Source organism: Corylus avellana, chromosome 11 (assembly GCF_965113065.1).
Source record: "Corylus avellana chromosome 11, dhCorAvel1.hap1.2, whole genome shotgun sequence".
Taxonomy (NCBI): domain Eukaryota; kingdom Viridiplantae; phylum Streptophyta; class Magnoliopsida; order Fagales; family Betulaceae; genus Corylus; species Corylus avellana.
The window spans coordinates 3,488,902-3,549,987 of record NC_142500.1 but is presented as its reverse complement, the minus strand read 5'-3'; the positions used below and the strand labels follow the sequence as shown (position 1 = coordinate 3,549,987).

At 36.0% G+C, this 61,086-nt stretch overlaps 9 protein-coding genes across 10 annotated transcripts; 3 read left to right on the top strand and 6 right to left on the bottom strand.

Annotated features, from left to right (window-relative positions):
* The first annotated feature begins 4,316 nt into the window (after nucleotides 1–4,316).
* On the top strand, nucleotides 4,317–5,858 carry LOC132165970 (Alcohol dehydrogenase transcription factor Myb/SANT-like family protein). Its single transcript, XM_059576691.2, has one exon. It carries the CDS (start codon nucleotides 4,585–4,587, stop codon nucleotides 5,650–5,652), a length of 1,068 nt encoding a protein of 355 aa, XP_059432674.2. The 5' UTR covers nucleotides 4,317–4,584; the 3' UTR covers nucleotides 5,653–5,858.
* A 2,446-nt stretch (nucleotides 5,859–8,304) lies between these two features.
* GNL2 (GNOM-like 2) lies at nucleotides 8,305–12,880 on the bottom strand. The gene is made up of 2 exons (XM_059577408.2): nucleotides 11,543–12,880; nucleotides 8,305–11,474 (listed from the first exon to the last, which is right to left on the bottom strand). Exons 1-2 carry the CDS (start codon nucleotides 12,625–12,627, stop codon nucleotides 8,381–8,383), a joined length of 4,179 nt encoding a protein of 1,392 aa, XP_059433391.2. The 5' UTR covers nucleotides 12,628–12,880; the 3' UTR covers nucleotides 8,305–8,380.
* Nucleotides 12,881–13,569: 689 nt separating this feature from the next.
* Nucleotides 13,570–24,763, bottom strand: MSH7 (MUTS homolog 7). The gene is made up of 17 exons (XM_059577132.2): nucleotides 24,423–24,763; nucleotides 23,194–23,737; nucleotides 22,735–22,830; nucleotides 22,557–22,612; nucleotides 22,049–22,115; nucleotides 19,504–19,599; nucleotides 18,892–19,023; nucleotides 18,757–18,790; nucleotides 18,600–18,647; nucleotides 16,944–17,143; nucleotides 16,720–16,846; nucleotides 16,327–16,604; nucleotides 16,011–16,205; nucleotides 15,370–15,783; nucleotides 15,146–15,242; nucleotides 14,311–14,438; nucleotides 13,570–14,136 (listed from the first exon to the last, which is right to left on the bottom strand). The coding sequence occupies exons 1-17, from the start codon at nucleotides 24,737–24,739 to the stop codon at nucleotides 13,669–13,671; spliced, it is 3,297 nt and encodes a 1,098-aa protein (XP_059433115.2). The 5' UTR covers nucleotides 24,740–24,763; the 3' UTR covers nucleotides 13,570–13,668.
* Nucleotides 24,764–25,282: 519 nt separating this feature from the next.
* On the top strand, nucleotides 25,283–26,051 carry LOC132166354 (multiprotein-bridging factor 1c). The gene has a single exon (XM_059577155.2). The coding sequence runs from the start codon at nucleotides 25,410–25,412 to the stop codon at nucleotides 25,842–25,844; it is 435 nt and encodes a 144-aa protein (XP_059433138.2). The 5' UTR covers nucleotides 25,283–25,409; the 3' UTR covers nucleotides 25,845–26,051.
* A 318-nt stretch (nucleotides 26,052–26,369) lies between these two features.
* LOC132166135 (aldehyde dehydrogenase family 2 member C4) lies at nucleotides 26,370–32,577 on the bottom strand. 2 transcript variants are annotated; one of them, XM_059576908.2, is made up of 10 exons: nucleotides 32,420–32,577; nucleotides 30,954–31,096; nucleotides 30,390–30,569; nucleotides 30,186–30,281; nucleotides 29,990–30,079; nucleotides 29,690–29,863; nucleotides 27,588–27,725; nucleotides 27,216–27,359; nucleotides 27,059–27,120; nucleotides 26,370–26,904 (listed from the first exon to the last, which is right to left on the bottom strand). In XM_059576908.2, exons 1-10 carry the CDS (start codon nucleotides 32,508–32,510, stop codon nucleotides 26,631–26,633), a joined length of 1,392 nt encoding a protein of 463 aa, XP_059432891.2. In that variant the 5' UTR covers nucleotides 32,511–32,577; the 3' UTR covers nucleotides 26,370–26,630. The 2 variants fall into 2 exon arrangements, with proteins under 2 accessions (XP_059432891.2, XP_059432890.2); XM_059576907.2 differs by having other exon boundaries at nucleotides 30,186–30,569.
* Nucleotides 32,578–37,277: 4,700 nt separating this feature from the next.
* LOC148583005 (DNA mismatch repair protein MSH7-like) lies at nucleotides 37,278–45,386 on the bottom strand. The gene is made up of 10 exons (XM_088511850.1): nucleotides 44,951–45,386; nucleotides 43,724–44,267; nucleotides 43,262–43,357; nucleotides 43,084–43,139; nucleotides 42,575–42,641; nucleotides 39,998–40,093; nucleotides 39,364–39,495; nucleotides 39,228–39,261; nucleotides 39,071–39,118; nucleotides 37,278–37,619 (listed from the first exon to the last, which is right to left on the bottom strand). Exons 1-10 carry the CDS (start codon nucleotides 45,265–45,267, stop codon nucleotides 37,336–37,338), a joined length of 1,674 nt encoding a protein of 557 aa, XP_088367976.1. The 5' UTR covers nucleotides 45,268–45,386; the 3' UTR covers nucleotides 37,278–37,335.
* A 451-nt stretch (nucleotides 45,387–45,837) lies between these two features.
* On the top strand, nucleotides 45,838–46,593 carry LOC148583004 (multiprotein-bridging factor 1c-like). Its single transcript, XM_088511912.1, has one exon. The coding sequence runs from the start codon at nucleotides 45,930–45,932 to the stop codon at nucleotides 46,356–46,358; it is 429 nt and encodes a 142-aa protein (XP_088368038.1). The 5' UTR covers nucleotides 45,838–45,929; the 3' UTR covers nucleotides 46,359–46,593.
* Nucleotides 46,594–47,112: 519 nt separating this feature from the next.
* LOC132166556 (aldehyde dehydrogenase 1) lies at nucleotides 47,113–48,222 on the bottom strand. Its single transcript, XM_059577395.2, has 4 exons — nucleotides 48,085–48,222; nucleotides 47,724–47,867; nucleotides 47,567–47,628; nucleotides 47,113–47,412 (listed from the first exon to the last, which is right to left on the bottom strand). The coding sequence occupies exons 3-4, from the start codon at nucleotides 47,620–47,622 to the stop codon at nucleotides 47,139–47,141; spliced, it is 330 nt and encodes a 109-aa protein (XP_059433378.2). The 5' UTR covers nucleotides 47,623–47,628; nucleotides 47,724–47,867; nucleotides 48,085–48,222; the 3' UTR covers nucleotides 47,113–47,138.
* LOC148583003 (aldehyde dehydrogenase family 2 member C4-like) lies at nucleotides 47,641–53,675 on the bottom strand. Its single transcript, XM_088511772.1, has 7 exons — nucleotides 53,585–53,675; nucleotides 51,428–51,570; nucleotides 50,661–51,044; nucleotides 50,165–50,338; nucleotides 48,085–48,222; nucleotides 47,724–47,867; nucleotides 47,641–47,673 (listed from the first exon to the last, which is right to left on the bottom strand). Exons 1-7 carry the CDS (start codon nucleotides 53,673–53,675, stop codon nucleotides 47,641–47,643), a joined length of 1,107 nt encoding a protein of 368 aa, XP_088367898.1.
* Nucleotides 53,676–61,086: the final 7,411 nt, after the last annotated feature.

Here is a 61,086-nt window from a genome sequence, read left to right as displayed (position 1 = left end):
CCATGCAATGCGGTAATATCAACGACTTATTAGTTCCTTGACGTGTTAGCTAGAAATATGGTGCATGGTTATACTTAATTAATTAGCCAGGTGCAACACTCATGCTTCGAATTCTTTGTCATTTATAAATAATTCATGCCATTGAAAAACCATGATATATCAATACTCCATTACCATTTTTTTTTTGGTTTTGTTTTTTTTTCTCAAGATCTTGACAAGCCATAAGCTTTGAAACTTGAAAGCTCACTCCTGGATATAAAATCTTGATCTTATATATATTTTGGAAGCCATTAAACATAATTTATCAAATTCGAGGTCATGCCCATCCAAATTAAACATAAATATGTTTTATAAATCATGTTATATGTAATTTAGAGAAGTTCTGGTGGAGGAGCCAAATTTTTATGTAAAATAGCTCATCAAAACTCAGTTTATCTAGTTTAGCTAATGAATTTTTAAAGGCCACCTACATATGATTAGCTATATTTTGATCTATATCATTTAAATATCTTTTTATTAAGAATTGTAAAAGAATATTCTCATAATGATCCCTTGAAAAGTGAGAAAAGTTTTAGAAAAAAGAGAAAACAGGTGAAAGAAGCAATAAAAAATAAAATGGCTCTAAGTGCTGCTGCTTGTAGCTTTTTTTTTTTTTTTTTTTTGGCAAATTCAATCAAATATCCATTTTGCTTTTTTTTTTTTTTTTTTTTTGTTAATGCAATGTGAGGGGGTTTTTTTACAAATTTGATTAGCTATTTTAGATAATAGTACCATTGGGAATGCTCCTCCTAACTAGTTTTGAGTAAACCTCCACTACACAGTATATTCTGTTAGTGCTAGGAGTTGAATTATACCTCCACTACACACAATATATTCTGTTAGTGCTAGGAGTTAGAATTATACCGTAGGAGTGAGTGCTACTTCTTCAATAAAGTTTGTGACCAAATAGTAGAACTGAAAAGGCTAACGGTTATTAACTGTCGGCTAACTGCTAACTACCCTAAACCACTAACCGCCTATGGCAAAGCAATTAGCAGTTTTGAGGTAGGAGAGGAAATGTGCGGCAAACCGCCTACACACACACCCTCGCCAGTTGACGCCTCATTCCCTGGCCCTGAGCTGCCTCAGCTCTCTCTCTCTCTCTCCTGCAAACAAGGAGCTTGAGCTTCATTGAGTTCTGCTCAAAAAAAGTCTTCGTCTCTCATTTTCGGTTCTTTTTCTAATATTATTTTTTTAGTATGATATTTTCATGTTTGTGGGTTCTGTTTTGGCTGTAATTCTCCATTGAAGTGTGTTTTTGTGGGTTTTGGCTTTGGCTTTATACGTTTGTTGGTTTAAGTCCTTTTTCTGAGACTTTTGATTGACTCGAGAGGGTTTTGTTTACTGTAAACTGTAAATATAGTGATATACAGTATGGGAATTAGATGCGAGATTGAAACTGCAATTATAGGAAATACTTTGTTTGTCTTGTTTCTCAGTAAACAAAAAGCAGAATATTTTAATCATGATGGTATGTATGATCTGTTGTCTATCGTTGAAAATATTATGCTATAGGAAAATATTTTGTTCTTGATTTTCATTTGACAATTAATTTAATTAATTGAAAATTTTAAATATAAAAAGTTACAAACTATTAATCTGTAAGATTGAGTATACCGCCTATAAAATACATAAATTTTTGAACCGAGCTGAGCAATTATCGTGTACGTATGAGGTTCAATAGCAAACAGGGGCTTGTAAAAGAAGCCGTGAAAAGTAAAAAATTATGAACAAAAAACGTCGAAAGTGAGCCCAACATCCAAAATAAGCTGAAAATGCTCAACTTTTAAAAGTAGTTATAGTGGAGCAGTTATAGGTTTAATAACCGCTAACCAGTAGTTATAAAATAACCACTAACTACCTAAGGCCTTAAGGAATTACTATTAGATTTTTCAGAGAATAACAACTAAGTGCAATCGCATTTTATCCCTAACAAATAGAAGTCAGACGAGGAAGCGCTACGTAGCCCCATGAGATGAAAAGGATGTTTTGGGATTTTAGGGGTCGATGTCGATCGCTGGGCTACTAGGTGATCAAGTACTATCATTGGTTTCATATACAATATTGAGCAATTAGCTTTACGAGAAGAGAATTTTGGAGTTATTTGTGAGAATTCATTTCTCAGATAACCTTCATCTATTTAGTTAATTATTTTTCAAATCTTGTACAATGATGATTTCCTTTGTGTTTTTTGATGAATAATATTGACGATCTCCTTTGAGTTTTGGGATAGAGGTTTTTGGTTCACAAGTGGAGTGGATAATAAAATATTAGTATACAAGTTAGACAATGAGTTTATTACAAATGAAGAGTTTTATTTTGTGGACAACATTAATTAACATGAAGATGTAGATAACTCCTAAGCAATAGCAGTACCATTCCCCACCATACATGCAGATTGCACTGTATATATAGAGGTGGTAAAGCTTGCACCATCATTGGCTTAAACTTAACATTCCACAACACCCTCATGGTTTCTTTGCCTCAACCTTGGTAAAAGAGCTATTAAACTTAAGCTCACTGCCGCCACCAGCAAATCCCGCTTCACCACCCAATCCGCTGCCGCCACCAATGCCTCCATTATCACCTATACCGCCACCAAATCCCCTTCCTCCACCGCCGCCAAACCCTCCACCGCCACCACCAAAGCCTTCGCCAAAGCCCAAACCTCCTCCAAAACCTCCTCCAACTCCCTCGCCAATACCTCCTTCTCCACCTCCGCCACCACCTCCACCACCACCGCTTATTCCTCCCCCAAACCCACTACCAGCACCTCCACCAAATCCTTTGCCAATACCTCCTCCTGCCCCCCCGCCACCTGCACCACTACCACCACCCATCCCTCCACTTGCACTTCCACCACCACCAACCCCTTTCCCAATACCTCCGCCAACTCCACCTCCACCCCCAATTCGTTCTCCAATACCGCCACCAGCACCACCACCTATTCCTCCTCCACTACCGCTTCCACCACCAATTCCTTTTCCAATGCCGCCTCCAGGCTTTCCTCCACCAACACCTATTCCTCCTCCAATACCACCTCCACTTCCTATTCCCCCTTTGCTCCCTCCCCCTGTACCAGCTCCACCACCAATACCTCCCCCAACACCACCTCCACTATTGCCTCCAATTCCACCACCACCACCACCACCCTGATGGTACCCGTTTTGCTTGTGACGCTTTCCACCACCACCACCTCCACGACCCTTTTCAACACAATCAGGCTTTCTAAAATCAATGCCAGGTTTTCCATTAAAACCAACCTCCAAACCCCCTCCTCCTCCTCCACCACCACCACCGCCACCACCAATCGACCCAGGGTTACCATCAAAGAACCACTCTGGCTTCTTGATCACCTCCCCACCCTTCTCCTCTAACTTCCTGCTTTCCACCACCAAAGCAACACACAAAATCACCCATACAAACTTCCCCGCCATTACAGTACACTGCTTCCGAGATGAAACTCTTTCGTGGCATTGCGTGACTATATATAGAAGAGCTTGCACCATAAATTAACTAGATTTGTCCGTTTCGAATATGCATGCGGTTGGAGGTTGGGACTGTCATATATATTACTTCACCGCTAGCTTTATTAGTTTATTACATGACCATCTACGTGATTGCTTCGTCTGCATTCATGGCGTCCGTGATTCACCGCTCTCTCTCTCTCACGTTGCTAATCCTTTCTTGAGTTTGTAGATGGCAGAGCACATTCTGCATGCAGAAGCAAAAAAAAGGGCATCACGTTGCATGGGAAAAGGATGATCATTGAGATGGCGTTTGCGCTCAATTTTATTATTATTACGCTTTTCGTTTTTTTGATGTTTTCTTCTCACAAGGTGTAACATTCTAGTTATAGCCTACAGCCTATATAGGTGTTAAGTACTGTTACAGATGAAGGATATATAAAAGTTTTGTTCTGTTTTGTTGCCGAGGAAGGTCGGTCAAGGAGCAGAAATTCATAGTTTTTGAAACTTTAACGGGAACCATATATAAAGATAAAAGAAATGCATAATTAACTCACATTTTTGGCTTATTGTGAAGAATCAGGAAATTAAATCCCAAATATTTGGACGTGCATGGGGGTAAACACAGACCCCTAGGCCAGAATCTGGGCTTAAGCCCACATCCACCAATTCATTTTTCAGCGAAGTCGATGGTCAGCCCATCTAGGAGCGGCCCATTTTACTTCTAGAGTCAAGTACTCAAGTTTCAGCCCACGGCCCAAAAACTCAGTGGCTAAGAAGACTCCCACGCGCACCGCGCACCGGTGCTGCACTGCCGCGTGGATGGTGAACTGACGCATGCCGGCGCATTTTAGCACCGCCGATATTTTTCCACCAACCCACAAACCTTCTCTCCAACCACAATACTCGAAACTCTAATAATTGTTCTTTCTCCTTCAAATTTCCTCATAGAAGAGAACAAAACATAACGATTAGTTTCAGCCCCGACGAAACGACACCGTCCTCAAATAAAGCCCTAATCTTTCAATCAAGCCAAGCCAGGGGCTTGTTTGGCTATCAAAATTTCAAATTCTCTCTTATGGATGACATGGAAGACGATGCAAGGTACCCTGCAAAGCCCTATGCTTTAAACCCCTATAACCCTTCTAATCGCCCAAGAAATCCCGTTCGCAATACCCCTTTTTCTCACCCAATCAACCGCTACGAAGTCGAAGACGACGATGAAAACGACGACGAATTCGACGAAGAAAACGACCAGCAAGAAGACGAGGACGACGAGGAAGACGAAAACCCAAATGGGTATTATCGGAGTTTCGAAGAGGATGGTGAATTCGATAGGCACCCGAAGAAGAGGAAGCTAAGGAATTCCGGGTACGAGTTGGTGCCGAGGATTGATGCGAAAGCTTCTTACTCGGCGAGGAATCCGAAGGCGGAGTGGACCGAGCACGCGGTGTTCGTGTTGTTGGAGGTGTGGGGGGATAGGTTTCTTCAGCTGGGGAGGAAGAGCTTGAGGTCCGAGGACTGGAACGACGTCGCAGAGAAGGTCTCGGAGGCGTCGAAGATGGAGAGGACCGAGGTGCAATGTAGGACTATGCTGGACAAGCTGAAGAGGAAGTACAAGAAAGAGAAGGCCAAAGTTGAGGAAATGGGATTGAATTCTAGCAAATGGGTCTACTTTAACAAGATGGATATGTTAATGGGCTCATCGTCGGGGCAGGATTTCGGGTTGGCGTGTGGGTTTGATTCTGGGGAGTATGTGTTTATGAATACTTTGGTTTATTTGGAGAGGTCGAATGGGTTTGATGAGATGAGGGATAGTCCAGGGGAGTCGGAGAATGAGGAGGAGGAGAAGGAGGATGAGCTGCCGCCCAGGAGGACGGTGAGAGGTGGTGTGGAGGGGTCATCTTCGTCGTATCGGGTGTTGGCGGATTCGATTCAGAAGTTTGGGGAGATATATGAGAAGATTGAGAGTAGTAAGAGGCAGCAGATGATGGAGTTAGAGAAGATGAGGTTGGAGTTCCAGAGGGAGTTGGAGCTACAGAAGAAGCAGATTCTGGAGAGGGCGCAGGCGGAGATTTCGAAAATGCAGGAAGAGGATGATGACGATGAGGATTCAGATGCTTCTGAAGAGAATCTCAGTGAGTGATGTTGGTGGGTGTTTCCCTGAACTTAGTTGGCCTGTTGAATTGCTTGCTATTGGAAGTTTTGTATTCCTTTGTTTTTATTTGTTAGTCTTCGTTGTACTTATGATATTGTCTTATTTTGCTAATAGAGATGATCAATTTGGAAAAATTATTGTATTTGTTTCATTCCCTTTTCTACATCAAGTATTGATGAGCAACTTATTGGTCATGGGAATGTTTGGTTTCTTGGTAACTTTCTTATCTATTGCTTATACATCTCTTGTTTAGGGAGACAAGGGATTTGCTTTGTAGAGAGATTGTTCTGTTTCAAACTGTGGAATGTTGACATTACATTTTTGACAATACTTGCGAAAAGAAGTATGAACCTTGTTATTAAGGTGTCTGGTTCAACACAGTAAAATGAGTACGACCTGGACAATCTATTTGGATGAAAGGTTGTGTATGTCAGTTTATTTGAGGATGGCAAATCGGGTTAGTCACAACATGGTTGAAGTCTTGTTATTGTAAAAGCTTTTGTCAAATTCAAAGTAGAACATTGCAAACCTTAAAATTTAGATTACATGGACATACTTAAATGTTGGTTGTTTTTCTTTCCAAGGCTTTTTGATGTGGACCTTGACGCTATCCTCTAGGTGACCTTGCTCCATTCTGAATGTGATGCACATCCCACACGAGTGCTTAAGGGGTGGAGTAGCTCACAAACGTTATAGACACCTAGCTAGGGTTAATGCTTTTTTTCTTTTTTCTTTTTTAATAAGTAAAAAGGGGTTAATGCTTAAGGGATGGAGTAGCTAACTACCATTATGGAAGCCTACCTAGGGTTAACTGCTTTTCTTTATCATTACCTATAGTTAGTACTACTCGTTTATGGCTTATTGCTTGCAAGTAGGTGCTCTATTAGGTAAAGGAACACCAAATAACTAGATGACATCTCTACTTTTGGAGAGCAGGAGTTCTCGAACTACATGCTATCTTGGACATTTTGTACACTACTTTCAGTCTCTTCTTGGGAAATTGTGTTCTAATATTTGTCCTTCTCATTGAATATCTGTCCTTCTCCCAACTAATATTTCTCTGTGAGGAAATACCTAAGAAGTGATTATATTTTGTGAACTATCTCAAGCAAGAAGCTCACTGATTATGAGACAAGGTTGTAGAAGATCCTTGTTTTAGTAGCATTGTTTTATTCTGTTTCTCCAAAATTATGACTAGAAGTTGGTACAAATGCGTCTTTTTCTTGATCTGTGGAGCTTTCATATGTCAGTGTTTTGTGCTGCTGTCTGTTGATTGATACGTGGTAGTGAGGTCTGAGGGGTTTCAATTAGCTGCGCTTAGCTTTATTATACTTGTGCTTGTTGGCTTTGGGAACACATTATACTTGTAATATAGGAGATTTTAATATTTTTGGATCAGCTCTGCAGTTAATTTGAACTTTTGCATATAGTCCATCTATTAGTTGTCAGATTTACATATTCTGCTGCTTCTCCCTGTTGGTTGAATTTTGACTGGTATGCAAATATGAATATGTTTGGTGGACTGCCGAATTGCTGTTTATCTTGATTAAGAATTGGTAAATACTCTTTAGAGGATGGTGCCATCTGAATCTTCTTGAAGGGTTTTGAAGAAAAGAGCATTTGTTTACATCTTGAGGCCTTTTTCTTTCTTTCTTTCGTTTTTCTTTTTAACAGACTAAAGTTCAAGTTTCAGCTTTTATGCAATGTGCTAACATCTTTATCAAGAGTCTGTTACATATGTTCTCAATAATATGAATTTATCACTACTTTTTCCCTGTCTCTCAAAAGTTTATGGGTTGCAATTTTAGTTTCTAGGCGATTCACTCAAGATAAATGCTAAAATTAAAATTTCTTTGAAAGAAGGGTTCCATGTAAATCTGATGTAAAAGAGGACAATTCCCCCCCTTTTCGGTGCAAGCAAAAATAGAAATAAAAACAAAAACAAAAACGAAGCATCAACCAAAGGAAATAACAGATTGGATTTTGTCTGCTACACAGACATGTGGAAAGCCACCACTGAATGCACCCATCTCAAAACAAATATTTCCTTAGTTTTTGAATTATATTGGAAAAAATATTTTCCATAGTGGATTAGGACTTGAGCGTTTATATTCAGTCTATTTTATTGTCTTGAAGATTTAATATTTTGTAATGTTTTCCTTCTCACATGATTTACTTACGTTTTTAGGTTTAGTTTCCATACTTGGTCAATTTCAGATGATGTTTTATGAAGACCTTGATTGTATTGGAAAGACAATTTAGAGAAAAAAAAATATTAAATAAAAAAATAATTTGGAATATCTAGAACTAGAGAATCACATTGCAATACCCATGTTCTTGTGTTGTTTGCAATTTGATCATTTTATAGTTGTAAGAAATTTTCAGTTGATAAACTGTTTGCTACTTTTGGAACCTTTTTAGGCTCTATGATGGGTGGTTTCTTTCTTTTGAAATTATAATGCCGAAAATGGGCAAGAAAGAAATGATTGTGGTTTGGCTGATTTGAGATGCCAAACAAAGCTTTCATGATTTCCTTGAATTACATCATCATTTTGCCTTCTCTAGTCGAGGAAGAAGAACTGCAAATGAGCAATTAAAGAAACAAAGGAAAATAATTTATTGGAAAATGTGCACGTGGGATCAGATAATTATGCCATTTTACACCCATCTAGTGGTATAATGAAAAAAAAAAAAAACACATGTACATTAATTTTCACTAAAAAGCTAATTCAGGAAATAGTTCCTCCTTGAGCGAAGGAGCTATCCATTGGATTTGAATATATGTAATCTCCCAGAGATCATCACCTTCCTTCTGCACTAAAATCTCTTTTTCCTTCATCTGAGTGATCATCTTCTTCAACAAGTCAGGGACTAATTCTTCAATTGTTGATTTACCATACTCTCCCAAATCAGCCTTCATGCATGTATCCATTCTTCTCAACACCCCTAACCAGAATGTCCGAAACCCATAACTCTCTGATATTTGTTTCAAGAACTGCAAATACACATCGGTCAAGAGCTCCATTGCAATCTTCAGGGTCCCTTCCATACTTCTCATCTCCCTCTCCGAGTTGTCCCTTCTCGAGTATTCCAACATCTTTTCGTGCAAATCATCTATCATTGCAAAAACTATAAGATTAAAGCAGTTAATACAGTTGGTTGATGTGAAATCCAATTCCTCAGCAAGTGTGAAGCTTTTTTGAAGAGCTAGGATTGCATGGTTTCTCATCTCTTCTCGCCGGGCTAAGCTGCTCTTTCTAAGGGCTTCCCCTAGTTTAAGAAACAGATTCATTACAAAATTTGCAGAGCCAAGACCTCTTGAATTTTCCTCTGCAGAGGAGTTGCTTGTATTGCTTGCAATGCTGAAATTGTTCCCCGGTTCTGAGTAATGATTTTTATACCATTGGATCAACAAATTCACAGAATCTGCCATGAGGTCCAGCATCTTCAAATTCTTCTCCAGTGGACTGTTCTTGAGTGCAACAAAACCAAATGCACAATCTATACAGTAGGCGTAGTTTGTCCGTGAAACGTGCGTCCCGTCCGACATCAACATGATCAGAGTCTCAACCGCCTGATCGTAGGTTTCAGAGTGCCGCCCGGCGACCGATAACAAATGAAGGACTGATTTCCATCCGAGCTGGGTTTGCAAATTTGCAGGATACTCAATAAGAATCTTGCTCACTGATTGTGTTATGAACTCGCAACAAGTGTCCAGAATTTCTTTATCGAGTTTCCACATTAAGTTGATAGACTTGAAAATGAGCTCTTCAGGGAATTTCTCAGCTCGGTATGTAGCAAGGAGCTTAAGAGAAAGCCTTAGGAGTCCTATAATAGCCTTCTCTGCGAATGGAATGGGGGAGAACATAGGAAACTGAGCAACTGCTAACATATATTCATGAAAATTGGGCCAAAATGCCTGGAACTTTTGGATATTGGCCATAGAAATGGCAATGACTAAATCCCAACAAAACCCAACAGTTTCTTCTTCTTCGACCGGTGTGCTGAATTTTTGGCCTTTTCCAGCAGCTGCAAATATCAGAGAGCGACCTAGATTGAACAAAGCATCATCAGGCAAGTTTGAGCTATTGCTGAAGATATTCCCAATACGGCACTGTTTGATGATCTTCAGATTCTGTTCAAATTCACTCACGTTTAGGGATAAAGAGTCTTCCACGCTATCTAGTGACAGAAAATGAGAAAACCGACTAATCGTGCCAGAAGCTCGGTGACTGCCAAATTTATCACGGGTAGGGAAGATTATGGCTGATTCAGATTCCTTTGGGACGTCGGGTGATGAGGTGGAAGCAGTATCAAATTCGATGACAGATTGAGGAAGTAGTTTTAGCCTTTTAAGTTTCAATAAGCAGTCCACAATATTTCTCCATCCCCCTCGAATCGATTCCCCGAAGTTGTTGGCGACAGTGAAAACGGCTAGTGTCGCCATTTTTGGCTTCATATCATTGCTAAAAGCAAATAGGGTTTCTTCTGCGGATGCATAAGGATTCAACAGTGTAGTGAATTTGCAGAATGAGGCAAGGACTTCATCTAAAGTGTCTTCCAATCCATACTGAGCTATCCTGGCTATTGAGAATAGCACTTCAACGCATTTGTGGAGCAATTCTTCTTCATCAATATGCTCAAAGAATGCTGACAGAGAAGCAACTGATGGGCCAGCAATGCAAGCAAACATATCTCTTCCCAAATGACGATCAAAATCGCATACTATGAAAGGCTGTGTGATTTTGGATCGGTTTATCAGCTCGATCCATCTGCTTGGAGTCATTTCTAGTGACACAGCAGACTGACCAAACAAGGTGATAGCATGGTTTGAAATGGAATGAAAAAGCTCTGAGAGGTACTCTCTAGGAAGATCCTTCCCTGCATTGATTGCTCTATTGTTCCTGATGAACTCATCTTCTGTCATCTTCTTCTTCACTTGCGGATTATGCTGATCTGTATTGAGCATAATGAGGGAGTAGCATAGAATGAAAACTGCATCCTTGGTTGCAAAAACATCTGAGGATTGTTGATCATAATATTTCTCTGAGAATGCTTCAAGAATCCGCTGTATCTTTTGGGACTCTCCAGGCAACCGGAAAGTCTCAAGATAAGTGCGTAGAGCAGTGTCAAGAATCATCCCTGAAAATTTAAAGGTATCAGTGAATTCTTTAAGAACTTCAATGTGTAACTCATCAGGGTCACCAAGATAATCCCCAATCATGTTCTTGTTTAGTCCGGGAGTATAGCGGAAGAAGAAAGCGTGCGCTTTTGGATCTGGGGGATCAGAAACCAACCTAGAAAGTTTCAGGTACTCCAAACCCTTCTTTTCATCTCTATTGAAATGGTTTGCAGCAATCAATATTTTCTTTTTTTGTGCTTTCCGTATCCTTACAAATTCTACCCAAGATTCCAATTCATCTTCGGATTTCTCCTCCCAAAAGGGACTATACTCGGTGATCTCAAGTGGGTATGGACCGAAAGGGCTCGAATCGTCTTCTCTGTCAACGCTATCTGCAATATTGTGAATCATGGCTGCTAATCCTTCAAAGGCTTGTACCTGCAAAGTGGTCACAGGGCTAGCCACTGGAAATGAATCCTTGCAAAGTAGCTTCCCAATCTCCTCAAACAGATTTCGGCCGAGGGGATCACAATCATAGTTCACGTAGACTTCAATTACAAACGTTGGTTGCCTGCAGAAATTTATAATCCCTTCAAGAGCAACTTCTTGGAGTGGCATTGCGCTTACAAGAGCAGCAACTCTGAGCAGCACATACACGAAGAAAGCTTCTAGTTGGAGACGAATAAACCTGCAAAAAACAAGTACCATTTAGTTTCAATTCTAAAACATGTGAATTTCAAGCCATTGAATCCTAACCTTCGAAGAAAGTTGTAGATATTCAAAACTGAGCTGCAAATCATTGACAAAACAAGAGGGCTCGAACGCGTCCCGTAGTGGATCAAATGGTGAAATAGATCATCCTGGATCATCCTCAAAAGCTTCGGGTGCTTCCCAATTGCATCTCCGCTTAATTCTATTGCGGAATTGATCAAAACCAATGCAAAAAGCTGGACATCTTCATCTACAGTATGAGAAGTAGAGCCCTCCGTCTCCACTACTTCAACTACATTCAGCAGGGAGCAGAAGAAGTAAAAGATATCAACTGCACATCGAACGCCGTACCCGGCATCCGAATTGCCGCCGACATCGACATCATCGGAATCCGACTCCGAATCCTCCCCATCCTTGGCCTCGATCTCTGGCAACCGGGAGAATATCGTTTGGATGACCTCGTGCATCGCGTACCGGGCACTGCGCTGAAGCAAATCGCCTCTGCTAGCCGATTGCTGCACCACCTGAAAACACGTATTGACAATGGTGCAAACGGCGTGATCGGTGAGCAAAGGCGAGGCAGGGTGCTTCATTATCGCAGTTAGAACCTGTAAAATCTTCATCATCACGGCATCCTCTGAAACCGGATCGGTTTTCTCTAACCGACAGCTCGTGATCCCGTTGACAATGGAATTAATAGACTCTTTCGCCCCCGGGGTCTTCTCATCGAAGATTTCCAGCCTGAGGATTTTCAAAATGGCTGAGAGAGCCACACCGGTGGCTGCTGCCGGGATGTCATCACCCTGTATCACGTCCAGGAACGGGGAGAGAAAGATGGAGGGATCGATGGTGCGCCATTCTTGTTGGGGATTGAAGATGAAAGCTCGAAGTGATTTCAAGGATTGTAGGATTGTAGAGTCAAAATAATGCTCGTCCGGGGAGAAGTACTGGGAAGCCAGATCCGGAGGACGGCGGATCACGGCAAGAACAGCGCCCAGTTCGGTGTTTAGCATGCAGGAGACGCCCAGCTCTTTCCTTCTGGATTTGGCTGCCGAATCTTTCTTCTTTTCTCGGCATGACGGGCAGTTGTTTTCTTCGCCGTCGTGATTTTGATCACTTGCTTTCTCCATTAAAGAGTATACAGGGAGGAAGACAAAGGTTTAAAAAACGGTTGGGAACGGGCAGAGAGCGGTTTGGAGGGAGAATAGTAGTTGTGCGTGGAAGTTTTGTTTGTCGTGAAGTGACGATTATGGGATTGAAAACGATGGGAAGGTATTGGGCGAAGTGAGGAAATGTGCATAAACTTGGAGGGCATTTTTGGACTGTCAGCTTTGACTAGTGGTATCTCTAAACAAGAGGTTATTATAATTTATCTGGTTTAATTATTATTATTTTTTATTTGTGTGGTTGAAAATGAATATTTGAAGATTTCTACCATTAATAACTCCTAATTTATTTCAATTCAGTTAGTGATATAAGGGCAATACCCATCTTGCTATATTCAAAGCAGTATCATATTGCCTATAAAAAAAATAAATAAACAAAAGCAGTCTCATATTAACATTATCTTGGCTAATGGCTATTCAAAATCCAAGTTTGTTTTTGGGTTGAAACTTTGCTAATGTAATGGCTGATATTAGACTTAATTTGCTTGCTTTTCTTGTTTGGAAAGCTGTAAAATTTTCTGGCACGTTCTTTAGCTAAGTTGACAACTTTCCACCTCATATTTTAATGTATTCTTAATTAGTCTCCTATTCTCACTTCCATTCGGATAAAAAATAGCAAAAACTTTCTCTTGTAATCTCTTTCCTCATTTGAATTTACAAAAAAAAAAAAGAGAATTATCATTAATTAAGCACTACAAAAAATATTTGGCTTTCTTCTTGTTACCCAAAAATCATGGAAAAATAATAAAAATCATTTTCTATATCATCTTTCACACATTTTCGTATAGTGAAAAGTGAATCTACCATTAAATTTTTGTAGAATTTACATGAGTTTACAAATCTAATGATAAATTCATTAAACATGCAAAAAAGAGATAACTGAAAGAATTATATGTAACTAGCATCGAAATCAAAATACATTTTAATGATATATAATAATGTTTTAAAGACTTGATATTTACAACAAAATATGCGAATCCGTGCTTTTCTTTTCAGCTACCCGATCTATGTATAGGAGCTCTTTAGCTCATGCCACAAGCAAAAAAGCGTATCAAAATCATCGGTGTCGTCAAAATTACGATCTTCACTTTTAGAGACAGCCATTAGCATGTTCAACCACTGTTCATGGAGAGTCGAGAACTCTGATCTTTGTTCACTTGACCTAAAACTTTTGCCAAGTGATCTTTTCATCACTTGGCGAGCCTTCGATGCAGCTTCAACCACCCTTTCTGGGATTCCAGCCATTATTGCCACTTGCAATCCATAGCTCTCTGGGCATGCTCCAGAGGCAAGCCGGTATAGGAAAACCAGCTCCTGCTCACCTTTTGAATGGCACTCAGATTTTGACTGAAAAGCGCAGGCCATGTGTTGCAGTGTAACATGTGGATGGGAAGCAAATTCCTTAGTAAGTGGGTGGTAGTGCGTAGCAAATAGTAGTCGACAGTTAACCTTTTCAATCAAATGCCGGAATACCTGTACAAGTATTCAAGGTTGGTTGCATTGAAATGGACAACACGTGGAATGAAAAGATGATTGAATTATAATTAGAAGTTTGAAAGATGTGTGCTAATAATTTGCTTTGAGGATGAGAGGAGAAGAGAAGACAGACAACGGTTAAAAACTAGATATTAAAGAGCAAAATCTCACTGCATATGCAATGGCGTATCCGTCGAAAGTGCTTGTTCCTCGACCCAATTCGTCAAGAATAACCAAAGAATTTTGAGTGGCGTTTTGAAGGATGGATGCTGTTTCTGTGCACTCAACGAAGAAGGTACCTACAAAAGATTGACCATTCATAAAGTCCATACACATACAAATCTCTGGTTGGAAAGATGCAGGCATTCGGTTTGCTTGATATTTCATCTGTTTATCAAGTAAGACCCTCAAAATGCTAGCCTAATTATTAGAATGCAAGCCACTTTATTCAAGTCTAGCAATTGATTGCTCAGATTAATAGCATTAGTTATTGTACAACACAAAGATTTTATCCAATCACATAAAGCAAGCAGCTGTGAAGCCTTCTCTTCTCTTAATCCCATATAAAGTACACCATATAGAAGCTATCTTCTCCTTTTATTAATGTTTGGTGGTCATACTAGAAATTCTCATTTATACCTAGGGTACTTCATTAAGCCTTCCAGAAGTTTTTTTGATTGAACCTAACATGGGATATTACAGATCTACTGCAAACACCAACCACCATGGCTGCAGCGGCTCTATGACCACTGTACCATCAAAACCCACATACTCCCATGTTGCCACCATTACTATATTGTGGATTAAGTGCTGCATGTGGAGAGGGTGTTTCTTTCCTTTTCTTTTCCTGAATTTGAATTAACTTTGTTCGGTTATTTATGCTCTCCATTTATTTTCTTTTTCCTCTATTAATACATAACAGAATTCCATAATGTACAAAAACGACTTCAGATCACCAAGAGTGAATCAATTAGTAAATGAGGGGGGCAGGTTAAGGAGAACTTACTCTCCCCAGTCATGATTCGGTCAGTAGCACCAAGCCGGGTGAAGATAGTGTCCACCAGTGAGAAAACACACATCTCGCAGGGCACATAACAGCCCAGCTACAAGTCATCACAGATTAAAAAATGTAGATGAGTTGACCACAAAACAGAACACGGTTTCATTAACTAGGACAAGATCCTATGGCTTAAACAACAAAACAAGTCATCCAGAGGGAGAACAAAGAACCTGGGCCAGTATGACAGCTAGACAAGTTGAACGCAGAAGTGTTGACTTCCCGCCCATATTCGGTCCAGTCAGTAGCAAAGTTCGGGCATGATGGCCATCTGTATTCTCACCAAGGATCATGTCATTTGGGACAGGCACTCCTCCATTCTCTCCAAAGGCAAATGGATGCCAAAGCCCTTTAACTTGAAGTATGGGTCCTCTGATCTCTTGGCCCCCAGTTATATTTTCAGATTGAGGCAAAATAACAGGTCTGGACATAGCCCCACATGAACAACCAGCAATGACTGCAAAAGATCTTAGTACATCGATACAATTGATGGCATATATGACTTCAAACCATTCAGTAGCTTTTTCAATAAATAACTCAATCAGAATAGAGAGAGTTTCAGCATCTGAATCTGTCACGTCGTGATTCTGGCACCAAACAAAATGTCAGTTGAGTGTTAGCCACAACACTAGAAACTAAAATCATCAATCAAACATAAGATATTCAGAGAAGATGCATTGGTGCAGATGATAATACTTCAGTAACAAACACAGAAATTTTCATAGCCTGTTAAAACAATCAGAAAACAAGCCAATTCACAAGACAGAGAAAGGTGGTTTGAACAAACAAATGTATAAGCTGAAAGAAACAAGACCTGGTAGTTTGGGAAGTCACTATCTACAGCTGCTTCAAATTGGGTAAGGAATTGATCCAGCCCATCATTACCAATAAGCCTTGGAAGTCTAAAAACTTTTGATAAAGATGAGATTATACGCCCTTCATTCTGTAATAGCATTAAGAAATCCAATCCAATACGCAGGCCTTTCACAAGAGAGCCAAACGCTTTAACCTGTACCAGACTAAAAACATTATATATTTTCGTCTAAATAATTGAAGTGACTCAGACCCGATAATAATAATCAAACAGAGAATGTCCTTATCATTTAAAGAAAAGGGCAGAGAATACTTACTCGCTGTTTCAATACTTTTTTGCCAACCAAGGGCAGTAACAGAGAAGCTGATGACTGAACGCTAGCCTTAATCCGTCCAAGCAGCCTTTCTAAGTCTGGAAGCTTGCGAAGATATTGAGCAAAAAGCAACATAATTTCTGAATTTGCCATTAGATCTTCAATGACATTAAGCCTATTATTTATGCCTTCAATATCTTTTAGTGGATGGCAGATCCAATTCCTTAAAAGCCGCTTACCACATGGTGTCACACATTGATCAAGATATTTGTACAATGTACCTGAAACTCAAGTAGCATTAAACTTTTAGGGATTACAGGACTAGGAATCAAAGAAAACATAGGACACAAGATGCCATAGTATTTTGCTTGAAGCTAGGGAGATGGAGGAACTTGCCAGATTGACCACCATCAGCATTATTACTGAATATCTCAAGATTAACCAGGGTCTGTCCATCCATTTTGAGGCAACCCTGATAAACTTGATACGGCAATATATCTCCATTCCGTAAAACATCATCTAACTGTAATCAAAACATGTCAATTACTGTAAACAACACATATAGGCAGTACATTTTTCTTATCCTTAACTTTTAAGAAAAGGCATACAAGCAAGCTTACCATCAACCTCGATAGATGATCAATAAGTCCACCAAGAGAACATAAGGCAACATCATGATGGATCACACTATCAAGTACATGATTCCACAAATTAGAAGATCCTTTAAAGTAACCCTTCAAGCGCACCAAATTTCTAACTTCAGAAGCATTCTGGAAATCTGTAAGTGACTGAACTGGACTTAATTGCAGCATCGAAGGACCTGCAAGACAAACTTGATAATTCAATCCTACTTATCATGGGATTCTAAACTGATTATAATGTGTCAAAGATGTCTTACCATATAACATAGATGCATATACCAAAAAATACAAATTAGGCTTTGTGAGTATAAAATTCCCAAACCTAAACTGGCCCAAAGAAAACCCTGTTTGAATCTATGCTCCAACTCCACTTATGTCACTCCCAACAGCCATCTCCACTATCTAGAAATCACATATATGCAATTCATATTGTTCTCTAGCCTTTTCAGAGCACAATAATGAGAGCATTTATCATGCTGAAGTGAAATGTCAACCTTTTTTTTTCATATATACATATAAAGCAAACATAATTCTGCAAAGAAATAAATCTAACCTAATTTCATATTCAAGAAAGTTGAAAGCCACATATTGCAAAACTGTGGTTAAAAAGCCATTTCTTCCTAAGTTGTATTATATTGCACATACAGAATCTTCGCCCCATTTTTTTGTTTTTGGGACGGTTGAAAATTTTGGTTAAATCGAAACATTTTCAGTTAACCAACAAAAACAAGGCTAACGGGGCATAGATATTTTACTCCCAAAATTTTCATAAAGCATTTTCCGCTTCCTCTCCCTCACCACATGCCCTCTTCTCTCTCTCTCTCTCTCTCAAGTTTGGATGGAGATCATTGTCGTCGGCAACTGCTATTAGCGACCGCCTTTGCCTAGCAATAGTCACTGGCCTCACAACGCCACTGCTGTCAACCACCATAAACCATTCCCATCATGCTGCCGCTGGCCTTCCGCCATTGTCAAATCTTCTCCCTCCACTGTCAACCCGAAGACCATTGCCTTTCTCTTCTCTCTCTCTCTCTCTCTCTGTCAGTAGGAAATTAACTTCTTAATTTTTTTAATTATTTATGTATAATTTTTCTGTTCAATTTTGTGGGTTTGGGTTTGCTGTTCATACGGAAGAAATTTGGTTGATTATAATTGAGTGAAATGGCCATATACAAGCTTTACAAAATTTTCTTGTCTTTTATTAATGATTTTCAACCGAGGAGCTAGTTGAGAAGGAAGAAATTGAGTGGATTTTTCCTTCATTGTTTCTTACTTTCTTATATGTTGAAATCTTGATGGCAATGATTTTGGTAAGCTGATTTTGGGCAAGTGGGGTGATGATGGTGGTGTTTTTAGAGTATTTTCAGGTTCCAACAAAATACTCGAAAATGTTTTCCATACCATTTTTAGGTTTGCAACCAAACACCGGAAAATAACCAATTTTCCCCGAAAATGTTTTTAGCTGAAAACATTTTCCACCAAAACAAATGGCCCTAAATTGATACGATTATAGACATCACATGGAAACTACACAATATTCATAGTGTCTGTAGGTTTTGTGCATTTGCATGGAATGCTTAATGATACTCTGTTTGTTTGTAATCTGCAATTTAGGAAAATTAACAGCAGTCTGACCTGTTAATGAATACTTTCTGAGTGCTTTATGAGCTTCTTTGGACAACCCTGCAGGAGTTGAATATGTAAGTGTCAAGTATGAATTTATTTTCATGAAAACTTCAGAAATGGAACTCCACTCAAACCACAAAGATTGGGATAGGGAAATAATGTTCACCTTTACTCTCATATATAACTTCTTTCGGCGAAACCTAGAATCAAATCCCAACGACAGAATTAAATTTTAATTTTCAAATTTGATAACTACCCATGGAAACATATTTACGCAAAGGAAACTATATAGTAACCATACTTGCACCAGTAAAGCCCCCAGAGCAGCACAGGATGCATCATCACTGATGGAACCAACCCAAATTCTTAAAGCAGCACAGTCAACAAAAGCAAAGCCATACACAACTGAACCATTATCCAGGTCACAATTCCCCTAAAGACAAAATTCAACAAAATGTACTGTTAAAATATTGGTACATATTTTCTTGCAGATAGTAGACGCATTGGTCAAGCAAGCAAGCAAGCTTTACTAGTAAAAGATGCAGGAGCATGCTTTATAAGTAGAGGTTAAAAAACAAATATTGAATTGTCTCTTTGTCCAATACAAGGTGCCCACAAAGATGCAAAAAGAAAAGCGACTTGGGTGCTTTCTTATAACAACACTAATAATTCAGGGCTTTCATATTACACACTAGAAGCTTTGAATCATGCATTTGTCAGAGGCATGAAGATGAATAACAGAAACATATCTCAAGCTGGCATCTACGAAAAAAATTTCAGGAATGTGTATTCAAAGATATGTATCAAGCTTATTCTGTCATGTGGCCAGCAAAATTAAAATTCAGTACACCACCCAAAGATTGACATTCTGTTTCTATATATAAGAACATAGCTAACCAGTAACAATGCAAACCTCTTTTATTGCAAGAAGATGAACAGCATCAGGCCCAATATTACCATCGCTTGCGGTTGATGGGGTGACTACCTGAACCAATTTTCTTGAAATTACCTGAAATCCAAGTGTTGAATTCAAACAAGCAACTTAAAATCAAATCCAACAATGATGAAGTATTATAAACATCCAGATAGAAAAGACGCAAAAGAACACGAAGGAACAGAATAGTACTGACGAATGAAAATTTTAGAGTATAAACTAGATTATATAGAAAATTCAAATTCTGACCAAGCATAGAAAAAGATTTTTTTTAAAGAGTGAGAAACCTCAATAAAAGCTCATCACATTCAAATGACAAAGTAAATACTAGTTAATGCTAGTACATTCACGACAGCTATCCTTGAGAATGTTATAACTCGATAAGAAGGAAGACAGATCAAATATGTATCGCTAGCAATGAGTGACGACCGAAAACAAAGAAAGAGATCAATTGAGATAGATGTTCAAAATCTCAACTAAATCCTGCAAACTGAAACCTTATATCTATTTATTTGCTTTTCTTGAACTTTTGAGTGACCATGTCAAAAACAGAAAACAACAGCAGAAAAGGCCAATATCACTTTCTAGGGCCAAAAACCAATTTCAAAAACTACTGATATTTTGAAGTGAGATGGGTCTTGTCATTTTCCTATAGGCTTCACACTGCATTACTTCATTTAGTAATTGAAATTTTCCAAGAAATTTTCTAAGATTTTTTTTTATTAGTAATTCAATCTCATAAAAGCATAGAGGGGTGCAATCCTCGTACACATAAAGTATACAAAAGACTCCTTCCTAAAATGGAGAGAAAAAAATCAAAAATCAAAAACTCAGTAAAATTAGAAATGGCAGACTATTGGACATTGCTAATTTGCTATCCTTGTGTAGAGGGATTTGAACAGAATATTTTTCAGCTCTAACACTAAAGTCTCTTGATCATCAAAACTCATTGCATTCTGTTCACTCCAAATACACCAACATTAAACATAAAGGAACCAACCTCCAAACTTCCAAAACAACAACTGTCTCACCCTTCTAGGCATAACCCGAACACCGAACAAATGAAAAGGCAAACTCCATAATTCTCTTACTATTTCACATTGAAGAAGAATGTGATCAATAGATTCCCCACTCTTCTTGTACATACAACACCAATCCACCACAATGATGTTCATTCTCCTTAAATTATCCAACGTCAAGATTTTCCATAAGGCAGCCATCCACACAAAGAAAAACACTCTTGAAGGAGCCTTAACCCTCCATATACGCTTCCAAGGAAAATGAGAACGTAAGGAATGGATAACACATGATAGTCATGCACTGATATGGTAAAGAATATATTCTATTGGAGGTTTCTATTTCGGAACTGCATACTAATGCTACTTTTGTGTCTTATCCCTAAGAAAGCCGGTGTGGTGGATATTAAGGATTTTTGCCCTATTAGTTGGTGGGCAGTGTGTATAAATTATTTCTAAGGTCCTGGCGAACAAGCTGAAATCAGTATTGCACAGTGTAAGGTTGAAAAGCCAATCATGCACTGACATGGTAAAGAATATATTCTATTGGAGGTTTCTATTTTGGAGCAGAGGGAAGTGTGAAAAGCCATCCAATTTTGGTCGCCAACTATACTGTTCGGAATACAGCCATTTGTAGAATTTCACAATATGCTCCCTAGTTTCTGTAGAATTAGAAGATATAGACCCGTTAACAACTAAGGACTCCACAAAGTTATTTCTTTTATGTGAATTTGCCACTCGGTGAAAGAATTTAGTGTTTTTATCTCCCTTTCTCAACTAAAGGGTCATTGACTTCTGCCTCCAACTCACTTCTTCAAGAAGGATAAGCCTCTTCAACTCTCTAGAAATATCTTTCTTCCTTAACCTTTCATTCTCAGTTAAAGTCTTCCCCCTGTAATCATATCCAGCTCAAGGATACCATCCTTGAATACATAGCAAGGAATTAAGGGCAAGGGTTTATCATAGAGTTAGAGATGGATCACAAACAGCTTAGATTATACTTCATCACTATATCCTTATTTAGTATGCAGCATACACTTGTTTCCATATATTTCAATGCAATTATTCACCCTAATTTCTGTAAGTTGCCCAACACAAATTTCCATCTTCAGAAAATTGAAGGTCTAATTAATTGAAGCCCCTATTTATAACACCATAGAGATTAATTTTCTAGATTGCAGCATTGATTTTAATTCTTATTTTGACATTTTTCTACTTTTCCTTCATTCAATATGTTCCATATACTTCATGTGTAAAGATCACTCTTATTGGATCAGCCCAGGGCTAGGTCCAAAAAAATAGTTCAATCTTTAGGTGTGGCCAACAGCATTTATTGTTCACTTTGACTTATTTAGTTACCTACCTTTTGGCTCTAGAGTGGGAATTAGATAACAATCAATGTAACAAGTGGCAAACACAAGATTGATTTCACATGTAAAGTACAGCCCCATAAAATAAAACTAAAAGAATTCATTTGAAGTGCCCATCACGCAGCATTGAGAACTTACAGAATTTGCACCTCTGGCTTTTGCTTGATCAGATGTCTCCAACTGTTCAATTCGTCCAACTTTATATCTTCACAAAGAACAAAGCAAAAGACAAGTGAACTACAACCTATTAAGTAGCCAAGCAGACATTTCAATGAGTACTTAATTCAACTAAATCTCATCCTAACTACCAGCAGCGGGCTAGATTGAACAAGTGCTGGTCATAAATTCATTCTCTCTTTCTCTCTCTCAGTGGTAAAATTGGCAGATGTAACAGATGTAGGACACAGAAAAGGTCCAGTAAAAAATTGTCGTTTCAGCAAATATGCTGATCTTTGCACTCAAAATTTTCTAACAGAATGCTTTTTAAAGTGGACTGCCATCTACTAGAAAGGATTTTTTTAACTACAAAAAGTAGTCAAACAAAAGTAGAGGAAAATAAATTTTCCTTGTTCTTCCTTCAAAGGCGTAATGCACCGAAGAATGGACAAATATAGTTAGGCTAATATAAGTCCAGTCACTCTCTTACCCACGAGCAACAAGCTTTTGAACAGCATCATCAATCCCACTTTCAGATATACCAACCTGACCAGAGAGGAGAGATGTTATTGCATACAAAACTACTCTCTACAACAGATGAACTAATAGCTCAAGTGAGCTCATCTTGAAATGAAACAAGAACCAATCTTCTTTAAACATGAAGTCACCTGCCGACATTTCCCCACACCGCTTAATGTCATTTTCCAATCAAGCTCCTTATGGCCAATTTCAGCATCTAGTTCATAAAGCTCATAAAACTTTCCCTGCATTCATTCATAAGTTGTGAAATTAAGTAAATATAATTCCAAGACTAGGAATTCTGATAATAAGCCAACCTAATTGGCTTAATAAAAAATAAAAAGAAAAAAAGTAATTTTTCTCTGTTGATCAGAATGGATTGCTTTGCTCAAGGTGCATCCATTATGTTCTAGCATTCAATCTTTCCACCAAGGCTCCAAAAGAAGAGGGCAAGCACCTCCTTAATAGTCATTGATTAAAAACCAATTGCCATTGGGAAATTAAATAAAAAATTACGCTAGGGCCTATTCATGCACTAATGCACGACAATAGCTAGAAATTAATGGTGTCAATGAAAAGTATCGAGATTTGACTGAACATTAACTAACCACTTTAAAGAAAAGCACAACATCCATATATTGACATTTGACACTCCAATATTGTTTCTGAGATGCTGACATTTTCTTCAATGTGTCTGGCGGTATATACAGCGTCTTCTTGTCGTAAAGAGGATTGCTAGGCCTTCGCCCATTAGCATCCTTGATTCGAGCAGGGTCAAGCCACTCAAACTTGCTCATTGTATCAGATAACTTTAAGTGATTCTTGCTCAAGGCTGTAGTATCCTGAAGTAGTTTCAGCCTTTTGCTTGAATCGAATAAGGAACTGTCATCCTTGACCCCAGACTTTGGACTATCTTCTTGCAATCGCTTCAATCGAGGAACAACAGGTCGCATACCAGGTGTTTCTGGCCCCGGAATGTCATCATCAATTTCAATATGCACGCCATATCCTTGATCAACGATCCCATTAGAATTGACAACATCACCCTTTCTGCAATGTTGGGCAGCCACATCTTGTTTGGGCAATCCTTCCAGCTCACTATATCTACCAGAAATCGTACAAACATTAGCAGAACCACCAGGAGCCGGATTCCTGCAAAAGTTTACACAAGGATTAAGAAGATGAAATGAAAGCATACAAAAAAACCAAAGTAACAGTAGGCACACCTTCAGATAGTTGTTACTGTTAGCCAAGTACAACAGAGTCTAGATTTTCAGTAGCAAAGATAAATTGAGTGCAGCACCGTAAATCATGGTGTTCAATATTCCAACTATCTTAGATGTTTAGTCACATCTGTTATGTTGTATTTGAATATCAAATGTTGATTATTGTGTTTGAATTGTAAATAAACTCTACTGTAAATGTTCTTTATATATGAGAATGAAATATACAGAAGTTTTCAAGCTGCCAAAACACAAACTCATACAGTTTATACTAGCTGTGACACATGCAATTCATGACATAAACTTCACTTTCCACATAAACTTCTACTCATAGCCATTTTATTGCATTTGGGGAAAATTGAAATAATCAACTCCCCGAGTTATTCTGAAGTTTTTGTCTTCTGAAAGCAAGAACATGGAATGAAAACCATCACATTTTCATTTCACTCTCATTTCTCGCAGCAGCCAAGCAGTAGGTAATACTTCAAATATAAAAGGGAGGTGGCAAATTTCAACTTCACTTCATCCAAATAATTACTTTAATCTATCAAATACGCATCATCCAAATAAAACCCTAAATGGAAGAGAAAAAAAAAAGAAAAAGAGTTAAGCACCTCTCAGTAGACTTTTCTCTATCATCAATCTTCACAAACTTATGCATAATACTCGAGAACAGCGAAGAACCTCCGTTGTTTTCATTTTCCTGGAACGTCGCCGGAAAAACCTGACGTGGCACCTTCTCCGGCGGTGTTTCGGTTCCTCTGATTTCAAGAGACGAGTCCATCATATTATCACTCGTAGCTTGATTGGACGCGGCGCCGTTATGTTTATCTTTCTTCACCGTAAACTGCGGAACTCGCCGGCTGCCGTGCACATTTTCGGCACTGGCGGGTTTTTGAAAAAAGGAGAGAATAGATTTTTGGCGCTGCATTTTCAGAATGAGAGAGATGGTGTGTGTGAGTGTGTGCGCCGGCGCCGCTCAGGTGAAGCGGTATTTACTAAGATTTTAGATTGTGAAAAATTGGCGCCAAATTTTGCCCCTTCCACTTCTCTAGGGCGAAAAGGTTTTGACCTTTGTGATACAATTCCAGTGTGTATATTTTGACCGTTCGATTTCTCTTGCATTTTCTGAGGCGTCCGATTCACTTGCAATTGACGAAAAGCCAAAATTACCCTTCATCCGGAACTGGAATCTCTGCACTCAATTGCGTGGCAAGTGTTTAATGGATACAAAGGAACACAAAAAGAGAACGAGTTAAAATAGATAGAAAGTCAAGTTTACCCTTTGTTGAGGAACGGCGAGCGTTCGAAAAGTCCAGGTCAGCAACAGAGACGAATAACTGGTTTCCACGTCAAGAACGAGCAGATATTTTACAAGAATCATTTTCCCATTTTGAAACGAGATGAACAAGAGAGCGTAACCGCCCCGGAACTTTCCCGAGATAAAAAGAAACATGAAGCCTTGAGAACATTCCAGAACCTCAGCTTCTATATAAACCCCCCTCTCGATTATTTTTAATTGATTTCCCTACCATTTTCACATTTTCTCTATTATTTGAAGCATTTCCTCTCTCTCTATCTCTCAGAGCTAGCTAGCTACGATGCCAAGCCGATACCCAGGGGCTATGACCCAGGACTGGGAGCCCGTGGTGCTCAACAAGTCAAGAACCAAGTCCCAGGACCTCCGCGACCCGAAGGCGGTGAACCAGGCCCTGCGCGCCGGGGCTCCGGTGCAGACGATCAGGAAGGCGGACGCCGGTTCCAACAAGAAGGCGGCTCCGGTCGTCAACGCAAGAAAGCTGGACGAGGCGGGCGAGCCGGCGTCGCTGGAACGGGTCTCGTCGAATGTGAGGCAGGGGATACAGAAGGCGCGGCTGGAGAAGAAGATGAGCCAAGCGGACCTGGCCAAGCAGATCAACGAGAGGCCCCAGGTGGTCCAGGAGTACGAGAACGGGAAGGCCGTTCCGAGCCAGGCCGTACTGTCGAAGATGGAGAAGGTTCTGGGCGTGAAGCTGAGGGGAAAGACTGGGAAGTGATCGTTGATCTCGAAACGACGTAGCATTTTGGCGGTGTAACTGGTGTTGGTTTTGGACATATGTGTTGTTTCCTGGTTTTGATCCTTTCTGTAGTTTGTCTTTTGGTTTTGTGAAGAGTGGTGATGGTTGATGGAATAAATAACTTGTATGTACAAAGATATGGAAATATGGTAATGAAAGGTAGAATGTAACAAATTATTGATCTTTCTTTATTTATTTATTTTTTTTTTTTTTCTGTTGGACGTGATCTTGAAATTTTTTATTTTATATTAGTTTTTAAATTTGTTGCTCAATTGTCAAAATTAAAAAATTTAATAATTAAATTAGAAACGCAAAAAAAAATTATATGAAGGGAAGAAGTTGATGATCCAAGAAACGAAAATTGGGTAAGTTTCCAGTAACTAACAAACCTAAAATAATACGAAAATAATTACAAAATATAAAAAAATTGGTCAAACCAGTGACCTAATTCTCTCAATAATCATAAAAACACAATGGCCTAAAGGAAATTGGAAACGATTGTGCTATTTATGAGAAAAATACAAAAATTTAGTATATAAACAAGTCCATCCAGTCACACAAATACACATAACTTCTGTTTATTATACATTATTACACCCACCTCTTACTCTTACGCATATTATTGCAAAAATACACGTAATTTCGGTTTATTATACATTATTACACCTTTTACGCATATTATTTCATAAATACACGTAACTTCGGTTTATTATACATTATTACACCTCTTACACATTATTTCCTGTTTGATGGGCTGATATTAATTCAAAGCCAGGGAGTATTATAAAGGGGAGTAACAACCGACTTAACTTTAAGATACTTGTAAAGAGCATCCAATCCAAAATCACTTCCAAATCCGCTCATCTTGTACCCTCCAAAAGGTAAGTCATTATCGAAAGCAAAATAGCAGTTGATCCAAATGGTACCTGCACGAATTGATCTTGAGACGGTGTTAGCCACATTTAAGTCCTTTGTCACAATGCCCGCCACTAGCCCATATTTACTCTTGTTTGCCCTCTCAATCGCCTCATCAATTGTTCTGTAATTGTTCATAATTAGATTAAGGAAAAAAAAAATGAAGAAGCTAGCTAGGTCTTTTATTACAGCTAAAATTGCTAAATAAAATCATTTTATTGCAAAAGTTAAAAGTTAGAGAAAGAAAAAGTAGAAACTAAAAACATATATGTACTGACTTGAACTTGGCGAGGGCCATAACAGGTCCAAATATTTCATCCTTGGCTATAAGCATTTCTTCCTGCCCAAGTCATCAAGAACAATAACAGATGAAGAAAAAGAAAAACTAAAAATAACCAGATAAGATCCCCATGATGTAAAATGAAGAATATATACCTTGAAATCTGTGAAAATTGTAGGCTCAATGTAGTATCCCCTCCCACCCAACTCCAAGGATTTGCCCCCAGTTAGCAGTGTGGCTCCTTCTCTCTTGCCATGCTCAATGTAGGAGAGGATTTTTTCAAACTGCTTCTTATCCACCTACACACAGCAAAATGTGCATTTTCATTGAAACCCTACCAAGGTAAAATTGGTTGTTTACTTTGCGTTTTATATTGAGTAATGCTAGTAATACAACTGGAATAATATGCCAGTAAAAATCAACATTTAGATTAGAAAAGACTGATTGTTAATGACACATCATCTTCAATATTGTATACAATGGTCAATTGCAGTTTTAAGATCTCTGAAAGCCTCACTTCATCATACCTGGGGTCCTTGTTGAACTTTAGGATCAAAAGGATCCCCAACTATCCAAGCTTTTGTCTTTTCAACCAATTTCTTCACAAGTTCGTCATATATCCCTTCTTGAACATAAACACGAGAACTTGCCACGCATACTTCTCCCTGAAAAATAATGATAAAGTTAAAAATATGTGAAATCATATAAGCTGGAGAAATAAACCCAAATATATTTACAATGGTAGACCTAAATTTGGCACAACAAATAAATTGGTAAGACTTGTTCTAGGCTACATAGCGCACGATAAAGTCAAAAGACTCTTGAGGAGGATGAAAATATTCCTGAAAAAGGTTGCATATATATATATATATATATATATAGACTTCCTTTATTAACTTCTATTTAGTGTAAATATGAAAGATGGGTCTCCTTAAAATCAATCACATATTTTTGGGTGAACCTCCATCCTAAAACACGAGATTTATAAAAGTTCGGATTTACTAAGCAAAATATAATGCTATGTATTTATATAGAAAAAGTCGTCTTCTTTAGGAGTTTTTACTCTTTCTTCTATCCATATCGATTAAAAGTGAGAAGGATATCTCTTGTAACTTTTTTTCGAATTCAATATATATATATATATATATATATATATATATACAATATATAAAGTCATCCATGGGAATAAAAAATAAAAGTAACGAGATTTCCTTTAATAGAGATAAGAATATATCCATGAATATGAGACCGACCCACCATTATTAAAAGGTAAAGTAGCTTTACTTTCCAAGTTGACAAGGGAAACAATTAAAAGACTCGAGTATAGAATATGAAGGGAGGAAAAGCTCATAGAGGTTTCCTAATTTAGGACCCGATCCTCTCCTTTTTTTCCTCTCCATTTCAAAGGAAATAGAGAGGAGCTGGTCTCTTATTTTATAAGGGTATAATGGTTATTTTATCTTTTTTTTGGACTATTCTACCCTTATAGAAAGGAGGACCAACTCCTCTTAATTTCCTTTGAAATGAAGATGATCCTTCTCCCCTAACTTATGGCCCGTCTAAATCAAGTGGACCTAATGGTATCTTGCATAGTTGCATATCACAATCTTGCTTATATATATATATCCCACAAAGATAAGCAATTAACGTGTAGAAATAAGAGCTATATAATTAAATCGGTAGCAAAATTAATAATTAGTTGATCTCAAAGACGGGCCATTTAAGAATAAAAAGTATTAATGGACGTACCTTGGGCCTATTTTGATTTTGGGCTTTTTCACTGTGATACAACGTTGGAGTTTACAACCTTTTAAGAAAAGTTTGCATAGTTGAGCCCAATTATTACCTTTTGCTGCTCAGTTCAGGTGAATCGGGTTATACCAGATGGGCTAGGATGGGATCCATCGCACCGAGTCAGATCAAGTTGGAAATAGCAAGGTCAAATGAAGTAAGGTCGAGCTATGTTGGGCTTGATCAAACCATATTGGAATTGAATGGAGTCATAGATGAGGAGGTCAAGTGAGGTTAGATTATTTCATCACATTTCCTGACCTGACGTGGCTTTTAAAAATATTTTGGATTTGAGATGGATTATTATTAAATTTTAATATAATAGTAATGGTTTTTTTACAAGTGATAATTCAAATATTGATTTTTATTGCTACGCCATCCAATTGTATGTTAATTATACATGAGACTACTAAAAAATAATACTCAATTATCTACACTCTGTAGATTGACACCAAAAAGAAGGCTATTCATCAATTGTGTGACCGAATACCTGACAGATTGTCCATGGCACGAATGGATCGTGAGTGAAGCTAGCAGATAAGATTAATAGGATACTAGAAAAATGTCATAAGAACATGAATTTAATACTATGATAAAATGAAGGACACAAAACTATAGCTATATGAGAAATAATTTATTTCCTTTCCCAGTCCATCTCTCATCCTTCTACTTTAATTTTCAAAATCACTATTAGATTTGTTGGGTCTATATGTGAGACACACATGGACCCCAAAGATTCAATGATGATTTTGAAAAATGAAAAGATGAGAGAAGAACCAGAGAATGATTTATAGTACGTCTCTAATTGTATATTACAATGAAATAAAAATCACTTCACCTTGTTATGTAGGATGCCCGTGAGAGCCAGCTGAGTAGCTAGATCTACATCGGCATCATCAAAAATTATGAGGGGAGACTTGCCTCCTAATTCAAGCGAAACCACTTTCAAATTGCTTGTTGCTGCTGCCTGCATTACTTTGCGTCCTACTTCTGTGGAGCCTGTGAAACTCACCTGAAAAAGAAAGAGCAAGCATATATAAAATTGATGTAAGAGCACATGCAAAGCAATGAAGTTGCCATGGAATTTCCTCGAAATATTTACACGAAGACAAACGCTTAGTAAAAAACTAGAAATTACCGCATCAACTTCCATATGAGAGCTAATCGCAGCCCCAGCCGTCGATCCAAATCCAGTTACAACATTGAGCACTCCATTAGGGATACCAGCCTTAAACAAGAAAAACCAAAATGGTAATGCAAAAAATATCAGTAATATGAATAATGTATGAATTAATCATTAGTCATAAGTGTGCAACTCAATCATCTAAACTTACAAGCTTAGCAAGATGAGCATAATAGAGAGCCGAGAGAGGTGTTTGCTCAGCAGGTTTGACCACCATGGTGCACCCAGCGGCTAAAGCGGGGCTAACCTTCATGAAGAACGAGGTGCTTGGAAAGTTCCAAGGAATGATGTGTCCTACCACACCAATAGGTTCACGCAATGTGTGTGCATGAAATTGACGGGACATTTTCAGTACCTCTCCATGAATTTTATCAGCTGCACCTGCATAGTAACGAAGATTACTTGATACCAAAGGAATGTCCATGGCCTTACCCGCACTGAACAATTTCCCAGCATCAATAGTATCCAAGGCAGCTAGTTCTTCCACATTTTGATCAATCAAGTCTGCGAATTTCATCATTATCCTTGCTCTCTCCTTATAATGATTAAGAACCCCACAAAAAAAAAAAAAAAAAGGTTATATAAGGACCTATGTCTCGGTACTTGTGAGTATTGAGTTTCACATTGAAAAAGTATAAAGAAAAATAGTAATTAATATACTTAAGTGGACCCAAATGTATTAGTTCAAGCTTTTGGGCTAGTGTGGTCTCCAAATATGTATATATATTAATGTATTCTTAGTAAAAAAACTCATCAACTTATACAATAAAAACATAAATCGACTTATAATAGGAAATTATATAAATCAATAATATAAAATCAGAATATATTCCAACAATTTTGTTTTTGTTTTTTTTTGTTTTGGTTGTAAATTAATAATTTAACCAGATGGGAAAAATTAAGAATAGAGAGTACATACAGAGCCAGGGAAGCGAGGCCATGGACCAGAGTCGAAAGCATGACGGGCAGCCTTGACGGCCAAATCAACATCTTCTTTATTTCCTTCTGCAACTCTTGCTATCACCTCTCCTGTTCTTGGATCAATAGTCTCCAACGTTTTCCCTATTTAAATATTAGTAAAAATGTTAAGTGTTAAAAGAATTAACTTACCCAAAAAAATCAATTATTTCGTAACACACAAACTTCTACATTTGTTTGGACTATTAAAAATTTGAGAATCTCATATTTTAAAAAATTCGAGAGCATCTTAATCCTCCAATGACATGCTAACATGTGTTAATAAATTGTAAAACAATTGTATGTCAGTGTTAGGTTTAGTATTTTTCTTTTGAAATTATTATGAAAAACATCCTCTTGTACGTGTTACATTATTAGATCCACCACCCTAAAACTCAATCGTGGAATTGATGTATAAATTTTTAAATACAATATCAAAATGAGAATCCCATAGTCAAACAAATATGAAGGGAAGATAGCAAATCAATTAGTAAAGGATAGATAATGACAAGGGATGAGATATGTCACGTCAAGGAAGATTATGCACCTATTAGAAAAAAAAAGAAAAAAAAAGGAAGATTATGCACCATGTACCTATAGACGATAAATAGATTACACACGAAACGAAATGGACGTCAAATGCAAATAATTTTTTTTTTTTAAAAAAAAAAATTGTTTTGTTGGATATTTAATAATATTACTTATACTTTCAAGTTCAAAAACCTTGAACCGATTGATTGTTTACCATACATAGTTTACTAAATTTATTTAGTGACGGCGGTGGGTGTTGCTTTCGATCTGAAGATAAGGCTGACAGCATATGACAGAGGCACATGCATAAATGTACGTACTCCTAGTAACTTGTTTTTGTTTTTGTTGGAACTATATATATATATATTCAGTAGTAAATTTGATAAGAACAAAAAACAAAAGATTTGTGTAATACTTCTCGAATGAAAATAGTGACGAAAACGGAAAATCAACACAAAGAAACACAAATGGATCAGATGAAGTTCATGAGAAAGTTTTGAAGACATTCATATATATGCCGTGTGGCTTGTGCTTCTTCTAGATCATTAATGGAGTTCATGGGAAAGAGGTCATTCCCTGTTATTTTATTTTTCTTTCTCATAAATTCTGTAGCCTCTTGTTGGGTCAAAGAATAATAATTTAATTAGTTGTGTGGCATACTGTCGAATATATGTATAGATTAGCAAGATTTTTTTTTTTTTTTCTCTCTTTTTAGTTCTTTTTAATTTGGGCCTTAATTAATTAGTATATAAACTGCATGCTGTATAGTCAGCCTAGTATCTTAATATAAACTACATGTCGGAATACATGGGGTATCATCGGAGTGAAAATATTGTCTGAAAAATCTAAACGTATGAAGTAATTAAGCAGAAGAAAGAGATGTAGAAAATTGAAAACCTGAAATGGAATCAACAAATTCTCCATTGATGAACAGCTTGGTGAACTTAATCGTTGGGATCTTCACAAAAGAGTCCACCTTACTCGCCATCTGATCGATCTTTCTCTTTCTCTCTCTCTTTCTCTCACACGCGTTTCTGAAGCAGAGCTCCTCCTGCTTGCTGTCTTCTCAATTAATATACAACTCAGTCGTTCACTATTCACTACATATATGGACAGTAGCATTTGGTGTAATTGTGAAAAATAAATAAATAAATAAAAAGCTTTTCAATAATTTTTTTAACTGTTCATTATTTAATTCTAAATTTTTCTCGAAAAATAAAGAGAATGAAAATAAATCTAAAATGCTGAAAAAAACTACAACATATATATTATAATTTTTTTTTTTTTGGTACGGCGTGTAAGTCAAATTCGACATCAGTCAAATAGGTTAAAAATAATATTTTTGATATCTCAAATACAAAAAATGATGTTTAGTAGACTCTCATACAACTATGATAATATCAATCATTAATTTTTATTTTTACAAATTCCTGTTAATTTAAAGGTTGATTTTCAGTCATATGAGAGTCTATTAAATAGCGGTACTCATCAAATACCATAATTGAGATGGCATTTGTGTTATGTTAAAATACTACTTGTTCCAAAATTTTAAGTTGATATGAAATATGAAGTTTTATTAATTAATTGATACTTTAACACTTCTCCTAACATGTGATTTAAATTCTCTTTCAACAAATAATTATATCCAACACGTAAAACTCAAGATTTTATATTCAAAACTATTTAAATGAGAATAATTTTTATAAGGTCTTTGCATAAATCAAGACCTTTGTGTCTACCAATAAGAGGTTGACACCTCATTTTGAAACAAAGTAACAAAATGAGAACACAACACCGGATCATACCAAATTTAAACCCTAAAAAACTCTTCATCTACTTTTCACATTAACCATCCATTACGCAGCCGACGCCGCGCCACTACCCATGCCGGCAACTTACCCTCTCTCTCTCTCTCTCTCTCTCTCTCACACACACACACACACACACACACACACACATCTACCCCCCAAGCTGCACCACCCACCACGCCGCCGCCAACTAGATGCCGGATGTCACCACCCATGCCGGTAAGTTATCTATCTCTCTCTCTCTCTCATCGACCGCCCAGGCTGCCAGATCTCTTAGCTTCCTCTCTTTCTCCGAATCTAATGTTCAACCATTGATACATTAATCCCCAACTGTGAGATCTCCTCAATTTCACACTACCATGCCCACCGCAATAAGCTTAGACCAAAACTGCCATAGATGTTGCTTGATGAAATCAAGACAAAGAGAGGGATGAACCTAACAAAGCTTTGTGCGATGGAGTTTGTGCCATTTAGGGCGGCGACGTCCGGCTTCCGAATGAGCGGCGGCGGTAGCATGATGGATGGTTAATGTGAAAAAAGTAGATGAAGAGTTTTTTTAGGGTTTAAATTTGGTATGATCCGGTGTTTCGTTATCATTTTGTTATCTTGTTCCAAACTGAGGTGTCAACCTCTTATTAATGAGCACAAAGGTCTTGGTTTGTGCCAAGACCTTATAGAAATTATTCTCTATTTAAATTACTATTTATCATGCATACAAATTTAAATTAATAAAAAAACTCAATTTATTTATTTAATTAATACTTTATATTATTTAATTATCCTACCGATTGTCCTTTAATTATGCTTTGAAATTGAAACTAGGCTTGGGTATCGGTCAAATGGTCCGATTTTGGCTCTTATCTAATTTTCGGTTCAACGGTTTATTAACCAATACCGGACGATAAGAATTTTAACCGAAATTATCGGTTATAACGGTACACGGTTAAACGGTTTAACCGTGGGCTTTATATTGATTTATTTTATTGGGCCAAAAATGTGTTTTTTTGACTTTTGAGAGTCAAAATACTTTTTGTTGGACTAAAATAACTTATTAAAAATGAGTTGTTTTAGGACCCAAATACTTTTTGTTGGAACCCAAATATTTGTTTTTTAGGCTAAAAATTGAAGCTTTTTTATATTGATCCACCACAACTTTTTTTTATATTATAAAATACATTTTTTCAAAGCAAATGGACTAATTAACCTAATGAATGCTAATTAGACTAACAAAACTAGTTAATGAAAAATGCTTTCACCAAAGGCAAAGAAATACCAATCAATGCCATCACTAAAAAAAAAAAAAAATCAAACCTACTTAAACCCAAATTAACATAAGGTTACATAGTATATATATAATCTCAAAACTACGTCGTTTTGGCATTCATACTTAACGGTTTATATCAGTTAAACGGTTAACCGATATGAAGTTTCTAACCGGACCGATAAGCATACTGGTATAAAAAATTTAACCGATAAGGATATCGGTATATCGGTTATGGTTAATATCGGTTCGGTTGAAACCGATACATGGTTAGTAATCAGTAACCGATTAATCTGTCCACCCCTAATTGAAACTAATGGCTAAACTGTGTGTGAACAAACTAGGAAAACAGAATAAAATGAATGATAAAATATGGAACGTGCTTGGCGTGAAAACAATTGCTAATTGGCTCTATTCCCAGGCCCAGGCGGCTGTAATCATAATATAATATTATAATTATTATAATAAATTTTATCAATTAATCTGCCACCTCTAATTGAAACTAATGGCTAAACCGTGTGCGGACAAACTAGGAAAACAGAATAAAATGAATGATAAAATATGGAACGTGATTGGCGTGAAAAAAAAAATTGCTAATAGGCTCAATTCCCGGGGCCCAGGCGGCTGTAATCATAATATAATATTATAATTATTATAATAAAATTTCCTTCTCCAATCGGCTTTGAATTATCTGTTTATTTACTATTTAGCCAATAATTCAGTTGGTCAAGAAAGCACTACAAAACATACCTGCTCTGCCCCGAGCTTTTTATTTATTTTTTATTTTATCACCAACTTGGATTTGGAATACTTAATTTAGCTGTCCTATTGCACCCTTGGTTAGGGATTGAGATTAATTTCTAGGCTCAAAACTTTAGCCTTTCACCACCGAGAGTGAGATCTAGTGGCATTTGGATTGTCACCGTGAAGACTAGATTTTAAGTTTGAATTTCGCAATGAAAAATGATTGGAGTTATTGGCTTGGATGCTACTAAAATCTTTAATAGGGCTAATGTTAACGTATGACTCGATTGGTTTTAAAAAAGCGCCTGTGTTTTTTACTACTTAGGTTTCTCATGAGTGATGTCCAATGAGTAAGTATTAGTTATTACTATGGTCATAGTCGGCTAAAGTAGCCACACCGATCACCCCTTCTTGCTGTTCGTTGTTCAAAGAACAAGCCACGAAATCAATTGGGCCAAATACCATCCACGACCATAATCACTCTCCATGGCATGGCATCCATTGATAATCTTTTGAAATCAGGATATAAAACAAATAATAATTTTCAGAGTTTAAGAATATATGTCGAAGCTATCTCCTTGATATTGTTGAATCAAGTATGTTGTTAATTAAATAGTAGCAGGAAAATCTTCCCCTTCCCCCTTACTATTTTCTTAATGTGGCCTTGATAAATTTTGCGAGCATGTATATATATGAAATGTGCATTTTTATATATAAAATGCTTTTATCATTCATGTTGTGCCTATTGTTTTAAGTGTAAGGAAAATGAAATTAATAATGGATAAATGCTAGGAATACACAAAGATTTACAAAGGGAGGATCGAGCATTTCCAGCAGAGCTTCTAGTAAGTGAGTGAATTCCAGGTGAATGAATAAAGTAATTTTAATTTTAGGAATTAGATTAAATTATAATAGTTTATAGACAAAGTAATAATTCTGAAAAACTTTAAGGAGACACGTGATTATTACGAAAAATAAACTGTGGTCGATGAAATTTGATTTAATCTCAAAAATTTATTTTAGGCTTTGCTTTTTAAGAATCAGAGGATTCTATTTGAGAATAATAGAGTTATTTTAGGTTATAGTGATAATATAAAATGATAGTATGGTAAAAAGAAAAAAGAAATAAAAATGAGAGCAATTTCGTAATTAAAAGTTACAAGGTAAACTTTTAGGTAATGTTTTAAAGTTGAAAAAAAAAAGAGAGGGCAAAATCAAATAAATGTAATTGCAGTGGGTTGTTTGATTCAAAAATTGATGCAGACTTTGTTATTTATTTCACACACCTTTAATAAAAGAAAAATGGTGGTGAGAAGTCAGAGTTTACCTCTGCGTTGGTGGAAAGGTAACCTCACATCATTGCTTTTGCCAAAATGGTCCATAAAACCCACACCATTGCAAAGTCAGAATTGACCTCTGCGTTGGTGGAATGCTTTTGCCAAAATGGTCCATAAAACCCACACCATTGCAAAGTCAGAATTGACCTCTGCGTTGGTGGAAAGGTAACCTCACACCATTGCTTTTGCCAAAAGGAAAATAAATAATTTTCCGGCATTTGAAGCAGAACGAAAAATGAAGCATATAAGTATGCAGTGCGAACTTTAGTCTCCATATAGTTTTAAAGTAAACAAGAGTTATATATATAATTAATTTATTATTATTTTTTTTTAGGTAAATCTCTTCTCATTCCATAAAGCTAGGATTCAAAACATAAAGTTATTACATTACAGAGCATAAAGCTTTTAAAAATATAGGCAAAAACAATTCGATTACAAAGTCGTAGATACCTCGAAAAATCTAACAATCAAATTGTATCCATGACCTCCAATTTCACCCATGTACAAACTTCATTTATGGCATAGATATTCTCCGGGCAAACTAGATCTAAGACATGGTAAATCATATCCGTACAAAAAAAAAAAATTATTTAACCGGCCGTGAGAAATAAATATGAGTTATTCACGAACTACTCTTTGTCTTCTTTGTTTTTTGGTTTTTGGCTATATCATGTTGAGGTCTAAATACAATGATCTCTCTTCGTCTTCTTTCTTTTTAGGTTTTCGGCTATATGATGTTTTATGTCCTAAATACAATGATAGATGATCAATAAGTCCACCAAGAGAACATAAGGCAACATCATGATGGATCACACTATCAAGTACATGATTCCACAAATTAGAAGATCCTTTAAAGTAACCCTTCAAGCGCACCAAATTTCTAACTTCAGAAGCATTCTGGAAATCTGTAAGTGACTGAACTGGACTTAATTGCAGCATCGCAGGACCTGCAAGATAAACTTGATAATTCAATCCTACTTATCATGGGATTCTAAACTGATTATAATGTGTCAAAGATGTCTTACCATATAACATAGATGCATATACCAAAAAATACAAATTAGGCTTTGTGAGTATAAAATTCCCAAACCTAAACTGGCCCATAGAAAACCCTGTTTGAATCTGTGCTCCGACTCCACTAATGTCACTCCCAACAGCCATCACCACTATCTAGAAATCACATATATGCAATTCATATTGTTCTCTAGCCTTTTCGGGGCACAATAATGAGAGCATTTATCACGCTGAAGTGAAATGTCAACCTTTTTATTTTCATATATACATATAAAGCTAACATAATTCTGCAAAGAAATAAATCTAACCTAATTTCATATTCAAGAAAGTTGAAAGCAACATATTGCAAAACTGTGGTTAAAAAGCCATTTCTTCCTATGTTGTATTATATTGCACATACAGAATCTTCACCCCATTTTTTTGTTTTTGGGACGGTTGAAAATTTTAGTCATATCGAAACATTTTCAGTTGACCAACAAAAACAAGGCTAACGGGGCGTAGATATTTTACGCCCAAAATTTTCATAAAGCATTTTCTGCCCCCTCTCCCTCACCACACGCCCTCTTCTCTCTCTCTCTCTCTCTCTCTCTCAAGTTTGGATGGAGATCACTGTCGCCGGCAACTGCTATTAGCGACCATTGCCTTTGCCTAGCAATAGTCACCGGCCTCACAACGGCCAACCACCATAAACCATTGCCATCATGCTGCCGCTGGCCTTTTGCCGTTGTCAAATCTTCTCCCTCCACTGTCAACCACCGGAGACCATTGCCTTTCCCTTCTCTCTCTCTCTCTCACAATAGGAAATTAACTTAATTTTTTTAATTATTTATGTATAACTTTTCTGTTCAATTTTGTGGGTTTGGGTTTGCTGTTCATACGGAAGAAGTTCGGTTGATTATAATTGAGTGAAATGGCCATATACAAGCCTTACAAAATTTTCTTGTCTTTTATTAATGATTTTCAACCGAGGAGCTAGTTGAGAAGGAAGAAATTGAGTGGATTTTTCCTTCATTGTTTCTTACTTTCTTATATGTTGAAATCTTGATGGCAATGATTTTGGTAAGCTGATTTTGGGCGAGTGGGATGATGATGGTGGTGCTTTTAGAGTATTTTCAGGTTCCAACAAAATACTCGAAAATGTTTTCCATACCATTTTTAGGTTTGCAACCAAACACCGGAAAATAAACAATTTTCCCCGAAAATGTTTTTAGCTGAAAACATTTTCCACCAAAACAAATGGCCCTAATTTGATACGATTATAGACATCACATGGAAACTACACAATATTCATAGTGTCTGTAGGTTTTGTGCATTTACATGGAATGCTTAATGATATTCTGTTTGTTTGTAATCTGCCATTTAGAAAAATTAACAGCAGTCTGACCTGTTAATGAATACTTTCTGAGTGCTTTATGAGCTTCTTTGGACAACCCTGCAGGAGTTGAATATGTAAGTGTCAAGTATGAATTTATTTTCATGAAAACTTCAGAAATGGAACTCCGCTCAAACCACAAAGACTGGGATAGGGAAATAATGTTCACCTTTACTCTCATATATAACTTCTTTCGGCGACACCTAGAATCAAATCCCAATGACAGAATTAAATTTTAATTTTCAAATTTGATATACTACCCATGGAAACATATTTACTCAAAGGAAACTATATAGTAACCATACTTGCACCAGTAAAGCCCCCAGAGCAGCACAGGATGCATCATCACTGATGGAACCAACCCAAATTCTTAAAGCAGCACAGTCAACAAAAGCAAAGCCATACACAACTGAACCATTATCCAGGTCACAATTCCCCTAAAGACAAAATTCAACAAAATGTACTGTTAAAATATTGGTACATATTTTCTTGCAGATAGTAGACGCATTGGTCAAGCAAGCAAGCAAGCTTTACTAGTAAAAGATGCAGGAGCATGCTTTATAAGTAGAGGTTAAAAAACAAATATTTAATTGTCTCTTTGTCCAATACAAGGTGCCCACAAAGATGCAAAAAGAAAAGCGACTTGCAACAAATTAGGAGAAGACTTGGGTGCTTTCTTATAACAACACTAATAATTCAGGGCTTTCATATTACACACTAGAAGCTTTGAATCATGCATTTGTCAGAGGCATGAAGATGAATAACAGAAACATATCTCAAGCTGGCATCTACGAAAAAAATTTCAGGAATGTGTATTCAAAGATATGTATCAAGCTTATTCTGTCATGTGGCCAGCAAAATTAAAATTCAGTACACCACCCAAAGATTGACATTCTGTTTCTATATATAAGAACATAGCTAACCAGTAACAATGCAAACCTCTTTTATTGCAAGAAGATGAACAGCATCAGGCCCAATATTACCATCGCTTGCGGTTGATGGGGTGACTACCTGAACCAATTTTCTTGAAATTACCTGAAATCCAAGTGTTGAATTCAAACAAGCAACTTAAAATCAAATCCAACAATGATGAAGTATTATAAACATCCAGATAGAAAAGACGCAAAAGAACACGAAGGAACAGAATAGTACTGACGAATGAAAATTTTAGAGTATAAACAAGATTATATAGAAAATTCAAATTCTGACCAAGCATGGAAAAAGATTTTTTTAAAAAAAGAGTGAGAAACCTCAATAAAAGCTCATCACATTCAAATGACAAAGTAAATACTAGTTAATGCTAGTACTTTCACTACAGCTATCCTTGAGAATGTTATAACTCGATAAGAAGGAAGACAGATCAAATATGTATCGCTAGCAATGAGTGACGACCGAAAACAAAGAAAGAGATCAATCGGGATAGATGTTCAAAATCTCAACTAAATCCTGCAAACTGAAACCTTATATCTATTTATTTCCTTTTCTTGAACTTTTGAGTGACTGTCAAAAACAGAAAACAACAGCAGAAAAGGCCAATATCACTTTCTAGGGCCAAAAACCAATTTCAAAAACTAATGATACTTTGAAGTGAGATGGGTCTTGTCCTTTTCCTATAGGCTTCACACTGCATTACTTCATTTAGTAATTGAAATTTTCCAAGAAATTTTCTAAGATTTTTTTTTATTAGTAATTCAATCTCATAAAAGCATAGAGGGGTGCAATCCTCATACACATAAAGTATACAAAAGATTCCCTCCTAAAATGGAGAGAAAAAAATCAAAAATAAAAAAATCAGTAAAATTAGAAATGGCAGACTATTGGACATTGCTAATTTGCTATCCTTGTGTAGAGGGATTTGAACAGAATATTTTTCAGCTCTAACACTAAAGTCTCTTGATCATCAAAACTCATTGCATTCTGTTCACTCCAAATACAACAACATTAAACATAAAGGAACCAACCTCCAAACTTCCAAAACATTACGATTTTCGGTCATCTCCAACTCATCAACAACTGTCTCACCCTTCTAGGCAATAACCCGAACACCGAACAAATGAAAAGGCAAACTCCATAATTCTCTTACTATTTCACATTGAAGAAGAATGTGATCAATAGATTCCCCACTCTTCTTGTACATACAATGCCAATCCACCACAATGATGTTCATTCTCTTTAAATTATCCAACGTCAAAATTTTCCATAAGGCAGCCATCCACACAAAGAAAAACACTCTTGAAGGAGCCTTAAACCTCCATATACTCTTCCAAGGAAAATGAGAACGTAAGGAATGGATAACACATGATAGGCATGCACTGATATGGTAAAGAATATATTCTATTGGAGGTTTCTATTTCGGAACTGCATAATAATGCTACTTTTGTGTCTTATCCCTAAGAAAGCAGGTGTGGTGGATATTAACGATTTTTGCCCTATTAGTTGGTGGGCAGTGTGTATAAATTATTTCTAAGGTCCTGGCGAACAAGCTGAAATCAGTATTGCACAGTGTAAGGTTGAAAAGCCAATCATGCACTGATATGGTAAAGAATATATTCTATTGGAGGTTTCTATTTCGGAGCAGAGGGAAGTTTGAAAAGCCATCCAATTTTGGTTGCCAACTATACTGTTCGGAATACAACCATTTGTAGAATTTCACAATATGCTCCCTAGTTTCTGTAGAATTAGAAGATATAGACCCGTTAACAACTAAGGACTCCACAAAGTTATTTCTTCTATGTGAATTTGCCACTCGGTGAAAGAATTTAGTGTTTTTATCTCCCTTTCTCAACTAAAGGGTCATTGACTTCTGCCTCCAACTCACTTCTTCAAGAAGGATAAGCCTCTTCAACTCTCTAGAAATATCTTTCTTCCTTAACCTTTCATTCTCGGTTAAAGTCTTCCCTCTGTAATCATATCCAGCTCAAGGAAACCATCCTTGAATATGTAGCAAGGAATTAAGGGCAAGGGTTTATCTTAGAGTTAGAGATGGATCACAAACAGCTTAGATTATACTTCATCACTATATCCTTATTTAGTATGCAGCATACACTTGTTTCCATATATTTCAATGCAATTCTTCACCCTAATTTCCGTAAGTTGCCCAACACAAATTTCCATCTTCGGAAAATTGAAGGTCTAATTAATTGAAGCCCCTATTTATAACACCATAGAGATTAATTTTCTGGATTGCAGCATTGATTTAAATTCTTATTTTGACATTTTTCTACTTTTCCTTCATTCAATATGTTCCATATACTTCATGTGTAAAGATCACTCTTATTGGATCAGCCCAGGGCTAGGTCCAAAAAAATAGTTCAATCTTTAGGTGCGGCCAACAGCGTTTATTGTTCACTTTGACTTATTTAGCTACCTACCTTTTGGCACTAGAGTGGGAATTAGCTAACAATCAATGTAACAAGTGGCAAACACAAGATGGATTTCACATGTAAAGTACAGCCCCAGAAAATAAAACTAAAAGAATTCATTTGAAGTGCCCATCACGCAGCATTGAGAACTTACAGAATTTGAACCTCTGGCTTTTGCTTGATCAGATGTCTCCAACTGCTCAATTTGTCCAACTTTATATCTTCACAAAGAACAAAGCAAAAGACAAGTGAACTACAACCTATTAAGTAGCCAAGCAGACATTTCAATGAGTACGTGATTCAACTAAATCTCATCCTAACTACCAGCAGTGGGCTAGATTGAACAAGTGTTGGTCATAAATTCATTCTCTCTTTCTCTCTCTTCGTGGTAAAATTGGCAGACGCAACAGATGTAGGACACAGAAAAGGTCCATTAAAAAATTGTCGTTTCAGCAAATATGCTGATCTTTGCACTCTCAAAATTTTCTAACAGAATGTTTTTTAAAGTGGACTGCCATCAACTAGAAAGGATTTTTTAACCACAAAAAGTAGTCAAACAAAAGTAGAGGAAAATAAATTTTCCTTGTTTTTCCTTCAAAGGCGTAATGCACTGAAGAATGGACAAATATAGTTAGGCGAATATAAGTCCAGTCACTCTCTTACCCACGAGCAACAAGCTTTTGAACAGCATCATCAATCCCACTTTCAGATATACCAACCTGACCAGAGAGGAGAGATGTTATTGCATACAAAATTACTCTCTTCAACAGATGAACTAATAGCTCAAGTGAGCTCATCTTTAAATGAAACAAGAACCAATCTTCTTTAAACATGAAGTCACCTGCCGACATTTCCCCACACCGCTTAATGTCATTTTCCAATCAAGCTCCTTATGGCCAATTTCGGCATCTAGTTCATAAAGCTCATAAAACTTTCCCTGCATTCATTCATAAGTTGTGAAATTAAGTAAATATAATTCCAAGACTAGGAATTCTGATAATAAGCCAACCTAATTGGCTTCAGCCTTTAATAAAAAATAAAAAGAAAAAAGTAATTTTTCTCTGTTGATCAGAATGGATTGCTTTGCTCAAGGTGCATCATGTTCTAGCATTCAATCTTTCCACCAAGGCTCCAAAAGAAGAGGGCAAGCACCTCCTTAATAGTCATTGATTAAAAACCAATTGCCATTGGGAAATTAAATAAAAAATTACGCTAGGGCCTATTCATGCACTAATGCACGACAATAGCTAGAAATTAATGGTGTCAATGACAAGTATCAAGATTTGACTGAACATTAACTAACCACTTTAAAGAAAAGCACAACATCCATATATTGACATTTGACACTCCAATATTGTTTCTGAGATGCTGACATTTTCTTCAATGTGTCTGGCGATATATACAGCGTCTTCTTGTCGTAAAGAGGATCGCTAGGCCTTCGCCCATTAGCATCCTTGATTCGAGCAGGGTCAAGCCACTCAAACTTGCTCATTGTATCAGATGATTTTAAGTGATTCTTGCTCAAGGCTGTAGTATCCTGAAGTAGTTTCAGCTTTTTGCTTGAATCGAATAAGGAACTGTCATCCTTGACCCCAGACTTTGGACTATCTTCTTGCAATCGCTTCAATCGAGGAACAACAGGTCGCATACCAGGTGTTTCTGGCCCCGGAATGTCATCATCAATTTCAATATGCACGCCATATCCTTGATCAACGATCCCATTAGAATTGACAACATCACCCTTTCTGCAATGTTGGGCAGCCACATCTTGTTTAGGCAATCCTTCCAGCTCACTATATCTACCAGAAATCGTACAAACATTAGCAGAACCACCAGGAGCCGGATTCCTGCAAAAGTTTACACAAGGATTAAGAAGATGAAATGAAAGCATACAAAAAAACCAAAGTAACAGTAGGCACACCTTCAGATAGTTGTTACTGTTAGCCAAGTACAACAGAGTCTAGATTTTCAGCAGCAAAGATAAATTGAGTGCAGCACCGTAAATCATGGTGTTCAATATTCCAACTATCTTAGATGTTTAGTCACATCTGTTATGTTGTATTTGAATATCAAATGTTGATTATTGTGTTTGAATTGTAAATAAACTCTACTGTAAATGTTCTTTATATATGAGAATGAAATATACAGAAGTTTTCAAGCTGCCAAAACACAAACTCATACAGTTTATACTAGCTGTGACACATACAATCCATGACATAAACTTCACTTTCCACATAAACTTCTACTCATAGCCATTTTATTGCATTTGGGGAAAATTGAAATAATCAACTCCCCGAGTTATTCTGAAGTTTTTGTCTTCTGAAAGCAAGAACATGGAATGAAAACCATCACATTTTCATTTCACTCTCATTTCTCGCAGCAGCCAAGCAGTAGGCAATACTTCAAATATAAAAGGGAGGTGGCAAATTTCAACTTCACTTCATCCAAATAATTACTTTAATCTATCAAATACGCATCATCCAAATAAAACCCTAAATGGAAGAAAAAAAAAAAAAAAAGAGTTAAGCACCTCTCAGTAGACTTTTCTCTATCATCAATCTTCACAAACTTATGCATAATACTCGAGAACAGCGAAGAACCTCCGTTGTTTTCATTTTCCTGGAACGTCGCCGGAAAAACCTGACGTGGCACCTTCTCCGGCGGTGTTTCGGTTCCTCTGATTTCAAGAGACGAGTCCATCATATTATCACTCGTAGCTTGATTGGACGCGGCGCCGTTATGTTTATCTTTCTTCACCGTAAACTGCGGAACTCGCCGGCTGCCGTGCACATTTTCGGCACTGGCTGGTTTTTGAAAAAAGGAGAGAATAGATTTTTGGCGCTGCATTTTCAGAATGAGAGAGATGGTGTGTGTGAGTGTGTGCGCCGCTCAGGTGAAGCGGTATTTACTAAGATTTTAGATTGTGAAAAATTGGCGCCAAATTTTGCCCCTTCCACTTCTCTAGGGCGAAAAGGTTTTGACCTTTGTTATACAATTCCAGTGTGTATATTTTGACCGTTCGATTTCTCTTGCATTTTCTGAGGCGTCCGATTCACTTGCAATTGACGAAAAGCCAAAATTACCCTTCATCCGGAACTGGAATCTCTGCACTCAATTGCGTGGCAAGTGTTTAATGGATACAAAGGAACACAAAAAGAGAACGAGTTAAAATAGATAGAAAGTCAAGTTTACCCTTTGTTGAGGAACGGCGAGCGTTCGAAAAGTCCAGGTCAGCAACAGAGACGAATAACTGGTTTCCACGTCAAGAACGGGCAGATATTTTACAAGAATCATTTTCCCATTTTGAAACGAGATGAACAAGAGAGCGTAACCGCCCCGGAACTTTCCCGAGATAAAAAGAAACATGAAGCCTTGAGAACTTTCCAGAACCTCAGCTTCTATATAAACCCCCTCTCGATATTTTTACTTGATTTCCCTACCATTTTCACATTTTCTCTACTATTTGAAGCATTTCCTGTCTCTCTATCTCTCAGAGCTAGCTAGCTACGATGCCAAGCCGATACCCAGGGGCTATGACCCAGGACTGGGAGCCCGTGGTGCTCAACAAGTCAAGAACCAAGTCCCAGGACCTCCGCGACCCGAAGGCGGTGAACCAGGCCCTGCGCGCCGGGGCTCCGGTGCAGACGATCAGGAAGGCGGACGCCGGTTCCAACAAGAAGGCGGCTCCGGTCGTCAACGCAAGAAAACTGGACGAGGCGGGCGAGCCGGCGTCGCTGGAACGGGTCTCGTCGAATGTGAGGCAGGCGATACAGAAGGCGCGGCTGGAGAAGAAGATGAGCCAAGCGGACCTGGCCAAGCAGATCAACGAGAGGCCCCAGGTGGTCCAGGAGTACGAGAACGGGAAGGCCGTTCCGAGCCAGGCCGTACTGTCGAAGATGGAGAAGGTTCTGGGCGTGAAGCTGAGGGGAAAGACGTGATCGTTGATCTCGAAACGACGTAGTATTTCGGCGGTGTAACTGGTGTTGGTTTTGGACATATGTGTTGTTTCCTGGTTTTGATCCTTTCTGTAGTTTGTCTTTTGGTTTTGTGAAGAGTGGTGATGGTTGATGGAAGAAATAACTTGTATGTACAAAGATATGGAAATATGGTAATGAAAGGTAGAATGTAACAAATTATTGATCTTTCTTTCTTTATTTATTTTTTATTTTTTCCTGTTGGGCGTGATCTTGAAATTTTTTATTTTATATTAGTTTTTAAATTTGTTGCTCAATTGTCAAAATTAAAAAATTTAATAATTAAATTAGAAACGCAAAAAAAAATTATATGAAGGAAAGAAGTTGATGATCCAAGAAACGAAAATTGGGTAAGTTTCCAATAACTAACAAACCTAAAATAATACGAAAATAATTACAAAATATAAAAAAATTGGTCAAACCAGTGACCTAATACTCTCAATAATCATAAAAACACAATGGCCTAAAGGAAATTGGAAACGATTGTGCTATTTATGAGAAAAATACAAAAATTTAGTATATAAACAAGTCCATCCAGTCACACAAATACACAACTTCTGTTTATTGTACATTATTACACCTCTTACTCTTACGCATATTATTTCACAAGTACACATAATTTCGGTTTATTATACATTATTACACATTTTACGCATATTATTTCATAAATACACGTAACTTCGGTTTATTATACATTATTACACCTCTTACACATTATTTCCCGTTTGATGGGCTGATATTAATTCAAAGCCAGGGAGTATTATAAAGGGGAGTAACAACCGACTTAACTTTAAGATACTTGTAAAGAGCATTCAATCCAAAATCACTTCCAAATCCGCTCATCTTGTACCCTCCAAAAGGTAAGTCATTATCGAAAGCAAAATAGCAGTTGATCCAAATGGTACCTGCACGAATTGATCTTGAGACGGTGTTAGCCACATTTAAGTCCTTTGTCATAATGCCCGCCGCTAGCCCATATTTACTCTTGTTTGCCCTCTCAATCGCCTCATCAATTGTTCTGTAATTGTTCATAATTAGATTAAGAACAAAAAAAAATGAAGAAGCTAGCTAGCTCTTTTATTACAGCTAAAATTGCTAAATAAAATCATTTTATTGCAAAAGTTATAGTTAGAGAAAGAAAAAGTAGAAACTAAAAACATATATGTACTGACTTGAACTTGGCGAGGGCCATAACAGGTCCAAATATTTCATCCTTGGCTATAAGCATTTCTTCCTGCCCAAGTCATCAAGAACAATAACAGATGAAGAAAAAGAAATACTGAAAGTAACCAGATAAGATCCCCATGATGTAAAATGAAGAATATATACCTTGAAATCTGTGAAAATTGTAGGCTCAATGTAGTATCCCTTCCCACCCAACTCCAAGGGTTTGCCCCCAGTTAGCAGTGTGGCTCCTTCTCTCTTGCCATGCTCAATGTAGGAGAGGATTTTTTCAAACTGCTTCTTATCCACCTACACACAGCAAAATGTGCATTTTCATTTAAACCCTACCAAGGTAAACTTGGTTGTTTACTTTGCGTTTAATATTGAGTAATGCAATAATATGCCAATAAAAATCAACATTTAGATCAGAAAAGGCTGATTGTTAATGACCCATCATCTTCAATATTGTATATAATGGTCAATTGTAGTTTTAAGATCTTTGAAAGCCTCACTTCATCATATATACCTGGGGTCCTTGTTGAACTTTAGGATCAAAAGGATCCCCAACTATCCAAGCTTTTGTCTTTTCAACCAATTTCTTCACAAGTTCGTCATATATCCCTTCTTGAACATAAACACGAGAACTTGCCACACATACTTCTCCCTGAAAAATAATGATAAAGTGAAAAATGGAAGATCGAAAAGTTAAAAATATGTGAAATCATATAAGCTGGAGAAATAAACCCAAATATATTTACAATGGTAGACCTAAATTTGGCACAACAAATAAATTGGTAAGACTTGTTCTAGGCTACATAGCGCACGATAAAGTCAAAAGACTCTTGAGGAGGATGAACATATTCCTGAAAAAGGTTGCGTATATATATAGACTTCCTTTATTAACTTCTATTTAGTGTAAATATGAAAGATGGGTCTCCTTAAAATCAATCTCATATTTTTGGGTGAACCTCCATCCTAAAACACGAGATTTATAAAAGTTCGGATTTACTAAGCAAAATATAATGCTATGTATTTATATAGAAAAAGTCGTCTTCTTTAGGAGTTTTTACTCTTTCTTCTATCCATATCGATTAAAAGTGAGAAGGATATCTCTTGTAACTTTTTTTCGAATTCAATATATATTTATATATACATATAAAGTCATCCATAGGAATAAAAAATAAAAGTAACGAGATTTCTTTTAATAGATATAAGAATATATCCATGAATATGAGACCGACCCACCATTATAAAAAGGTAAAGTAGCTTTACTTTCCAAGTTGACAAGGGAAACAATTAAAAGACTCGAGTATAGAATATGAAGGGAGAAAAAGCTCAAAAAGGTTTCTTAACTTAGGACCCGATCCTCTCCATTTTTCCTCTTTATTTCAAAGGAAATATGGAGGAGCTGGTCCCTTATTTTATAAGGGTAGAATGGTTGTTTTTTCTTTTTTTTTTGGACTATTCTACCCTTATAGAAAGGAGGACCAACTCCTCTTAATTTCCTTTGAAATGAAGAGAATCCTTCTCCCCTAACTTATGGCCCGTCTAAATCAAGTAGACCTAATGGTATCTTGCATAGTTGCATATCACAATCTTGATTATATATATATATATATATATCCCACAAAGATAAGCAATTAACGTGTAGAAATAAGAGCTATATAATTAAATCGGTAGCAAAAATTAATAATTAGTTGATCTCAAAGACGGGCCATTTAAGAATAAAAAGTATTAATGGACGTACCTTGGGCCTATTTTGGTTTGGGCTTTTTCACTGTGATACAACGTTGGAGTTTACAACCTTTTAACAAAAGTGTGCATAGTTGAGCCCAATTATTACCTTTTGCTGCTCAGATCAGGTGAATCGGGTTATACCAGGATGGGTTCGGTCACACCGAGTTAGATCAAGTTGGAAATAGCAAGGTCAAATGAAGTAAGGTCGAGCTATGTTGGGCTTGATCAAGCCATATTGGAATTGAATGGAGTCATAGATGAGGTCAAGAGAGGTTAGATTATTTCATCACATTTCCTGCCGTAGCTCTTAAAAATACCTTAGATTTGAGATGGATTATTATTAAATTTTAATATAATAGTAATTTTTTTTTTTTACAAGTGATAATTCAAATGTTGATTTTTATTGCTAGGCCATCGAATTGTATGTTAATTATACATGAGACTACTAAAAAATAATACTCAATTATCCACACTGTGTAGATTGACACCAAAAAAAAAGGCTATTCATCAATTGTGTGACCGAATACCAGACAGATTGTCCATGGCACGAATGGACCGTGAGTGAAGCTAGCAGATAAGATTAATAGGATACTAGGAAAATGTCATAAGAACATAAATTTAATACTATGATAAAATGAAGGACACAAAATTATAGCTATATGAGAAATAATTTATTTCCTTTCTCGGTCCATCTCTCATTCTTCCACTTTTCAAAATTACTATTAGATTTGTTGGGTCTATATGTGAGACACACATGGACCCCAAAGATCGAATGATGATTTTAAAAAGTGGGAAGATGAGAGAAGGACAGAGAATGATTTATAGTATGTCTCTAATTATATATCACAATGAAATAAAAATCACTTCACCTTGTTAAGTAGGATGCCCATGAGAGCCAGCTGAGTAGCTAGATCTACGTCGGCATCATCAAAAATTATGAGGGGAGACTTGCCTCCTAATTCAAGCGAAACCACTTTCAAATTGCTTGTTGCTGCTGCCTGCATTACTTTGCGTCCTACTTCTGTGGAGCCTGTGAAACTCACCTGAAAAAGAAAGAGCAAGCATATAGAAAATTGATGTAAGAGCACATGCAAAGCAATGAAGTTGCTGTGGAATTTCCTCGAAATATTTACACGAAGACAAACGCTTAGTAAAAAACTAGAAATTACCGCATCAACTTATATATGAGAGCTAATCGCAGCCCCAGCTGTCGATCCAAATCCATTTACAACATTGAGCACTCCATTAGGGATACCAGCCTTAAACAAGAAAAACCAAAATGGTAAAGCAAAAAATATTAGTAATATGAATAATGTATGAATTAATCATTAGTCGTAAGTGTGCAACTCAATCATCTAAACTTACAAGCTTAGCAAGATGAGCATAATAGAGAGCCGAGAGAGGCGTTTGCTCAGCAGGTTTGACCACCATGGTGCACCCAGCGGCTAAAGCGGGGCTAACCTTCATGAAGAACGAGTTGCTTGGAAAGTTCCAAGGAATGATGTGTCCTACTACACCAATAGGTTCATGCAATGTGTATGCATGAAATTCACGGGACATTTTCAGTACCTCTCCGTGAATTTTATCAGCTGCACCTGCATAGTAACGGAGATTACGTGTTGCCAAAGGAATGTCCATGGCCTTACCCGCACTGAACAATTTCCCAGCATCAATAGTATCCAAGGCAGCTAGTTCTTCCACATTTTGATCAATCAAGTCTGCGAATTTCATCATTATCCTTGCTCTCTCCTTATAATGATTAAGAGCCCCACAAAAAAAAAAAAAAAGGGTTAGATAAGGACGTATGTCTCAGTACTTGTGAGTATTGAGTTTCACATTGAAAAAGTATAAAGAAAAATAGTAATTAATATACTTAAATAGACCCAAATCTATTAGCTCAAGCTTTTGGGCTAGTGTGACCTCCAAATATGTATATATATTAATGTATTCTTGGTAAAAAAAACTCATCAACTTATACAATAAAAACATAAATCAACTTATACTAGGAAATATAAATCAATAATATAAAATCAGAATATATTCCAACAATTTTGTTTTTGTTTTTGTTCTTTTTTTTTTGGTAAATTAATAATTTAACCAGATGGGAAAAATTAAGAATAGAGAGTACATACAGAACCAGGGAAGCGAGGCCATGGGCCAGAGTCGAAAGCATGACGGGCAGCCTTGACGGCCAAATCAACATCTTCTTTATCTCCTTCTGCAACTCTTGCTATCACCTCTCCTGTTCTTGGATCAATAGTCTCCAACGTTTTCCCTATTTAAATATTAGTAAAACTGTTAGTGTTAAAAGAATTAACTTACAAAAAAAAAAAAAAAAAAATTGACGAAAAAGTTAAAAATTAACATTTATGCATTCCATTTCCCTCAGCCGGCCAACCCACAAATAATTTGGGTTGAAATATGCATGCATTACCAGAATAAAATAAAATGATCATCTCACGACAACATGCCCAGGGAACAAAAAATCCTACTTAATATTTCAACCCTAATTATTTTTGAAATGAGATTGGTCGATCTATAACTCTTTTAAAACATGATGAGATGTGTTAGCATGTGATTGGAGTTACGTTAGCCACTAAAAAAAAACTCTAATATCTTCTGATTACGAATTCGGATCCCTTCAAATTTTCTAAAATTTGAGTAATTCGTTACATTTAAATGTCCAAATAAATGCAGAGGTTTGTGTGTTACCGAGACAAGTGGATTTGACATGTTGAAAACTAAAATTAATTATTTCAGTAACACACAAATTTTTACATTTTATTTTTACCATTAAAAATTTGAGAATCTCATATTTTAAAAAATTCGACAGCATCTAAATCCTCCAATGACATGCTAACATGTGTTAATCAATTCTAAAACAATTATAGGTCAATGGTAGGTTTAGTATTTTTCTTTTGAAATTATTACGAAAATTAAACATCCTCTTGTGTTACATTATTAGATCCACCACCCTAAGCCTCAATCATGGAATTGATGCATAAATTTTTAAATACAATATCAAAATGAGAATAGTCAAACAAATATGAAGGGAAGAGAGCGAATAAATTAGTAAAGGATAGACCGTGACAAGGGATGAGATATGTCACGTCAAGGAAGATTATGCACCACCTATAGAAGATCAATAGATTACGGGTGATGCTAAATAGCACGTTGGGCGTGCATAAACAGTCATGTACGTTCAGCTATTTTTTTTTTAAAAAAAATTAAAATATTAAAAGAAAAAAATTTTGCTGGGTGTGCATAATTGTTCATACAAGCTAGCGTGCTTTGAATCATTACTCATAGATTACACACGAAACGAAATGGATGTCAAAATGCAAATTTTTTTTTTTTTTTAAATTGTTTTGTTGGATATTTAATAATATTACTTATACTTTCAAGTTCAAAAACCTAGAACCGATTGAGTGTTAACTGTTTACCATACATAGTTTATTAAATTTATTTAGTGATGGTGGTGGGGGTGTTGCTTTCGATCTGAAGATAAGGCCGACAGCATCTGAGAGCGAGGTATATAATAATGCAGGTTTCGCCATGTGTTACAGTAATTTTAATTATCCTTTCTTTTGTACAGCTAAAAAGTCTGATTTCCACTTATAAAAAAAAAAAAAAAAAAAAGAAGTCTGATTTCCAGATCCAGCAACAACAGAGGCACATGCATAAATGTACGTACTCCTAGTAATTTGGTTTTGTTTTTTATTTTTTTTTAATTTAAAATTTTTTTACAGTCCCGTTAAAATTGAATTACAGCTTCATTTAAAGCAATGTAGAAAAAGAAGTAAGTGGACAAAAAGAGGGTCGCCAAAGTCATTATCGCAAAATATTTTAACCTTTAGAAACAATATTGATTAGAGAATTTCTTCAAGGAAAATCGTAGGCATGGAAATGAAGAATTTATAGTTCAAATCTGTTTAAGACATGAACTAATGAATGCTATTTCTTTTAAACTTTATTATATAAATGCTTCAACTTGGTTGATATTCTTTGTTTATGGAAGTATATGTTGGACACATGAAAGCATGTAAATATGTGTTATCAGATGTTATTTATTATTTTGTTTATTAGAAGCATATGGCTATTATTTTATATTATTTTATTTGCAGAAATTAGTATATAAACTGCATGCTTGTATAGTCAGTCTAGTATCTTAATATAAACTACATGTCGGAAAACATGGGGTATCATCGGAGTGAAAATATTATCTGATAAACCTAAACATATGATGAAGTAAAGTAAGCAGAAGGAAAGAGATGTAGAAAATTGAAAACCTGAAATGGAATCAACAAATTCTCCATTGATGAACAGCTTCGTGAACTTAATCGTTGGGATCTTCACAAAAGACTCCAACTCACTCCCCATCTGATCTTTCTCTCTCTTTCTCTTTCTCTTTCTCTTTCTCTCACACGCGTTTCTGAAGCAGAGCTATTCCTGCTTGCTGTCTTCTCAATTAATATATATACAACTCAGTCGTTCACTATTCACTACATATATGGACAGTAGCATTAGGTGTAATTGTGAAAAAAAAAAAAAAAAAAATTCAGAAATTTTTTTAACTGTTCAAATTTAATTCTAAATTTTTCTCGAAAAATAAAGATAATGAAAATAAATCTAAAATGCTGAAAAAAACTACAACATATATATTATAATTTTTTTTTTGGTACGGCGCACAAGTCAAATTCGACATCAATCAAATAGGTTAAAAATAATATTTTTGATTTCTCAAATACGAAAAATGATGTTTAGTAGACTCTCATACAACTATGATAATATCAATCATTAATTTTTATTTTTACAAATCTTTGTTAATCCAAAGGTTGATTTTTAGTCGTAAATAGCAGTACTCATCAAATACAGTAATTGAGATGGCATTTGTGTTATGTTAAAATACTACTTGTTCCAAAATTTAAGTTGATATGAAATATTAAGTTTTATTAATTAATTGATACTTTAACAATTCTCCTAACATGTGATTTAAATTCCCTTTCAACGAACAATAATATCCAACACGTAAAACTCAAGATTTTATATTCAATATTATTTAAATTACCATTTATCATGCATACAAATTTAAATTAATAAAAAAACTAAATTTATTTATTTAATTAATACTTTATATTATTTAATTATCCTACCGATTGTCCTTTAATTATGCTTTGAAATTGAAACTAGGCCTGGGTATGAGTCAAAATGGTCTAGTTTTGGCTCTTATTAATTATTAACCGATAATTTTCGGTTAAACGGTTTATTAACCGATACCGGACCAATAAGAATTTTAACCGAAATTATCGGTTATAATGGTACACGGTTAAACGGTACGGTTAACCACCGTAGGCTTTATATTGATTTATTTTGTTGGGCAAAAAATGAGTGTTTTTTTTATCTTTTGAGAGCCCAAATACTTTTTGTTGGACTAAAATAACTTATTAAAAATGAGTTATTTTAAGGCTCAAATACTTTTTGTTGGGACCCAAATATTTGTTTTTTGGGCTAAAAATTAAAGCTTTTTTAGATTGATCCACCACAACTTTTTTTTTATATTATAAAATACATTTTTCTAAAGCAAATGGACTAATTAACATATAAATGCTAATTAGACTAACAAAACTAGTTAATGAAAAATGCTTTCACCAAAGACAAAGAAATCTCATCCAATGCCAACACTAAAAAAAAAAAATCAAACCTACCCAAACCCAAATTAAAATAAGATTACATAGGTATATATATAATTCCAAAACTACGTCGTTTTGGCATTCCTACTTAACGGTTTATATCGGTTAAACGGTTAACCGATATGAAATTTCTAACCGGACCGATAAGCATACCGGTATAAAAAATTTAACTGATAAGGATATTGGTATATCGGTTACGGTTAATATCGGTTCGATCGAAACCGGTACACGGCCAATAATCGATAACCGGTTAATCTGCCTACCCCTAATTGAAACTAATTGCTAAACCGTGTGCGGACAAACTTAGAAAACAGAATAAAATGAATGATAAAATATGGAACGTGCTTGGCGTGAAAAAAATTGCTAATAGGCTCTGTTCCTGGGGCCCAGGCGGCTGTAATCATAATATAATATTATAATTATTGTAATAAAATTTATTAATTAATCTGCCCGCCCCTAATTGAAACTAATGGCTAAGCAATGTGTGAACAAACTAGGAAAACAAGATAAAATGAAAGATAAAATATGGAACGTGCTTGGCATGAAAACAATTGCTAATAGGCTCTATTCCCAGGGCCCAGGCGGCTGTAATCATAATATAATATTATAATTATTATAATAAAATTTCCTTCTCCAATCGGCTTTGAATTATCTATTTATTTACTATTTAGCCAATAATTCAGTTGGTCAAGAAAGCACTACAAAACATACCTGCTCTGCCCCGAGCTTTTTATTTATTTTTTTATTTTATCACCAACTTGGATTTGGAATACTTGGTTAGGGAATATTTGGTTAGGGAATACTTGGATTTGGAATATTTTAGCTGTCCTATTGCACCCTTGGTTAGGGATTGAGATTAATTTCTAGGCTCAAAATTTTAGCCTTTCACCACCGAGAGTGAGGTCTAATGGCATTTGGATTGTCACCGTGAAGACTAGATTTTAAGTTTGAATTTCGCAATGAAAAATGCTTGAAGTTATTGGCTTGGATGTTACTAAAATCTTGAATAGGGCTGGTGTTAAGATATGGCTCGATCGGTCTTGAAGAAGTGCCTGTGTTTTTTACTACTTAAATTTCTCATGAGTGATGCCCATCGAGTAAGTATTAGTTATTACTATGGTCATAGTCGGCTAGAGTAGCCACACTGATCACCCTTCTTGCCGTTCGTTGTTCAAAGAACAAGCCACGAAATCAATCGGGCCAAATACCATCCACGACCATAATCACCCTCCATGGCATGGCATCCATTGATAATCTTTTGAAATCAGGATATAAAACAAATAATAATTTTCAGAGTTTAAGAATATATGTCGAAGCTATCTCCTTGATATTGTTGAATCAAGTATGTTGTTAATTAAATATTAGCAGGAAAATCTTCTCCTTCCCCCTTACTATTTTCTTAATGTGGCCTTGATCAATTTTGCGAGCATGTATATGAAATGTGCATTTTTATATATAAAATGCTTTTATCATTCATGTTGTGCCTATTGTTTTGAGTGTAAGGAAAATGAAATTAATAATGGATAAATGCTAGGAATACACAAAGATTTACAAAGGGAGGATCGAGCATTTCCACCGGCTTTTAAACTAACTTTAAAGTTAAATTTCGCTATTTTGATGCTCCAGCAGACCTTCTAATAAGTGAGTGAATTCCAGGTAAATGAATAAAGTAATTTTAATTTTAGGAATTAGATTAAATTATAATAGTTTATAGACAAAGTAATAATTTTGAAAAACTTTAAGGAGACACGAATGATTATTATGAAAAATAAATTGTGGTTGATGAAATTTGATTTAATCTCAAAAATTTATTTTGGGCTTTGCTTTTTACTACGGATAGATAATTTAAGAATCAGAGGATTCTATTTGAGATTAATAGAGTTATTTTAGGTTATAGTGATAATATAAAATGATAGTATGGTAAAAGGAAAAAAGAAATAAAAATGAGAGCAACTTCGTAATTAAAAGTAACAAGGTAAACTTTTAGGTAATGTTCTAAAGTTGAAAAAAAAAAGAGAGGGCAAAATCAAATAAATGTAATTGCAGTGGGTTGTTTGATTCAATAGTTGATGCAGACTTTGTTCCTTATTTCACACACCTTTGAGAAAAGAAAAATGGTAGTGAAAAGTCAGAATTTACCTCTGCGTTGGTGGAAAGGTAACCTCACACCATTGCTTTTGCCAAAATGGTCCATAAAACCCACACCATTGCAAAGTCAGAATTTACCTCTGCGTTGGTGGAAAGGTAACCTCACACCATTGCTTTTGCCAAAAGGAAAATAAATAATTTTCCGGCATTTGAAGCAGAACGAAAAATGAAGCATATAAGTATGCAGTGCGAACTTTAGTCTCCATATAGTTTTAAAGTAAACAAGAGTTATATATATAATTAATTTATTATTATTATTTTTTTAGGTAAATCTCTTCTCATTCCATAAAGGATTCAAAACATAAAGTTATTACATTACAAAGCATAAAGCTCTTAAAAATATAGGCAAAAACAATTTGGTTACAAAGTCGTAGATACCTCGAAAAATCTAACAATCAAATTGTATCCATGACCTCCGATTTCACCCATGTACAAACTTCATTTATGGCATAGATATTCTCCTGGCAAACTAGATCTAAGACATGGGTAAATCATATCCGTACAAAAAAAAAAATTATTTAACCGGCCGTGAGAAATAAGCCCTCACACCAAAAAAGTTACGACTATTAATGTTTATCTTTATGTTTATGTTAAATAATTTACTGTTTGGATTATGAAGTTAATTATGTTATCCTTATGTTATGACTAATGAATTTCTAAGAAATACCTAGATTCCAATCTTCTACAGTTATACGGATGTAATCCATGCTTTGGCATGGAATGCAATGCTTGTAGTACTTCTTAAATAAATATGAGTTATTCACGAACTACTCTTTGTCTTCTTTGTTTTTTGGTTTTTGGCTATATATCATGTTGAGGTCTAAATACAATGATCTCTCTTCGTCTTCTTTCTTTTTAGGTTTTCGGCTATGTGATGTTTATGTGCTAAATACAATGATATCTTTCTTAGTCTTCTTTGTTTTTAAGTTTTTGGCTATTTGATGTTGAGGTGCAAAATACAGTGCCCTCTCTCTCTCTCTTTGTGGGAGAATCATAGAGAATTATATCATGCATGAAAATAACAAGTAACTTATCTCTGCACTACAACGTTAGTGTTAATTGATTAGTTTGACAAGACATACTATTAATTAATTGAATATTACGTTGATAAAGGAACCTAATTGAAATCGAAGAAAACTTAAAAATGTAATTGTCAAAATTAAAAACCAAATAATTAAAATTAAAATCGCATGAAAATTTAAAGACTAAAATACAAATTTTAGGACATTGAGTTTCGTCCAAGTCTAGTTACACAAATACAAATAATTTTTGGTTTATTATACATTTTACACGTATTATTTTCCATTTGCTAGGCTTAAAGGGATATTAACAAGTAATGCTAGGGAAATCTTTTTTTTTTTATTCTTCCAAAGTTGACGTGACTTTTAAAATCACAATCGAATTTAAATTCAATAATAATTTTAAAAGTTACATCAATTTAGAATGATACAAAATGATATTTGGCATTACTCTAAAGATAATTCAAAGCCAGAGAGTATTATAAAGGGGAGTAACAACTGACTTAACTTTAAGATACTTGTAAAGGGCATCCAATCCAAAACCACTTCCAAACCCACTCATTTTATACCCTCCAAAATGGCAGTCATTGCTGAGAGCAAAATAACAATTGATCTAAATGGTGTCAGCACGAATTGACCATGAGACAGTGTTAGCCACATTTAAGTTATGGGTTACAATTAGAAAAAAAAAAAAGTTATGGGTTACAATGCCCGCTGCTAGCCCATATCTAGTATTGTTTGCCCTCTCAATCGCCTCATCAATTGTTCTGTAATTCTTCAATATCAGCTAAAACAGCTAGTTCTTATATAATATTCACACCTAAATGTGTTAAAAATGGAGTACTCCAAAAATGGTCCATTAGAGCACCATTTTTATCATTATAATGCAGTTATATATCTTCCGTATTTTACTTCATCATGTTCTAACTCTAAATTGCTAAATAAAACCATTTTATTGCAAAAAAATGTACTCGATCCCTTGAACTTGGCGAGAGCCATATATATAACAGGCCCAAATATTTCATCTTTTGCTATAAGTATTTCTTCCTGAGCAAGTCATCAAGAATATTAATAGATCAAGGAAAGGAAAAACTAACAATAACAAGCTAAAAATTAAGATCCCCATATGCATGAATATATACCTTGAAATCTGTGAAAATTGCAGGCTCAATGTAATATCCCTTCCCACCCAAGCAGTGGCAGAGCCAGACAATACATATTGGGGGTGTCGCTAAAGTTTTTTTGGCATCCTAAAAATTTTCTCTACCCTAAAAATTTGGTAATTCATATGGATATTAAAGGTTATTTAATCATTCAAATTAATAGTGAAATTAAATTATTGTTTAGTTAACGTTTATACGAATATAAGCAACAAAATAAACATGAAAAAAAAAAAGTTCGATACCCAATAGAAAAGTGTTCTAATTTGCTATAGACATGAGCAACAACAACAAAAATCCAAACAAGAACTTCAACAATCAAAATAACCATTCAAAATATTATCTAACTATCACAAACACATAATAATACAAACTACTTACGAAATAAACTTGAGCACAATATAATTAATAGTATCTAAGAAAAATGAGTATATTTTAGTATATCAGAGGTATCTTGAGGGATTTCTTGAAAACAAATCAAACACAAAAGGTCTAGCCGAATGATGTAAACCAAGAAAAACAAATAATGAATTAAAAAAAGAAATGATGGAACACAAAAAAAAGAAAAAAAAAAAAAGAAAAAAGAAAGAAGTTATCTTCTAAATTGTCTTCTAAACTTCCTACCCACACTAATTAATTTTGTTACTTATATTTTAGTTTAAATTGTCTTCTTTTAATTTTAGTACTTCACCTCCTCAGGCATATTCCTCTATTTATTTATTTATTTTTTTCTTCCTTAAAATTCAACTTCACACCTTCTAGAATTTAATGCTTACAAGTTACATCTATTCTCTTCATTTATTTTTTTTCTTCCTTCAAAATCCATTCACTCACCCTTCTAGAATCTAAATTCTAAGGCCTATCTTCGTTTATTTTTTGGCCTTAGTCCTCCTCACCTTCTAGAGTCTAATGTCTTTCTATTCTCTTTAATATATATATTTTTTTCCTACCTTAAAACCCACGCCTTCTTTGACTACAACTATTTCTTAAATCTTTTACTTTTTTTTTTTTTTTAATTATTTATTTATTTATTTTTTATTTTTTTTTTTCCCTTCAATTTCAGTCTTCAACACACGCGCAAGCCTACTCCTTGCAGGCAATTTTTTTTTTTTTTCTTTTTTCCTTAAAAAATTTTATTCTTATCTTTTAAGTTTTTAACCACTCATTTCTAAAAGATTTTCACCACCACTCATTTTTAGAAGATTTCCACGAGACCCTCACTCCGCACTGGCTCACTCCTCACCTTCTCATCTTCTCTTACCTTCTCATCTCTTCTTAGTGCTCTCACCTCTTCTTTTCTCATCTCAAGACTCAATCCTTCAAACAAATGAACAACCAAACACCCACTAGGACTACTACTAATGAAAAAGATGAGAAGGTGAGGAGAAGATGGGGCATCGTTGTAGGGAAAAGACTAACGTGGCTCCGCCACTGCACGCAAGGATGATTTGCCCCCAGTTAAGAGTGTGGCTTCTTCTCTCTTGCCATGCTCAATGTAGGAAAGGATTTTTTCAAACTGCTTCTTATCTGCCTACATGTCAAAAAATGTCCTTTTTCAGTGGAAACCAGCTCCTAATTAAGGTAAAATTGGTAGGTTACTTTGTCTGTACTTTCTTTGTTATTATTATTAATGGTCCATTGTGAAAATTATTTTTCTGATCTAAAGTCATTTTTAAAATTCTGAGGTTATTGCAAATTAGTACAACGGACTGATTTTTTTATTTTGTCTCTTGAGGAAAAAAAATATTATATTTAGTTCCAAGGTTTCGATGCA

Excerpts from the sequence above, each read along its gene's own strand:
- MSH7 (XM_059577132.2), bottom strand. The coding sequence starts at position 24,739 with ATGCAGCGCCAAAAATCTATTCTCTCCTTTTTTCAAAAACCCGCCAGT. Across the intron at positions 23,738-24,422 it reads AGAGAAAAGTCTACTGAGAG|GAATCCGGCTCCTGGTGGTT; the intron begins GTGCTTAACTCT and ends AAACTTTTGCAG. Across the intron at positions 22,613-22,734 it reads GTGTGGGGAAATGTCGGCAG|GTTGGTATATCTGAAAGTGG; the intron begins GTGACTTCATGT and ends CTCTCTGGTCAG.
- GNL2 (XM_059577408.2), bottom strand. The coding sequence starts at position 12,627 with ATGGAGAAAGCAAGTGATCAAAATCACGACGGCGAAGAAAACAACTGC. Across the intron at positions 11,475-11,542 it reads ATCTACAACTTTCTTCGAAG|GTTTATTCGTCTCCAACTAG; the intron begins GTTAGGATTCAA and ends TGTTTTTTGCAG.
- LOC132166135 (XM_059576907.2), bottom strand. The coding sequence starts at position 32,510 with ATGGCGAGTAAGGTGGACTCTTTTGTGAAGATCCCAACGATTAAGTTC. Across the intron at positions 29,864-29,989 it reads CTCATATGGAAGTTGATGCG|GTGAGTTTCACAGGCTCCAC; the intron begins GTAATTTCTAGT and ends TTTCTTTTTCAG. Across the intron at positions 27,726-29,689 it reads CGGGCATCCTACATAACAAG|GGAGAAGTATGCGTGGCAAG; the intron begins GTGAAGTGATTT and ends ATTATTTTTCAG.
- LOC148583004 (XM_088511912.1), top strand. The coding sequence starts at position 45,930 with ATGCCAAGCCGATACCCAGGGGCTATGACCCAGGACTGGGAGCCCGTG.
- LOC132166354 (XM_059577155.2), top strand. The coding sequence starts at position 25,410 with ATGCCAAGCCGATACCCAGGGGCTATGACCCAGGACTGGGAGCCCGTG.
- LOC148583005 (XM_088511850.1), bottom strand. The coding sequence starts at position 45,267 with ATGCAGCGCCAAAAATCTATTCTCTCCTTTTTTCAAAAACCAGCCAGT. Across the intron at positions 42,642-43,083 it reads CAAAAGCTTGTTGCTCGTGG|ATATAAAGTTGGACAAATTG; the intron begins GTAAGAGAGTGA and ends TTCTTTGTGAAG. Across the intron at positions 37,620-39,070 it reads CAGAAAGTATTCATTAACAG|GTCCTGCGATGCTGCAATTA; the intron begins GTCAGACTGCTG and ends TTTATCTTGCAG.
- LOC132165970 (XM_059576691.2), top strand. The coding sequence starts at position 4,585 with ATGGATGACATGGAAGACGATGCAAGGTACCCTGCAAAGCCCTATGCT.
- LOC148583003 (XM_088511772.1), bottom strand. The coding sequence starts at position 53,675 with ATGGGGAGTGAGTTGGAGTCTTTTGTGAAGATCCCAACGATTAAGTTC. Across the intron at positions 50,339-50,660 it reads ATGCTCATCTTGCTAAGCTT|GTGAGTTTCACAGGCTCCAC; the intron begins GTAAGTTTAGAT and ends TTTCTTTTTCAG. Across the intron at positions 48,223-50,164 it reads TGGGCATCCTACTTAACAAG|GGAGAAGTATGTGTGGCAAG; the intron begins GTGAAGTGATTT and ends ATTATTTTTCAG.
- LOC132166556 (XM_059577395.2), bottom strand. The coding sequence starts at position 47,622 with ATGCTTATAGCCAAGGATGAAATATTTGGACCTGTTATGGCCCTCGCC. Across the intron at positions 47,413-47,566 it reads ATGGCCCTCGCCAAGTTCAA|AACAATTGATGAGGCGATTG; the intron begins GTCAGTACATAT and ends GAACAATTACAG.